Source organism: Cryptomeria japonica, chromosome 1 (assembly GCF_030272615.1).
Source record: "Cryptomeria japonica chromosome 1, Sugi_1.0, whole genome shotgun sequence".
NCBI classification, from domain to species: Eukaryota; Viridiplantae; Streptophyta; class Pinopsida; order Cupressales; family Cupressaceae; genus Cryptomeria; species Cryptomeria japonica.
Genome location: NC_081405.1, coordinates 688,135,126 through 688,207,214, shown reverse-complemented (window position 1 = coordinate 688,207,214; position 72,089 = coordinate 688,135,126). Strand labels below are relative to the sequence as shown.

Genomic DNA, 72,089 nt, shown 5'->3' with positions numbered 1-72,089 from the left:
AAATCAGTCTATTAACCCTAATTGGCAAGTATATAAACTACATTTTCCTCTCTCATTTGGGAGATAGATACATGACAAAAAAAAAAGCGTGGAAACTACACTCAAGCATTCAAGCATTCAAGCATTCAAGCATTCCCTCTAAGTCTCCATTCAAGGCTAAGTGTTGCATTCAAGACAAGGATTCAACCATTGAAGAGGAGATCACTTACTACATATTACAACATACAACAAACAACAACATCTATACCTTCGCACATAAGGATACAAACATCCTTACAACAAGGTATTAGTACTTGTTTTACATTACAGACATTTACATTTTACAGCAATTTCTCATTTCTTGGTTAATTCCAAAACCGGGGTTTGACCTAAAGGCAGACCCCTAATCCCTAACCCCCCAATCGTCTTCGCTTTTCTGTGTGTAGGTTGCAGGTACGCGGCTGAAATTGAAGATCTGGAATCCTTGTGCAGAGACGAACAGATCCCCCTTCGTTTCGCGGATTTTTCGAAGGACCGTGGCGCCGGGCGCCATCGTCCCGTCAACTTTTGCTCAAATTTACAGGACAGCGTCGTATCGACATTTTACAGCTAATTCCAGGTCCGCAACTTCATCCTATATCCCGAACTCAGTTTATAAGCGAATCTTTGTCACTTTCTATGCATTCCTAGCTTAATTCTTTCTATCTACATTCTTTACAAAAGAGGGTTGTCTTGCTGTCTTAACCCTTGAAACTCATTTAGCATCCAATCTTGCATTGTCTGGGATTGGATCTTGCGGGTTTCAACCCCTCTTTTGAATGTAAAGTCTCCCAAGTGAAAACCATCAACCCTAGTGACTCTCCCTTCTCTCTCCTCGGAGTTGGGGAGGGGAGAACGACTAGGGTTCGATCATTTTTCCGCTTTACATTTTGGTGAACCCGACGTGAACATCCTTTCTGATTATTCATAGTTAGATCTGAAAATTGGATTCCTTGTTTACATTTCCATGTTTGATCCTTTGCAAAATTTTAGAGGTTAATTGCATAAAAATCCTAAATTTTCTTTTTAAGTAATTAAACTTGTGAAATGTTTAATGGTTAATGCTTGTTTCAGATCTGCCCTTCTATTACAAATTATCAATTCATATTTGTGCTTTAATTTTGAAAATTAAGTGGTTAAGTGTCAAAACCCTAATTTTTGAAACCCTCTTGATTCAACCTTTGTCCGACAATTTCACTGATCAAAACATTTCCAAATCAGCTGTAACTTTGGATTCCGCAATAAAATCACAATATCTTTCATCCCTGAAAATTTGGAAAAAATTTGCGAGGACCGTGTGCACCCCGAGCGCCATTGTCCCCGACATTTTTTCCGAAATTTCGGGAGCTAGATCTTACTGTATTTTTCTGCTAAAATCCAGAATTTTGGCTGATTTTATCAATATTAACACCTTCAAAATTACAGTCAAAGTTGGTCTAGCGATTGCTTGGATTGAGGCTTCTAATCATTCAAAAATTGTTGAAATTGAAATTTGTGTCAAAATTGTGTTTCTTACAGTCCTAAATCTGAAAAGTGTGGTATCATTCATTCGAAATTTCAGTGCTTTATTCAAATTTTTGCAATTTGTGACTTTTGAAATTAAGTGCTTAATTACAACAACTTTGATTTCCGCTTTCAAAATTGAATTTTGCGTGAAATTGAGTCAACTATTCAAATTCCAACACTTGCATTGCTGTTGGTATTCCCTCTAAAATCATAAAATTCAAAATTTCAGTTTCCCTCTCTTTTTCAAAATTCAAATTTTGCATTTTTCGACAATCTTGGTAGGGTTCAATTTTGAGATTGCAACTTTAATTTGGCCTATCCACAGATCGTAAAATCAATCAATTTTTTCAGGTTAGCTATAAAATCATCATAACTTTCATCCCTGCAAATTTCGAAAAAAGTTGCGAGGACCGTGTGCACTCCGAGCGCCACGGTCCCGGACATTTTTTCCGAAATTTCGGGAGATTGTCCTGATTGTATTTAACAGCTTAAATCTAGAAGATTGGCTGGTTTTACTGAAATTTGCTACCTCTAAAATTCAAAATCTTCTCTCTTTCTTTAGTGCATGAGTTTTACAACAATAAGCCCTACCTACACTATTCCCGTTAGACGAAGCCTTAGAATTAAGTCCTTCCAAGGTTTAATTACTGAGGAGATGGAACCTAATTTGAATGGCCTTTTTAACGAGGACATGGGTAATTCCTCTAATCCTCTTAATGATGAAGAAGCTCTCCATGAGGTTTCTGTAGAACAACTTTCAAAATTGAATAACCAATTTGACGATTTTCGACAGTAGATGTCTCAAGAATACCTTGATAGTCAAGCTCTTCCTTTCATTGAGGGTCTAAAACGTATGCTTCAAAGTGATAAGAATGGAATTGATATTTTGCGTGGTATTGCACACATTGTGGATTCAAATGTGATGCCTATGAAAAGTTGTGTCGAAACCTTAGGTTATACACAACCTCCTACTCAAGTCAATCATTCTATTCCTTTGACAACTCCTATTGCTAGTATACCTACTTTTACATCAAACATAATGACTACTTCAACACAAGACATTCCTCCTATGATCACCAGTCATGGGGGCAATCCTTCTTCTTCAATCAACCCTCTTCCTTCATTCAATCCAACTTCTTCATTCATTCCTTCAATGAGTGTTCCTATTATATCTCCACAAATGAACATGACGCAAGGGGGCAATTCATTTAACCCTTCCATTCCTCCTTGTAGTGTTCCTCCTTTCCAATCATCTCCTATGACTAACTATCATAGTGTCCCACCACCTTACTCTTTACCTTCTTTCAATAACATAACACCTCCATCACAATCTAACACGTCTAATATGAATTCTTCGACTGAAGCAACCATTAACAATCTTGCACAAACTGTCTCTTCTTTACAGCAACAAATTGCCTCTATGAATCAGTCTAAGTTTAGTGTGCCCACATTTGATGTTGCGAGTCCACTTTCTCTTGATATTGTTCGAGCTATCCCCCCTAAACATGTTGAAATTCCGCATTTGGAGCTTTATAATGGTAAGGGTGATCCTCTAACACATGTTAAGACCTTTCAAACAATATGTACTGATTTTGCTTATGACCAAAGGTTGCTTGCAAAACTGTTTACTAGAACATTAAGAGACAAAGCCCTACAATGGTATTGCTCGTTGCCTTCCTATTCTATTACTTCTTTCGAACAACTTGCAAATGCTTTCATTCAACAATTTCAAAACAATATAAGTCCTAAAGTTACTTTGATTGATTTAATGCATTGTAAACAAGGTGTTAAAGAAAAAGTGACTGATTTCATTGGTAGATATAAGCATTTGTATGCTCAAATTACCTTTCCAGTGCCTGACAATGATATTCAAAGAATCTTTATTTCTAATTTACAAAAAGACATTAGAGAAAAACTCTTGTTTTCTGAGTTTACTTCTTTCCAACAGTTGTGCGCAACTCTTCACAATTATCAACTGACTGTGAGTCAAATGGAACAATCACATCCTATGGCTCCGAGTGATAAGGATGATAGTAGTCAACAACCATTTGGGAAGTTTAAACCGAACAGAGAGTCCATTAAATTCAATGAAAACATCATCAACAACAATGTGAATGCAGCATCAGGTGTGTCTCCTATTTCTAAGTTTTTCAAAAGAGAAAGAAAGTTTACTCCTTTGAATGAATCATTGCATAGTATTATGAATAAGTTATTGGAACAAAATGTGCTTACTCTTCCTCCTATAAGGCAAATTGATCCTGCAAAGATTAATTCACCTTATTTTGATAACAAATCTTTTTGTCAATTTCATCGTCAACCTGGGCATGATACTGAAAAATGTTTTGCTTTAAAGGGTAAAATTCAAGATTTGATTGATAATAATACTATCTCTGTTTCTGGAGTGAATGATAAAGGCAACACATCTGTAGCTCTTCCTAACCAAAATCTTCAGATTTTTACTGATCCATTGCCTTCTCATACCTCTAATGCGATTGATACTACTGATTCCTCTGTCTCACCTGATGATCTTGTGTCTATGACTCCGAATGTGATTAACTTTGTGGAGCAACAAAAAATCCCTAAAGAACCTTCCATCACATTTGATTCCAGTGAAAATATCAGGGCACCTGATGGTCCGTTATATATAGTTGCAAAAGTCAAGAACACACCTTGCCGTGGAGTGCTTATTGATCCTTCTTGTATGGTTAATGTCATTACTGAAGAATTTCTTTTTACTTTGCAATTGAATCAAGTGATCTATGATGAAACAAATGTGGTTGTGAAACTATTTGATGCATTTTCTTCTCCTGCAATTGGTTCTATTACATTACCTATTGAGGTCCATAACAAATCCCTCGATGTAGACTTTGCTATTATTCCATCATCTGAACAATTTCGTGTGAAGCTAGGCTATCCTTGGCTATCTTCCATGAAAGCTATTGCTTCTCCTATTCACAAGTGCTTGAAATGTCCCCATAATGGTGAAGTTGTTACTGTCAATCATAGTCTCTTTAAACCAGCTGAAAGAACTTCTAGCGTTCCTATTGATTATTTTTGGCCTAAACAATTCCAATCTCTTCCTCCGCGAAGTGATCATCTTTTCAAATCTTATCAAAAGTGGAAAACAGATATGATCCTATCTCTAAGTGAACCTAGAACACCCAAACTTGACATTCCTATCATTCTTGAGAAGGAAGTTCTTCCTTTGAAAGATAAAACTAATGTCTTTCCTCAAGAAGATTCCCAACCTATTCTGATGGATGTGACTATGCCTATGATTAATAAACTTCCTAAAAGTAGACCTATACCTCCTTGTCATGATGGGCTTGGTCTCCTTCCTAAACCAAATATTCCTCCTTTGTATGGAGCAGTTCCTCCTCCTTCCTCTTATGGAGAGAAGAGACCTTCCTCTTCTCCTATTGTTCAACCTAAGAGACCACAACCTAAACACCCAAGTGATAAGGATGAGAACATTCCTCCTCCTCACTCTTCTCAACTTCCTACTAAGACTAGACGAAATCGTTCTGCACGTGAACGCCGACGAAAGCGTCGTCTTAGAGCTCAGGCAGCTGCTTCTCAAACTTTGCAATCCCCAAAAACACCTTCAACAAGCATTATTCCATTTTCTCCTCAGCCGACGATTGAGCCAAAATCTCCTAAACATAAGATGCATGATGGTCTTGATCCTATGCGAGTTAAAGATCCTATTTTTATAAATCTTGATGATGATATAGATGAAAATGTTATTCATGATGAAAATGCTACTTCTCCTGTTCATTCTGATAGTGAATATGAACTTGTTGATATTGATAACCATTTATCTAACGAATTTTCTAAAGCACTTATCCTAGCTCCTAGACAAGAACACCGCGGCTTGGGATATGAACATAGCCCTTGTTTGGATCTTGTGATAGCTCCATCTGCTATGTTGGATGTTCCTCCTCTAGCGTGTTCCCTACCTTCCCGAAACATTGATCAGCAAGATCGGGGGGTAGATGACATGCTAGACTAGTTTCATTAGCATAGCAGATTCTCTCCCCCTCTCTTTTGTTACTTCCTCTATGTGTTATTCTCATTCTTCTATTTGTTGTCCTTAGTGTTGTCTACTTGAGGACGATGCAAAGCATTGAGATCTCTCGATCTCTCTCATGTTGACTCAAAAGACACATGTGTTCCCTTCTTCTAGGTGACCTTCCTTGATTGGGGAATGAAGAACAATTATGCATACATACATATGATATACATGAATTATCATACAGCATACTGACCCCGAGGAAAGCGAAGTCACCTTGTGCTTTGTGTTTTGTGTCTATTATCCTTGGGCTTATCTCACACTTGGGGGCTAAATCCTTGCGATAACGTGCTCCTTTCTCATTTCTTATATGTATCACTACCTTAAAGAAATCACCCCCGGTGAGGCGTGTGCAATCACTTTAACGTAGGGGGGCATACATCCCGTTCATATCTTTTCAAGATACTTGAAAATTTCTTGACAAATCTAGCTTTGCCTTGAAAATTTTTGATATCTTTCTTGCATGACTCATAGTGAGGGAACCTTACTACTGACAGTCATGGTTCTCCCTCGTGATCTTCCCTTTTACTTTGTCAATCGAAGTCGTAAGATCCTTAGTTCACTGGGGGCTTGGTGTATCTTGCCTCCTTGACGTGGTGAAAGTTTTTCAATGTTGTTTCCTTGTACTTTACCGGAAGTATGAGCGTACGCTTATACTCCCGCTAAAGTGGGGGCTAAATGTAGCGTCCTAAAATTGTGACACTTGCAATTTCGACCGCATTTGGGTCTTCACGATGGCGACGCAACACTAAACTTGAATGGAGACCCCGAAACTTGCTCACGACACCAAAAACTGCATTTTCTTGCACCCTGGCCTGAACCTCCTTTGCACCCTGCTGTCCCGGGAGGTGGGACCAGAGCGCCCAGCGCCCTGGTCCCCGGCCCTATTTTGGGCCCGGTCTCCTATGGGGTCTCGGGTCTTTTTGTTTGCAATCTGGAAAATTAACTTTCCTAGTCGGCCTAAGGTCGGGAAAATCAGTCTATTAACCCTAATTGGCAAGTATATAAACTACATTTTCCTCTCTCATTTGGGAGATAGATACATGACAAAAAAAAAAGCGTGGAAACTACACTCAAGCATTCAAGCATTCAAGCATTCCCTCTAAGTCTCCATTCAAGGCTAAGTGTTGCATTCAAGACAAGGATTCAACCATTGAAGAGGAGATCACTTACTACATATTACAACATACAACAAACAACAACATGTATACCTTCGCACATAAGGATACAAACATCCTTACAACAAGGTATTAGTACTTGTTTTACATTACAGACATTTACATTTTACAGCAATTTCTCATTTCTTGGTTAATTCCAAAACCGGGGTTTGACCTAAAGGCAAACCCCTAATCCCTAACCCCCCAATCGTCTTCGCTTTTCTGTGTGTAGGTTGTAGGTACGCGGCTGAAATTGAAGATCTGGAATCCTTGTGCAGAGACGAACAGATCCCCCTTCGTTTCGTGGATTTTTCGGAGGATCGTGGCGTCGGGCGCCATCGTCCCTTCAACTTTTGCTCAAATTTACAGGACAACACCGTATCAACATTTTACTGCTAATTCCAGGTCCGCAACTTCATCCTATATCCCGAACTCAGTTTATAAGCGAATCTTTGTCACTTTCTATGCATTCCTAGCTTAATTCTTTCTATCTACATTCTTTACAAAAGAGGGTTGTCTTGCTGTCTTAACCCTTGAAACTCATTTAGCATCCAATCTTGCATTGTGTGGGATTGGATCTTGCGGGTTTCAACCCCTCTTTTGAATGTAAAGTCTCCCAAGTGAAAACCATCAACCCTAGTGACTCTCCCTTCTCTCTCCTCGGAGTTGGGGAGGGGAGAACGACTAGGGTTCGATCATTTTTCCACTTTACAATAGGCAAGGCCAAATGGATATGTGAGCGCACAATCATGACATGTGGCTCAATGAAAAATAAGGGTAGGTAAGAAAAACTAGGGGTACATAGGAGAAATAATATAATATTCCATAAGAGGTGTATCACCCACCGAATGTGGAATGTAACAGCAAGATAAGACCACAAAAGGTGGAATTTATCCTACAAGCATCATCCCTATATGCACACTTCCCTAAGTGTCTCATATCCAAACTACGATGAGATGCATTATCCTATGTATAGACCTGTGACCATACCTTTAGTACTAAGTTGTTGAAGATAGCGGTAGTTGAGGTGACCAAACTACTCATGTCATAGCTTACTTTCTGAATTTGAATGAGTAAGCAAGCCCCAAGAAGGAGAACATGGCACAAAGTGGGAGAATGAATAAAGCCTTGAATTGTCATTGACTTGTCCCACTTCTACCAAGGCATCATTATCAAGTTCTTTTACCACAACTGAATTAGGTGTAAACTCAACCTTTTTCCCATTCCCAATAGTGAGTGATTTGGTAGATAGAGAGAAGATTGGTAGACAAGTTAGGAACATAAAGAAAATTCTCAAATGTTCCATCATCCAGGGCAACCAAACCTTTCCCTTCAACCTCAACTTGTGTATCATCACCTATGTAAATGTGAGGTACCTTTCATGGCTCCAATGAAGAAAACTGGTCCTTTGTAGAACTCATGTGATAAGAGGCACCCGAGTCAAGTATCCACTGTTGTGAAGAACATATTGTATCCACAAATGCTTTCCCTTTTCCCTTAGACTGTGAGGAAGTGGAAGGAGATGATTCCTTCTTGTTGTAGGCAGATGGCAAATTGATGTTGTTCTTCTTAAGAAGATTTGTCAACTCATCAACTTTCTTGGTGTGGCATTGATGCTCATTGTGACCATACTTCTTGCAATAAGAACAAGTTGGTTTTTCCTTCTTAGGTGGATTCCCCTTCTTGGAAGAGGATGAAAAATCAACTTGTGATGGAGAGGATGATTGTCCATTTTCCTGTTGTGGCTTTGACTTAGATTTCTTCTTCTTCTTATTGAAATATTTGCCTTGACTCCCTTGACTCCCTCGACTCCCTTGATTAGCCACCAAATCCTTGGACTTTGAAGACTTGAGAATCCCCATGTTCAACAACTTAGATTGTTCCAACATCAACATTTCTATGAAATCATCAAATGAAGGCATAGTGTAGGAACTCCCCACAATCAAGCGATGGGTTTGGAAGCTAGAAACAAATGCTACATATTCGGGTGAAATCTTGTCCAACAAGTTGAATATCAATTGAGCATCCTTTTTGTTAATTCCACAATCCTTAAGCTTTTCTCTTAGCTCATTTGCTTTGGTGACATAATCTTGGATTGTATCAAAACTCTTGGGATCCAAGTTGGTGAGCTCATTGTCAATCTTGTAGCCTCTGATTTCATCAACTTGACCATACAATTTCTGAAAGATATCCCAAGCCTCTTTGATCGTAGTACACTTCTCAATGTGAAAAATGAGGTCATTTGATACATACTTACGCAAAGTTCCAAGAGCCATGCAATTTTTAGTGAGCCATTCTAATTGAGCATTAGGATCAACCTTAGGATCTGCTAGTGTTGCTATTGATCCATCTATGCAATGCGTGAGTCCTTTTTCCATTAGTTTGCTCCATGCTTTTATTTTCCAAGATGCATAGTTATGTGGAGTTAAAGGTGAAAAATTATGAGGACTCATAGCAAAAAAAATGAAAGAGCACAAGGAAAGAGAGGCACAATCACACAAGACACCCCCAAGTTCAGTCAATCAAAGAACCCCCCCCCCCCACCCAAAAAAAATAAAAAAAAATAAAAATGATGATTTGGCACTTTATACTTAGTGCATGTACAATGGGCCACTTGCAAAAAATGGCAAAGTGGACTTCTGATTTCAAATGCTACAACTACCTCAAAGAGGCCAAAGGAGACTCAAATTGATAATGCAACAGATCTAAACTAAGATCCAAGCAAATTACAAGTACCAAGTAAGCCAAAAAAGACCAATTTATGAAAGTACAATATCCACTCAAAATGTCTACAAATTGATGATAGATTATGGAAGTAGACAAAAAAATATGCACTTTAAAAAAAAACGGCACCTGAAAAGGAGGTTGTATGAGCCCAAACGAAGCCTTTGAAGTTACCAAATTGAGGATGGGACAGGTACAGTTGAGAGAATCTGAAAATTCTGAAAAAACATGTTCACCAAAATCAAAAACTAACCACACCACTATGGAGAGCACGAAAAATTAGCCAAAATAAAAAAACATTGCACCCAAAAATGAGCAAAATTGAGCAAGTTATGGGCCTTCAAAGTTGACCCAAAAAATCAAACTGCTCAATGGTGAGGGGTCTAATTTTTTCAAAAAGGTGCTGACATAAGATGATGTCAGCACTTCACTATGTTAAATTTGATGGCCATATGACTGTAAAAAAATCGTCGCACCTCCTTGCTAACTGTACGAAAAGTTGACGTGGCAGGATGACTGTAAAGGTTGTATTGTATGGTCCAGTTGGTGTGGGTGTTGAGGTGTTTAGCCCATGGGCCAGTGGCCACCTGCTACGTGGTGGACGTGGGTCCCGTCAGAGGTTGGAAGAGCCAACAACGAAGGTGTTGGAGTCGGGAAGTAGGCAGGGTGGAGGCCGTCGGGGCTGGCAAGAGGTCGCCGGAGCCGACAGGAGGAAGCCCAGATGACGGGAGGTCATTACGGAGATGGCAGGAGCTGAGACAATGTCGGGAACCAGAGGGAGGAGATTGCTGCCGGTGGGAGGTCGCGGCATGTCCTGCAGACTGTGACAGACGAGGTATGGTGGTGGGTCTTGCAGATTGTGCAGGGTACAAGTGGGGTCGAAAACACATTAGGATGCCTCCAAAACGTGCAATACCTTAGATCCTAAATTAGAAGCCTTCCAAGATGTATCCCAAAACCAATCAATGTAGCTCCAATGGCTCTAATACCATGTGAGATTTTGCCAAGATCAAGGGCACAATGAAAAGCACACAAAAGATAAACAATAGTTTGACAAGAACAAATTGTGTTCTCATCAATAAACAAAAGTGATCAACTAGATTAACCAATACAATGAATATGGACTTGCTTATATAGGCAAAGGCCAAATGAATATGTGAGCACACAATCATGACATGTGGTTCAATGAGAAACAAGGGTAGGTGTAAAGACGTGGTTTATTATAATTCAATTATGAAATAAAATACTCTTTATTCTTAAATAAACTCATAATTCCTCTAATAAGTCTATTTCTTACACTTTTCCATCCTAAGCTCTAGTTGATGATTCCAATGATATCATAATAAACACGAGATTTCTATAAATAGATAAAGAATTTTCATACAATAGGAAAATTGTAGAAGTATCTTAATCCTATCTTCATACAATACTTAGGCTATTCTAATGCCTTAAGTTTAAATAACAAAACATAAAGAAAAGGATGAGATGCGTCCTTTGATTTGCAATCCAAGCTATCTTCAATATAATTTTTATAATGAAGATGAGAACAAGATTCAGGTGCCTTTTCCACCCAACCTTGAAGTTTACACTTCCCCGAAATTCTTGATCAATCAAGAATACCCGACCCTGTACGAATTGCTTAGCAAAAAGAATTTGATAGACAAGATGGAATCTAGTGCATGCCTAGAATGATACATGCAATTTTAATTTTTTAATTCAATAAAGAAACAAGCAAGATCAATCAAGGATATGGTAGAGTGGATAAATAAATAAATCAATCTATTTCAAGGGTCAATCGGTTACTCGACCGAGTATAATGCCATGCATAGAAATAAAATATAGTTTGGAAAAAAAGCAAACTCTCTCTCTGTAACCCACATTCGGCACCCATCTTGGAAGGTAACTTTCCACAAACGCAAGCCTATCTAGCTTTATTCATATGAATCTAGAATATATATAGAAGACAATCTTTCATTTTTTAATTCTAGATTCCTATTTCTCGTATGATAAAATTACAATGTTAAAGAAGACAATCTTTTGTTGAATAGAAATAGAAGGAATCAATCTTTCGTTACAACCAATTATATCTGGCAGGAAAGCAATCTTTCATGGATAAACAAATATATATCTGAAAAAGAGACAATCTTTCACTTCTATTTTGAAAAGTAAATCAAAGACAAGTATTAAAATAAGAAGGTGTAACACATGTATGTATTTTTACATATAAACAAATAGAATATGAGTACACATTCTTCTATTTATTTCTAATAAAATTCAGTAGTATAATTATTCAATAACTAACACTTCATTTTCTATGGTTTAAGTTTTTTTTATTATCTCGTTACTATGTTTTCCACAAAGAGTTGCACAATAGAAATATCTTCGTAATGCATCTATGTTTATATGATTTTTATATTTCTATGTTTTTCACAATGAGTTGCACAATAGAAATATCTTCATAATGCATTTTGATTCAAACAATCATGATTTTTATATGCAGAAATCTAACCTATAACTTTAATTCATTTCTACTTTATCATTCTAAATCAAACTATTCTCAAAGCAATTCAAACTTTATTCTTTCAGATTGATACCGTAAAAGCTTTCTCGAATAAGTGCTTACCTATGAATTTCGGAGCCCAATCTGTAGTGATCGATGCTAATTCTCCTTTCTCTATCTTCTGACTATGTTACTTTCCTTTGCCTTCTTCCTAACTTTCACAATATTCTTCTTTCTCTATGTTTCCAAGTCTATCGCTGTGTGTGTGTATTACAAAATTCATAATCTTATTTATGCTAAACTCAAGCTATTTTGTCTCCTATCTTTTTGGCTGACAAACTATATTGTTAAGGTTTCTTACGCCACCTCGCAGCATCTCTAACAGTCAACTTAGCCACAAGGGGCTTATTTCAACCAAAATTTCCACCTACCTCCTCACACAACTATGTATTACATGCAAAGTGTTTAAGTTAAACTAAACTCCATATTGTGCTTTATTCCTTGGAGAGTTTGTGATTATTTCAAACACTACAAGTCTGTTTGTTGCATGGTAAATATTATTATTGACTCCTTGTTAACTCATATCTTTCTATGAGTCACAATACCGTTTCCTTAGCAAGTAGTTTCCAATTCATAGTGGCATTAACTTCATGCCAAATCGACTTCTCTTTATCGATTTCCATATAAAATACAATAAGATTGTTACTAAAAGTATGCTACCTCTCTCTCTCTCTCTCTCTCTCTCTCTCTCTCTCTCTCTCTCTCTCTCTCTCTCTCTCTCTCTCTCTATATATATATATATATATATATACTATTATCGTAACACAAGAGTGAATAAATAAGTAGGATATTTCATCCATTTACATGCATCTGCATACAAAGAACGTATAAATCTATGATTAATATCCATAGTTAATCTTCTTTTAACAACTAATATTTCTTTAAAAATAAAGCATATCATTTGCAAGCACTCATGCAATTTGAATTTTAAATCAATCACAAGATCAAATCATACAACCATCATATATATATTTATATGTTCTAATAGTGTTGTGTGAGTTGTCATCTATTCTAGCGAAGTCAATGAGCTAAGACAACTCTAACTAAACCATGTTCTCGCCTTCATCCATGTTCTCCTATTCCAACATTCACTTGCACTCGATTGTTCATTAGCAATGATGATCCCAATTTCACAATAAGAATAATAGTGATCACTTAATTGTATGTAAATCATTTCATTGCATTCAATCTCCTATCTTTTTCAATAACAATTCCATTTCTATTTCAATTTTATTAAAAAAAATGACAAAGTAACATTATTTTCCCAATAAAATAATTATTGGTAAATATGGTTCGTGACATCCTTCCCCACTTGAAAGAGACATCTACCTGGTGTCTTATTATCTATCAATAAGCACATAGTATCTCAACATCATAAAATATTAACCATAAATCATAGTCTCAAATCAAAATATAAACAATAACAATAGTATACATGTTATCCAAGGTCACAACATGTAAATCAAAATCATTGTATCCAGGTATCTCATGTAATAAGAAAATATTGTTCTAAGAAAGCAAATGAGGAAAATGACGGTCAATCATCTTAGCATCCTCGCATGTAGCACTATCCTGAGAATATTGGTCCCATGAGACCTTATACTGAGTGAAATCCCTGCTACGTAGCTTCACGCTACATTGATCTAGGATTCAGATGGGCTCCACTAGCACCACCCCTGCATCATGTACCTGTAAAGATCACCAATCAATAATATGAGATGCATCAAAATGATAAGGTTTCAACAAAGAAACATGAAACACATTATGGATTCGAGCTAGAGAAGGTGGTAAAGCTAATCTATAAACAACTGGATTAATAACTTCCAGCACATCAAAGGGTCCCACATATCTTGGTTCCAACTTTGATGATTTCCCAAATGAGATAGACCTCTTATGAGGTTTGACCCTCAAAAAGACTTTATCTCCTACAACAAATTGTCCGAAAGTCCTGTTTTTATCAACATAGCTCTGTTGTCTATCAGCTGCCTACTTCAACCTACTCTTGATCAACATCATTTTCTCATCCATTTCCTTGAGTGAATTAGGACCAATGATGATCCTATCTTCCATTCTATCCCAACTAATGGGTGTGCGATACTTTCGTCCATAGAGTGCCTCAAAAGGTGTCATCCCTAAAGATGCATGAAAAGAGTTGATATATGCAAACTCAACCATAGGCAAATACTCCTCCCACTTGTACTGCTGATCCATGTAATACATTCGTAGAAGATGTTCCACAACCTGATTAACCCTTTCCATTTGGCCATCAGTCTGAGGATGATATGTTGAACTAAAGTTTAGTATGGTTCCCAAAGCTGCATTCAATGTTGTCCAAAACCTAGATGTCATCTTGGTATCCCTATTTGAAATAATGGTTTCTGGTACACCATGCAATCGGAATATTTCTTGCACAAATTTCTTTGTAAGAACAAATGATCCATCCTTGAGATTTATAGGTATGAAATGTGCAACTTTTTGTCAACTTATCCACAACTACTAAGATGGTATCATGCTTGTTTTTGCTCATATGTAATCCTTGGATAAAATCCATATTGATTACTTGCCACTTATACTCTGGTATAACATGTTGAAACAAAAGTCCCACCGGAAGAACATGCTCAGCTTTCACTTGCTGACATTCCAAACATTGTGCCACATACTCAATCACCTCTTTCCTAAGTTTAGGCCAAAAATACAAAGATCTCAAATCAACTAGCATCTTTGTTACTCCAGGATGTCCTGAATAAGGTGTATTGTGCACCTCATGCAATATTAATTTCCTTAATTCTCCACCTTCAGGAATGTACATCCTTCCTTGGTACCTCAAAATACCATTAGGTTCCAACTCATATCCATCAAATCGGTGATCTGAAGGATCTACTTCCAAGGCTTGCTTAACCCTTAGGTAATGCTCATCTTCAGAAAGATTCTGCAACATTTGATGCTTCAAGTTTGACCTTGTAGTAACCATAGTAGATATATGTCTTCTTCTGCTAAGAGCATCTGCTACCCTATTTTCCTTTCCTTTGATATATTCAATTCCAAAATCACTCACTTAGGAATTCAAGCCACCTTCTCTATCTTGCATTTAGGTTAGGTTGTGTAAAGATATATTTCAGTCCTAAGTGGTCTATCTTCAGATCAAATGTCTTCCCTAAAAGGTAATGCCTCCATATTTGTAATGCATGAACAATAGCTAAGAGCTCCAAGTCATGTGGTGCATAATTTAATTCATATTGCTTTAATTTCCTAGATTCAAAAGCGACCACCTTTCCTTCTCGCATTAACACTACTCCTACACCTTCACTTGAGGCATCTGTAATCACTATGAAGTGTCTATTAGGATCTGGTATATTCAAGACTAGCATTGTTGTCAATTTATGCTTCAAGAGTTGAAACGACTCTTCACACTTCTCAGTCCACTCAAATTTCTTTTCCTTCTTCTGAAGTGAAGTAATAGGTGTTGCTATATTTGAAAAGCCTTCCACATACTTCCTATAATATCCTGCAAGACCCATAAAACTTCTGACCTCTGAAACACTCTGAGGTGTTGGCCAATCAACAATTGCCTCTATCTATGCAAGATCAACTGAAATTCCTTCAACAGATATAACATGACCTAAGTAGTGCACCTTTTCCTGAAAGAAAACACACTTTGAAAACTTTCCAAAAAGCTTTTGATCTCTTAATTGTTGCAAGACTATCCTTAAGTGCTTCTTGTGTTCCTCTTCATTCTTAGAATAGATCAACATATCATCAATGAATATAAGCACAAAATCATCCATGTACTCTCTAAAAATGTTGTTCAATAAGTTCATGAATGTTGCTGGAGCATTGGTTAAACCAAAAGGTATGACTGTGAATTCATAGTGTCTATACCGAGTTCAAAAAGTTGTCTTAGGAATATCCTCATCCTTAATCCTCAGCCGGTGGTAACCTGATCGAAGATCAATCTTAGAGAACATTGTTGCACCTTTCATTTGGTCAAAAAGTTCATCTATCCTTTGCAAAGGATATCCATTCTTAATGGTTACCTTGTTTAACATGTTGTAGTCGATACATAACCTCAAAGTACCATCCTTTTTCTTCACGACGATCACTGGTGCACCCCACAAGGATACACTAGGTCTTATAAAACCTTTCCCAAGTAATTTCTGCTATTGAGCCTTAAGCTCATACAATTTCGTGGTTGACATTCTATATGGAGCCTTAGAGTGTGGCTCAGTTCCAGGTAAGAGTTCTATAGAGAAATCAAATTCCCTTTTAGGTGATAATTTTGTAAGGTCTTCTGGAAAAACATCCAAGAACTCTCTAAGAACTGGATAATCATTAGAGCTCTTCTTGGCATTATCCAAGTCACTTATAATGACAGCAAAGATGGAACATCCTTTCCTTTAGGCTTTCTTGAGTTGCATTGCTGAGATGTGTCTCAATTCAAGAGGCTTTTGAGATCCAAGAATCTCAACTGGATTCCCAAAACCATTTATACAACTAACAACCTTATCCTCACCGTTTACTACAAATTTGTGCTCAGTTAACCAATTGATACCTAATATCACATCATACGATCCTAGTGGTGCCACATATAGATTAACTTGAGTTTGGAAACTAGGAAGCTCTAGATCACTGCAAAATAGACATGAATCTACCCTCTTCTCTGCTCGATTTCCATATTGAACCATCTATGCATTTGACATATAACTAGGGCTAATAGATAATATAGAAACTACTTTCAGATCAATAAAGCATTCGGTAGCTCTTGTATCTATCAAAATAGAAATTGATTGACCAAAAAGCGTACCCATCATCTGGATAGGTGAAGCCCAAAAATCAGCCTGGCGGTTGTCAACCGCTGCATGAATCAGATGTTGTGAAGCTCCTTGTTGTTTTCATCCTCTTTGTGCAGTGGTACGATGTGAACAATTTGAAGCATAATGATTTCCCCCACAATTGTAACATCCATCTTTAGGTCCTAGGTGTCCACCTGATCTATTCCTGTCAAAGTTCTGCCTAGTATTGAGATTAGTGAAATTGGTGTTACTAAATTCACTTTCTTGTTTCCATCCTGGTTCACTTTTCCTTTCTCTTGAGTGTTAGGTCCTCTTTTATATTCCTCGTATGTCAGTTTCCCTTTTGATGATAATTATTTTGAAAATTCCTATTTCGAAAACCCGATTTGGTATTCACATTCTTTCAAAAATTTGCCAACTACTGCAACTTATGTTCTTGTTTAGTTGCTTTCTCAAATAATTCTTTCATAGTCAATGGATTATGAATATCCACTTCTGATCCAATGTGAGTCCTCAAACTCAAGATGAACTTCTGGATGCGGAATTGTTCATCCATCTGGTATTGTGGAACATGCTTTAGGAGATTGGTGAACTTCTCCCAGTATTGAGTAGCTGCCATACTACCCTGCATCAGATTCTGGAATTCAGTCATCTTCTTATCGAAGAATAACCGAGGAAGCCACCTCTTCCTAAATGATTGCAGAAATAGTTCCCAAGTAATATCACCAGGCTGTAACTTCTTCTCAGATTTCTCATTGTCCCACCATGTCGCAGCTTCTCCAGTAAGCTGATAAGCAGCCCATACGGCTTTAGTTTTAATGGACATGTTACGAAGCTCAAAATACTTCTTCATCTCAATTACCCAAGCTTCAGCACTATCACCAATGGTCTACCATCGAACTTAGGTGGGGCTATCCTCTTTAAATATTTGACTGACCCCCCTTCAATCCTAGCTCGATAATCAGGTTGTTCCTCAACTCCCCTCCAATCCTAGCTCGATAATCAGGTTGTTCCTCAGCTTGACATGTTACGAAGCTCAAAATACTCTAAAAACTAGAATCCACATTATAAATCCTAGAGATTTGAAACCACTCTCAAACATCCTGTCAATATATACATAAAATATAAGTTAAAGTATAAGTTTTTTATACTTAAATATTATATTTCATGTAGATATTGCATTATCGATTAGAGAGAGAGAGAGGGATTGAAAATTTTCCAATGGAATACATTTTGTGTGCACATAAGGCACACGCCAAATGCAAAATTTACATTTTTAAAAATTTGGCGCATGCCATATTTGGCACGTGGAATATTTGGCACACACCATATTTGGCATGCACCAAATTAACTACCTTGGGAAAACCCAAGCCTGTTTGCCTTGGGCATCCAACCCAAAGGCTTGGACATCCTTCTTAGGGCTAAGATGTGTTTTTTAGCAAACATGCAAAATTTTCTCAATTTTTTGTTCATGCTCTCCATTAGGTTTGCATGTGTTTCGATGCAAACAAAAATAAACACCTTGACATTGTCAAGTTCTCTCTTAACTATCCAGCCATATAATTATTTTCTCATTTTGATTATGTTGAGGTCTTCATCTCTAATTTCTTTTGTTAGTATGTCCATTTTATTTCAAAAACCAACATGTTATATATTTTGGGCATAGATTTTTACTCGTTCATAGAAATTTGAAACAAATTACATTTTTAGAAACTAGACTCCATTCTACACAAAAAAATTAAAAAATAAGAATTGATTTTTGATTAGTTATCACAAATTTTAGGGGGGAGCATTGCTCAAATTTCCATCTTTTAGGATGTGTCCACTTTGAAAATTAGTAAAATAATCACATATTCATTAAAAAATTAGCTGAAAATCTGGCATAAACTACATGGTGTTAGCTAATTTCTCACTGGAGGGAGCACACCAAGTGCTATGTTATGTTTTTCTGAAAAAAATAGGACCACTTTGTATGCTTCCTCTTTTTAAAACCCTTAATCTCCACCATTAGCTTGCGTTTAGATTTTACTTAAAATCTCTCGATTAATTCCCATCTTAAAAAAAAAATTAGCATTGTTTTGATTTTAAATTTTTGCCCAACAATCTTCAAAAATGAAACACAAACATTAATTGGACCACCTAAAATAATAAAATGCACACGCGTGTAGCCAAATAATATGAATTGATATTAACTGTGAAATAAAATCACGAGGGGTTTCAGTAATAAAACTGAAGCACAATTGCCCACTTACAGACTTTTGGGGGCAATGTTTATTAACAAACAGAAAACAACAGTGACCCCAATGATTTGTACCGGAAGGGCACAGATGTTCTCTTCCTATTGCCCTGTCATGAAATTTGGTATTATTTCTATACAATTCAGGAACCTGATCAACAATCAAAACCTCTGTTATGGCTTTTGAAGGCTGCTCAAATTTACAATGAAACTCCCTTGCTTCCGAGTCCTCTACAGCTGATGTTACACAACTCTCCATTCCCTGATTCCTGCTTTCTAACCTGTAATTGCATTCCATCTCTGCGGAGCTATTTCTTGTTTTTGACAAGGAGGAGTTGGATCTCACCACAATCCACTGCTCACTTGAGGGGCTTGCACACCAATCAGGCCTCTCACCGCTAGCGGCTAATGCCGCCAATCTGTTCTTGGCTGAAAATGAAGGTCTCTTGACGGATTCCTTTTCCTCCTCTGCCTCAGCTTTCGCACAAGGCCTTGCAACGGGCAGAGACAAAATTGGTACACTAGAAGAAGAGGCAGAATCCCAATCAGGGCTCCCAAAATCCAAAGTACTGGTAGGAGACAGAGGAGCCCCTTTCGCCTCTGTCTCAGAACAGCTGTCGATCTGAGAGAGAAAAGGATGTTCCAACAGCTGTGCAGCGGTCCACCTCTGCTTGGGATCCCTACGGAAGCACTTGTCTAGAAAATCCTGACCTTGAGGCGAAAGACGGGCGGGTAACTCTGGCAATTCGTCTGTGCAACCTATTCGATAGAGCGCTGCAAGGGGATTCGAAGCGTTGGTCCAAGGCGGCCTCCCAGTGGCCATCTCCACCACAGTGCAGCCCAAAGACCAAATATCTGAAGGCGGCCCCTGCTCTACCTGATTCACCACTTCTGGTGCCATCCACAATGGGGTGCCCCTTAAAACACTTATTTGCCCCTTTTCCTCTTTCCTCCTGGCAGAGCCAAAGTCACCAAGCTTGACAACGCCAGCGCTTCCCACAAGCACATTCTTTCCCTTGATATCACAGTGCACAATCCCCTGCCTGTGGAGGTAATCTAATCCATGGAGGATGCCAGAAGTGTATCTTCTGATCACTGATTCGTCCAACTGTCCGCCAAATTTACTCAGCAGGTCTCCCAAGCTGCCGCCTGGCATGTACTCCATCATCAAATTACACATCTCCACACCATTCTCATTGCTATACTCCATTCCCAGGCAGCGCACGGTGTATGGAGAGTCCAAAGAATTGAGAATGTCGAATTCATGTTCTAAACAAGAAACAGAGCTCGCTGCCATGGACTTCACTGCGAAGAGCTCGGCATTAGAGTTGTTAATGGCGAGGCTAACTGTGCCAAAAGCTCCAGCTCCAATAGTGCTGCCCCTTAACCATCTGCATGCGTTGCTTTTGGTTCCCATGGTCGATCTCTTTTGAATTCTGTTATAGAAGAAGGCAGTTGGGAATTGCTTATAAAGCTTGTTGAATGAATGGGACATGGAAGGCAGGAAACGTACGCCATCTAATTTCCATTGAAATGTCGTGAGGAAATGGATGAAATTAGATTAGATTTAGAACGTGCGACTTTGGAAAGATTCATGAACGACGGCATTCTATGAATGGAAAGAGATGACGCCGGCGGAGATAAAGGGTGGGTCGTGAAGGCGACTCGTGAGTTGAACGTGCCTGCTCGCTGTAGAATCTTTTAATAGTTTGTTTTTGTTCCATTCGCATGAGAAAAGTTGTGCACTTAACGGGCGTTTCTCCATTGGTCTTTTTGTTTGACATATGGTCAGCAACGGTGAGCAAAAAATCAAAAGATGAGACTGTAGGGGACCCCCAATCTCTTGACCATTCATTGTAAGGTGAAATGCATCAAGTCGATCTACTTGCTTTTTTTCATTTTTTCAAAGTCGATCTACTTGTTTATTTGCTCGCAATTTCTGCACGTGAATTGACTTCCCCGCGCATGTGTTAGAATAGGATTTTGAAGCAACTTGTTATATAACAAGTTGCCCCCGATTCAGTGGATAGTTGGATGGAACAAATATTTGGTTTCAATTTATGTCACCGTGATTTGGCTATGATAGTTACCTTAATTACTTGTCTTTTCTTTCAATCAGAAATAGGCTGTAGAAAGAATTTTAATATTCCAACACATGAACAATTCTTTCGTGAAAAGCAGCACATGCTTCAATAGCCCCTAATTTTGTTTGAACACTATTTTTCCTATTTTAGAAATAAATTTCATTTACTTGAAATGCTTAGTTTCCATCTAAAAAACCTATGCCTAAGACGTTAGGGTAAAGTCAACCCTGCAGCAATGGTAAAGTTTCCGTTGTTTATCAAATCCAATGTGAAAAGGTCGCCATTAGCAAATTCAATCTTGCGTTGACCATTTCGTAGAATGTAAGAAAACATAAGAGGCGTAGGCGCTTGTACTTCTTTCCACCTTCCCCGAAAGTTACGAGGCGGTCAGAGAAGGGAAGTCGTTGATGCCTCACATTAAATTTCCTAGAATTACCTGCACCGGAAAAGTTGGAATTACCTGCCAGCAGAAAACCTCATTTTGACGTAGAATTGCCACGTAGGAAATGACGTTTTCAACGCATGCACATTACGCGCGCATGGCTACGGTCGTTGCCTTCCATTGCTTCTTCTTCTCCTCCTTGCCGTCAATTTTACGCAGTTGCGGTGTTCTAAATTCTATTGTTTTCTTTTCCCAACGTGTTTTTATGTTTCCCTTTGAATTTGGAGGCTTGTAAACTTAAGCAGATTAGAAAAAGCGTGTTAAATTACTAGCTATACTAGTCCTCACATCACAATGGACTAAGGACTTATCTTTAAAGAAACTCATAAAAGTTTTGGCAACAGTCAAGCTTGCCCCTCTAGAACTTGATGCTTGGATTTGGCTGTCAAAATTAACAGGGTTATTATCACAAGAGAGGTCAAATACAGGTGGCAACACCAGATCAATCCAGGCCAGCACTAAATGTAGGCAATTAACGACTCCGATGTGGATTACAGCCGTCATGTGTTACGCTTGATGACGCTTCCATCTTCTGCACGTGTCTACAAATTTGAGGATTTCGGAGTTTTTGTTTCGAGAAGATATTTTTTCATTGGAATACAGAATTCATAAATACTTAATATTGTACCGCCGTCTCCTAACTATTCGGAGTTTTTCCTTCCGAAGATTATTTTATTGAAAGAGTTTTTAATAGGTGATTAATTACTTCAATTTCAACTGATTATAATTCAATTTTAATTTGAATGAAAAATTAGGAAATGTTTTAATTGTGAAGTTTTATACTTTTTGTTTCAAATATTAGTAAAATAATTTAATTTGGTTTTATAGAGTAGATTTTGATTTGTAGGGTTCAAAACATTATGTATTAACATAATTTGCATTAAAAAAAAAATTGTTATTTTCTTTTTTGTGGCTTGAAGCGAAAAATAGATGAAATCTAGCAAGATTGTCCTCAAAAGGAAAAATTCTTAAGTACAAGGAAAATTTATAAACATTCAAGATGTAGCACAAACAAAATTCATCTGATTCTTCTAAATGTTTCACCAAGCCATTATTTAAAGCTGATTGGTTGGATTAACTAAAATCTTAATCATCTAATAAAAATAGTTTAGCTCTAGCTAAATACTAGGTCATAATTTGAAGATCTACTTATGAGTTCTATTATTGAGTGTGTCTAGAAACAAAACACGCATTCTAAGATGACATTAGCATTAAAAAGTAACATCATTCCTCAGAAATATGAAGTTATTCTTTTTTACTCTATTAAATCAATCGCAATGATCTAATAGAAAAGAAAGCACATATATAGGAATGAAATGAAGTATTCTTTGATAGATTATTTTTTTTAGATTAGATTCAAAAAAGGGGAAAACTTTCTTATGAAGATAAACCACTTCCAACTCCATGGATACAAGATTTTTCATATACACTAAGGCATAGAAGTTATCATGAGGCAATCACACTGCTTCATCTAAATTCATCTAGGATTCATAACTAGATTCCTCAACTTTGTTAGCACCCTCCCTATGTGTACTGACAAATGGGAACTTTGAAATAGGTGGATTAGCTGGAGTATACTAGATAGAGAAATATATTTTTATGTTATTGCAACTATCATCCTCGCTATATATGCAAGAAAATAGAAGCCCATAAAAAATTATGAACTTCTTGATATTACACCTCAAGGAATCCAATTTTATGAAATATGATGTCTATAAAATACACACAAGCTAAATTGATGAACAAACTTTACAAACTCTTCACTAGTGCCACCAAAAAGTTTACTACCTGATTAGTTGCATTCTTTAGCATACTCCCTAATCCTGATCATCCATCTATAGATAGCAACACATTAGTTTGAAAAAATTTATATAGTTGTAGCTTCCTTGGTAAAAAATTTATTAAATTGTGCAAGCCCAGACAAGGCAAGTGAATTTTTTGACATGATGTCTTAAGAGTAAAAAAATGAATATATAGATAAAAAAAAGATCCACACAATAAGCATTTCTAAAAGTGATGGCAAACAATCCATATTTTTTTAAATTGTAGCGCAAAAATGGAATTAAGCATGGAACCATTGCCAAATAGCTTAGAATTCCCTTTGGCATTGGATTTCCCCTTAGAGACATGTGGAGTTGGTTCATGAATAAATATTTTTAAAATCCCAGATTGGACCAATTGATTTATTTTTATAGCTTGATGCTTTGAAGTGGCCTACAAAATCCTTCTCGCCAGCCATGTTTATATGTGATCATGTTGGCTTTCTACTAAAATTTCCTTAATTAATTAACTCAACTAATTAAGAACCTTATATGAGCCAAGTAGGGCAACGAAAGTGGCCTTCCTTCCACATCTTGTATTCACTATATCAAACCAAAAGATAAGCATGGTTTGGGAATTATTGATCTATCCATTCAAGGTATTTTCCTCACTAGACTAAATGGTTAGTTACAACTCATAAGGGAGACTCAACTAATAAACATTTTGTTATGAACTGCCTTCTTTATACTTTAGTAAAATATACCACCTCCTTTCTTCTTCAATATGATATCCTTGGGCTTTAGTTAATTGGAGAGATAAACATCTTTTTGCTTCATTATTTCAAACTCATGGCTCTATTCCCTTTAACTCCATTTGGAAGGCCTAACAAATCACTTCTAGGAGATTTATCTGGTATGATCAATCTATTAGTCTAATCGTATAGTTTTTATTCCTCTCCAATTTCGTAGAATATTAATCTAATTGGATGGTAAAACTCTAGGTCTCATCCAATAGCTTGATGGTAAGCACATTTATAAAAAGTGACTTGAAAACATCAAAAATATTTCGGATCCTACAAAATTCAACTATAAACCTTAGCAACATCTTAAAAATTAATATAATTTATCTTCATCCGACAAACATACGATTCTTAATATCTAGCAACTTGTTCATCCTAAGCTTTGTAACTTATTATCTATACATAGCCACACGACTTCTACAAGTATTGAAAATGTTCCAACACTCATAATCTATTGTTCTTTCCACTTAAAAGGAGGCACAATTAGCTTATCATTTCTATCACCATTTTGTCTCACCTCAATTCACTCTAGAATTGCAAAAATAACTACTTTACATAGAATAGGATTTACTACTGGAAATCTACAAATCCATTGTTGATGCAAGATCCTAATTCATAGCTTAGAAAATCCTTCATTTTAAACATCTCATTGGTGCTCACATCTCTTTCTTCCACTTCTTTCTAACATGTCCATTTTGTAGTAAACTAGAATCCCTTAAACATGTCTTTTGATATTGCTTGAACAAGCATGCTAGAAATCTTTGGGTACCCCTCTTCTTTGCCCTTCTTAAGTTATTTTCCCTCACATTTGTACATGGAAATATTCTTAGGATCCCCCAACATTTGGAATCTTATCACCCACACCTACAAGCATGTGATTCTCAAACTTTTATAGAAGTTTCACTACTTGGCAATTTTCTCCAATACTTTCTAGACCCTAGTCAAATTTGAATTTAGTTGATATGCTCTAATTTTACTCTTCACATGGATAACATCTCCCCTACACTTTAAACCTAATCAAGATTTAATGTCAAACTAATGAATAGTACTCATAGCTACCTCTTACAACTCTATAGCATTAAGGACGCCCATGATACCACCCACAAATATATCTTAACAAGACATTTTTGCAATCTCTCATGAGGTCATCTATTTAGACATGTTTTGTTTCTTTTATAAGCGCTTAATACATTTTATGCATATGATGAATGAGCTAGGTAAAATCACAAACTTGTGTCACACTTCAATTCAGCTAATTTATTTCTATCAAAATATTTTTTGCCAAAAAGGTTTCAATGAAAAGGGTCTTGCCTAAAACCATGTGGCCTGTATATGGCCCACAAGGTTTTGAGTGAAAGGGTTTCAACCAAAACTCAAATTCAATTTTTTTTCATTTCAAAATATTGGGTTGATGCAAAATTTACTTGTATAGTTTTGAGCAAAAGATTTTCAAGCGAAACAGTTTCTCCTAAAACCCTTTTGCCTAAACTATCTATGTGGTTGCCTATTTGGCAGTCACCTCATCATTTTTCAAAATATTCTAAAACTTTCCACTTTAACTAAATATTTATTCAATCAAAATGGATTTATAAATAAATAAAAACACCCTATTGACTATCCTACTAGTATCAATCCTACGCATATAGTTAATACCTTTGGTTGTTCCTTAAATAGTGATCCTGGAGTAAATTCTCTTTTGTAACTAGTTTGTGACTAGATTGTTGTGCTCTTTGTTAGTTGATTATTTATGATGTATTTAAATACTCTCCAATCATTGTCATTATGATTGTAGAAGTTTAGATATATGTTATAATTTCTATTTAGTTTTTTTTAATGTGTAGAATCTTTTGTTGGCATGATGACTATTTTGTGATCTATTTCAATATGATCTTTATCTAAGATACATATGTGTTGCTCATTTAAACTATACTTGATCATCTAATTAAAAAATAATAAAAATAAATTATATACAATAATGTTTACTTTTTAAACAACAACATTCTTATACAACTAGGCTCTCCCATTGAGCTTTAGGCGGCCTTCTGTTAGATTTTTGTCTACTTTTCAAAGAAGTGAAGCGTCTTCTCTCTCATGGCATCATTCCTCTAGCAAGGTTATGTCTACCTACTTTGATTCTTAATGGAAAGGGAGGCCCTGCGACTTGGTTGTGGTAGCTAGGGCTGATTCAAATCAGGGAGGGTTTTGAATATGAGGACTCACTACAATTCCTTCATTCAATGGAGGCATATCTTTGAATATGCAACATGGGTGGAAAGAGTGGGATAATGGGTGAATGGAATAAGGAGAGGTGAAGTAGAGGAACGTGTAACTTGTCAAGGGTAGAAAGAATGAGGGCAACAAATTAAAGGAACCAATGTTTGTCAAGCCCATGGTATGCTTTGATGACTTGATATATGAAAAGATTTTTGAATCTTTGTGTTTGATAGGAACTTTCAAAGGTCTTTGTCGATGCTTAGGAGTACTCAATTAATGAAATGTTGAGTTCTAGTGCTCTATTCTAGAAGGAAATGTTCAAATTTTTCTTGGGGTTTAGGGATTTTTTGTAGTAGTTTTTGATAATTTTTTAGGATTGGAATAATATTCTATGTGAATATCAATGGAGTTGGGACGATAAGCATTTGTTATAAATTTGAAACCATGACATCCAAATTTTAATCCTGTTTCAAAATCCTTCAACGAGATTCCTATTTGGGTAAGACTTAAAAATCTTATTTTGCAATATTGGTTTGAATCTTGTTTTGAGGCTATAGGAGATACATTGGGAAAATTTTAGGGGGTAGATGAGGGCTCTTTGGGTTTTCTTCATACCACATATTCTTGGATTCTAGTTGATGTGTTGGGAAATAGGTGTTCTACACCTTTCATAATAATGTATAAATATAATTATAATATTTATTTATTATGCAATGTTTCACATAAGGTAAGTGCACAAAGATGGGGGACCAAAAACGGGTCTTAAGATGCGACATTTTTTTTCTTTTTCTGAAATCAGCAAAGTTTGAACTTCAAAGAGAAATTGAAGATAGGTGCACTCAAAATTTGAAGATGCAACAAGAACAAAAATTGAAGTGCTTTGAATCTATTTTCTCAACTACTAATTTGTTTTGAAAATAGTGGAGATTAAGGGTTTCAAAAAGGGGCACCACATTTATTGGTCCTATTTTTTCAGAAAAACATAACATAGCACGAAATGTGGTGCCCCTAAAACATCAAATTTTTTAAATAAACACATAGATTTAATAACCAATTAAATTTATTTAATCATAAAAAATATAACTCCATTAATTAATAAAGCTTTTTATTTAATACTAATATTAATTATTTATTTAAAACCTTAATATTTATTTATTAATTAATTAACCAAGTATTATTATTACTATAATACCCTTATACATATATATACATATTCATTAATTATTTATTACTCATAAGTAGCTTAATAATAAATCGATAATTAAATTTCAACACATAAAATAATAACCCAAACTTAACACCTAAATAGACACATACACCATACCAAAGCATCAGGTAATTGCCCAAGTGGTGTTCTGATTAGGTTGACAAATGGCAACAAACTATGCTCTAAAATCGAGAAAGGCTAAGGGTAATGTTGATGGGCCTTATGACTATCTCCACAACTTCCATCAGGATAATGTAGGCATGCTCAGACCTGTGAAGCCAAGTGGAGTCGATGCCTTATACCTATAGTCCTGCATCACCGAGAAAACATACATACATATATCCAACATTTGTAGGCACACTAGTGGAGGAGAGTTGTGACATTCCATGTCCCTCCGAAGTGAGTGATGAAAGATCCTCCCCTCACACCCTATATAGAATCATACACATACATGAAAATGAACACATGATATATCTCATACAGAAAGTAAATATTTCAGTCCATGGTCGGTACATAAACATAAAATCTAACATCTAAACATCCATAAAGATATAATGCATAACCAACATTTATTAAATCCAAAACATCATAGCATAGTATCATGATAAAAGTCATCACAACATAGAGTATCATCTAGCTACATAAACAACAAAAAGAGTCAACCAAAGTCAAACTATATTAAATAGAGTCTGATCAAGGGAGGGGCATTACATGCACATTCTAAGATGACATTAGCATTAACAAGTAACACAATTCTTCTAAAATATGAAGTTATTCTTTTTTTACTTTATCAAATCAATCTCAATGATCTAGCAAAATATATAGGAATGAAATGAAGTATTCTTTGATAGATTATTTTTTTAAGATTAGATTCAAAAAAGGGGAAAATTTTCTTATGAAGATAAATCACTTCTAGTCATGGATAAAAGATTTTGCATATACACTAAGGCATAGATGTTCTCATGTGGCAATCACATTGCTTCATCCAAATTCGTCTACGATTTATAACTAGATTCCTCAACTTTGTTAGCACCCTCCCTATGTGTACTGACAAATGGGAACTTTGAAATAGGGGGATTAGTTGGATTATAGTGGATAGAAAAATGTATTTTTATGCTATTGCAACTACCATCCTAGATATATATGCAAGAAAATAGAAGCCCCCCCAAAATTATGAACTTGATATCATACCTCAAGGATTCTAATTTTATGGAATATGATTCCTATAAAATAAACATAAGTTGAATTGATGAACAAACTTTATAAACTCTTAAATAGTGCCATCAAAAAGTTTATAATGATTAGTTGCATTCTCTAGCATACTCCCTACTCCTGATCGAATGAGAGCTTTTAGTAAGGTATGGATGTTCACCTAAAAATAGAAACATAATAGTTTAAGAAATTTTATATAGTTGTAGGTTCCTTGGTAAATAATTTATTAAATTGTGGAAACCCAAACAAATCAAGTGAATTGTTTGACATAATGCCTTAAGAGTAAAAAAATAAATGTATAGATTAAAAAAGAACCACACAATAGGCATCCCTAAAAGTGATGGCAAACAACCCATTTTTTTCTAAATTACAATTTAAAAATGGAATTAAATATGGAACAATCACCTAATAACTTAGAATTCTCTTTGACTTTGGATTTCTCCTCAGAGACATGTGGAGCTAGTTCATGAATAATTTTTTTTTAAATCCTAGATTGGACCAATTGATTTTTTGTATGGGTTGACACTTTGAAGTGTCCTACAAATTCCTTCTTGCTAGCCATGTTTATATTTACTCATGTACGAACTAATGCAAAGCAATGCAACTCACCAATGAGGTCTCTCTAAACAAAGAAAAGGATAAAAACACATGGGAAAAATCCCCTCTCCAAAAATGAGAGATGCAATGAAATAAAAAAGGTACTACAAGTGATTAAGATGAAGGACTCCAAGTGGCCCTCTAAGTACTGAATCAGTCACATAAGGACAATAAATATTCCCCCATAAGAGAGAGAAGGAGAGACAATGTATCCCTCCATAATGAAGAAGCTCCAATGTTGAAGATGAAGGCTTGAGGATGTATGTTGATGGAAATCTAAGAGCGACAAAACATGTTCCTCCCCTTAGGAAGAAGCAAGTCAAGCAACCAAAGCTGAAACAATTCCATGAAAAGAGATGGAAGTAATAGTCTTTGGATGTGTGCCATGGAAGACTACTCAACTATCCAATTGTCTGAATTAAGATATGACAAATCAACTAAAGAAAATCCAAACAACTATGAAGATGCCTAATGAACAATCTCTGAAGGCACTGAAAATGGGATGATAAGAATGCTCAAACTACCATCAAAGAGGAATGCAATATCTTCAATCATGTCCCCAATCTCTAGAGTGTGTGATGTATCAAACAATGTTGCAATATCTGGCAAGTACTCATCCCACTCGGTTGAAACTAAAAGGGAACAATCAACCTATTGAACTGAACTGATCTTTAAAGAAGTAGGGGTGGTGGAGGATCAAAAAACATCTCAAGAACCACTACAAATGACTAAAACACACATAGGTTCAGGTGACCAAATCTCTCCTCAAATTTTTGATCTACTCTCGATGCATGAGAGATAGGACTACTCAATGAAACTGCATGCTCAATGGGAGCAAAATGAGAGAACTCATACAACCATGTTGCATTATCAACATTGGCAACTGCAACAAGCTCTATACTATGCAAATCTTTGATGAGCATTGAATCAAGGGTGAACTCAACTATCTTGCCTATCCCATTATGAGTAATCTGGTAGATGGAAAGAAGATTGGACGACAATGTAGGGACACAAAGAACATTAAAATATTCCACCATCAACCTCAGTAGAAGCACTCCCATTAACAATTATGTAAGTGTTATTATCCATCAAAATTTGTGGAAATGCATGATTCTCAAAAGAAGAGAACATACCTTCTGATGATGCCATATGATGTGAAGCTCCTAAATCAAGAAGCCACTTAGAGGACTGTGAATGTGTTGATGCAAATAGAGCATGGCCCTTCATCTTATCTTTGCCATGAGTCATAGAAGAAGACCCAGTATGTCCAGATTCTAAAGTGGTAGAAGAAGATGTACTAGATGAAGATGGTTGAATATTGTGCTTTTGTAGATGATGTGTTAGCTCATCAATCTTCTTTGCATAACATCGATGCTCATCATGTCTTGGCTTAGTGTAATATGCACACTTCGGCTTATCCTTCTTTTATAATGACCCCTTGGAAGAGGAAGAAGAATCTGAAGAATCATGTGATTGTGTGTCCTTAGGCTACTCATGTGACTTGGAATCCCTATGCAAATCTATTCCTTTCCTTTTCCATGTGAAGCCTTCTGATTTGTGGAACTCTAGAAAGCAACAAGAGCCTATGATTTGGAAGACTTCAATCTCCTCATATGAACCAACTTGGTTTTCTCTCGCATGAGTTGAGAAGCAAAATCATCAAGTGAAGGCATGGTTTAACTAGTACCAAGAGCATCTCTAGTGGCATAAAATGTAGAAATAAAAACCGAATAATCAGGACCAAGCTTGGCAAGGATAGAGAGAATCAATTGATAGTCCTTCTCAATTTTGAACTGCTTCAACTATAATCTAGGAGACTTGAGTTTGGTGAAGAATTATTGGATTTTATCAAAATCATTAGGATTGAAACCAATTTAAGCTCATTCTCCAACTAAAAAACCCTCAATGCATCTTGCTTTCCAAATAGGGACTTCAATGTAGTCTAGATCTCATTGGGTGTTATGCAAGAGTCAACATGAAAGGGAAGATATGGAGAGATAGACATGCATAATGTTCCGAAAGCCTCATCACACCCATTAAACCATTTTCTCTTTTTATCAACACATGTAGGCTCAACTTCTATACCCATGGTCACTCTATATAACCCTTGGTGTTTTACGTGAATCTCCATTTGTTGTTTCCAACTATGATAGTTAAATGGAGTAGGGGGTGCAATATGATTTGGATCCATGAAAAATTAAAATAGAGTATAAAAATGGACTAATACAACAATATATATCCTCCCAATGCCAAAAAATCAACTTGAATCACAGAAAGAAAGAAAAAAAAAAATTTACATATTTTCCAAGAAAGAACCTGAAAAGGACAAGATTGAGATCTTTGAGTACCTAGTGAAAATTCTACAGAAAAGGACCTGGGATCTTAATAGAGGACTCTGAGAGCTTTTCAATAATGTATGGAAGTCAAAAAAAGGAGTCTAGATGTGTAAGATATGGGGCCCCAGAAGTGCAAAACTGAAGGATGATTTTGGAGGCCTAGTATGAAAGATTGGTGTAGAATCTGATCAAACATCTTGTATAAAAGTACTTTACTGTGTTATAATTTTGTACCCACAATGTGAAAGCACTTAGACTTTAAAAAAAAACTGCTCAGATTTTGATGAAACAACTATCAATCTTGGGGTTTTCCAACATTGTGGACATGATGGTAACCTTTGTTTGAGCTCATAGAGCATATAGAATTCACCTTAGATTGGATCCCTCAAGCATGCAGATAGGAACTTGACAAAAAAGCTAGATAATACCATGTAGAAGTTAATGATCAACTATAGAAGCCAAGAATCATCTACAAGCAAAATACTTATCACACAAAATAGATAAAGAAAAGATTGTATGCTCTATAACAACTAGAGAATTCTATATTATTGCACAAAATAATAATAAAATCAATATTGAAGGTTAAATTGCAATGGATGAATGACTTGCTTTATAGAAATAAGAGATGCCATATAATCCTAAAATTAGAAGAACTATAACAATGTAAAGTAGGAGCTAAATTAAGCTCAACTACAAGCTAAAAAAGCTAACTAGAAGTGCCTCTAAGTGGAATTAGACTAAAAAAGCATAACACCTAGATAAAATAAAGCACCTAAGTTTAGCTTAAGTGAAAAAGAAATCAAAGGACCTAATTAATAAATAAATAGATAATTGTCCTAAAATTACTCCAACACTCCCTCATGATGATTCCATGAGGGAAGTATAGGGTGTTGCTGAGTGGAATGATCGCTGACAAGTAGTGAAGGTAAAGAGATATAAGAAGTTAAAGAAGCAGGGGTCTTGCAAAATGCTTCATCGATCACATTTTAAAGGTGAAGCAAAACTGAACATGTTGTAAGTTTGATTTGTTTACGTGTCTTGTTATTTGTTGCTTTTCTTTTTAGGGAGGTGGCTCCCTTTTTGTAGCCTCGCCTGGTTCGATCCAAGCTAAAAATCTCGATCTTAATAAATTGAATACCAACTATTATTGATAAAAAATAAATATTAGCATGCTTATAAAACTCCAACATTTAAAAGAAAATTTGTTGTGCTAGTAACAACTTTTAATATAATAATGATAAAGAAACCCTAACCATTTCTAATCATGACTTTTTAAGGATGTCCCAACCTAACTTCCCTTTTGTTGTTACTATCCTTTCTCCTCTCTTTTCTATTTTCTTGTATCTTCATTGGTTCCATTTTTGTAGGTAAAATCCAAGTTGTAGCCAAAAGAACTAGGCGTTGGGGGGAGAGGGGAAAAAATTGGAGGGTAAAGAGTAGAACACCTAGAAAGGGGTGGAGTTCAACCCCATTTTGGGGCTATGAATTCCACCATTATGGTTGCAAAAGCCCAATGTGGATTTGCGGCCTCTTATTTGGGTATGTAGCCTATAATGGTTGTACCTTGTTTTTATAATTCTCATATTTTGTTTGAGTTTTGTAAACAAACAATTAAATTTATATATATAGGGGTTTCAAAACATATAGGGATGTAGACATACATATATTAATTTTTTTAAGTAACAAGCCATACCAAATTTAATTCCATGTAATTGTAGTTAGCATAAATATATATTTATACAATTTTAATAAGATTGAATTTAATTTTAAGTTTTGATATTAGTTTTGTAATAGTTCAATTTAATATATCTATGTAAGATAATCCACTTATTTTTATTTTTCTCATATTTCTTTCTTGTCTATTTACCTTATTTTTTCTCATATCTCTCTCTACTCAACACCTCCAATAATACTTCTTGACATCAACTTATTATAAATGTATAAAATTAATCGATTATTTATATAATATTTTTTTTATCTTAGTTATCATATCATCATGTTTATTTAAGAAACTCAATTTATTAGATAAATATAACATAGATTCATTCATAAGAATTCACAATATTATAAAATTTATCTATACATTCTCATAATAATTATCTATACATTATCATAATAATAATCATCAAAATACTAATAAAACTATAATAATATACCAAAAATAACTTTAAACAAATAAATAAAACACAATATGTAACACTAAAAGAATGTTAAAATACACCTTCTACAAAATTACCATTAAAATTTGCTCCTTAATAGGGGAAAGGACCCAGTAGTTGTGCACCCTAACTTCGCGCTTCTCAAAATCTTACGTGAAAATTTCAAAACACTCCGATTTTTTTACAGCAACTTACTTGGCAAGTCCCCTGCTTATAACTAAGGTTTCAAGGCCACATCATCAAATATGATGCCACATCAGCATGCTTTTTGCCAAGGTGTCCAAAACAGCCCCCCAAAAAAGTGAGACCAATAGGTGTGCAAAAGGGCCCCAATACTTGTGCAGCGGATGTGGCGTCACATGATTGGTTACTTTTCACAACAAAAAGTATATTTCATTCACTTATTGGTACTTATCATACTACTGCTGGTGCAATGTGTACAAAAGTTGGACATCAAATCAGCAAGTATGGGGTATTAAATTAACGACTTCTATCACAAGAATTGAAACGCTCTCAACTACTAGGTCCTTTCCCCTACACCACTTCTATAATAAAAATGCTCTTCATGATCATATATCATCACTATTATCAATTATGCATTATGACAAAAAAATTTCAATCAAGAAAATTGTTTCGCATTATTTTATTTATTTTTATTCATTGCCTCTTCACCACTCGAGGCTAGGGATATTAACCTTTTTCTTAATCATATAAGATGTGCTTTTCATAGCCTACTATGGTGTTTATGCACTTATACTTTCTTGAAAAGAGTGTCGAGCCCAAATGGAATAATGGGGTTGGTGATTGGTCTTTGTTTAGTTGGGAATGATTCAACTGATTCCATTGCTCTTTAGTTAGGAATGATTCAACTAATTGCATTGGTCTTTAGTTGAGAATGCATTAATTTCATTGGTCTTTAGTTGAGAATGATTCAAATGCACGTTTGTGTATGTGTCACATTCAAGAGGGAATAATTTGGTTGAAGTTTTATCTCGGTACCTAACATATATCTAACAATCAATATTCATCTAATCATATTTTTTGATTAGTTAGAATTGAAAATATAAAAAATATCCGTTTTATCCAGATAGACAATACATCTTATAACTACCTACTGCTGAACTTCATTAAGCCTGCAATGTAATGGTTAAAAATAGGGCCATGTTTCTTTACGGGCTTCTTAAGAAAATATTTATTTTAATTATAAATTACCTTGCTTTTAGATTTTAGTTAGGATCTCCCGATTAATTTCCGTCTTTGAAATTTTTTTAGTGTTGTTTTGATTTTTAAGCTTTGCCAAAAAAAATCCCCAAAAATGAAACAGAGACATTGCAACTGAATTCGTAGACCAAAAAATGCACAGGCGTGTAGCCAAATCATATGAATTGCTATTAATTGTTGTGAAATAATATCATGAGGGATCTCAGTAGTAAAGCTGATGCATGATTGCCCACTTACAGATATTTTGGGGCAAACTTTATTAAAAAACACTAAACAACAGGGACCACAATGATTGGTACCAGAAGTGCACATATTTTCTCTTCCTATTGCTCTGTCATGAAATTTAGTATAATTTCTATACAATTCATGAGCCTGATCAACAATCCAAATCCCTGTTATTGCCTTTGAAGGCTGCTCACATTTACAATAAACCCCTGCTTCCGAGTCCTCCACGGCTGACGTTACACAGTTTTCCATTTCCCAATTCCTGCGTTCTAACCTGTAATTGCATTCCATCTCTACGAAGCTATTTCCAGTTTTTGACAAAGGGGAGTTGGATCTCACCATAATCCAGTCCCCACTTTGGGGGCTTGCACACCAATCAGGCCGCTCACCTCTAGCGGCCAATACCGCCAATCTGTTCTTGGCTGAAATTGAAGGCCTCTTGACAAATTCCTTCTCCTCCTCTGCTTCAGCTTCCGCAGAAGGCCTCGCAATGGGCAGAGACAAAATTGGTACACTAGAAGAAGAGGCAGAAGAATCCCAATCAGGACTCCCAAAATTCAAAGTACTGGTGGGAGACAGAGGAGCCCTTTTCGCCCCTGTCCCAGAGCAGCAGTCGATCTGAGAGAGAAAAGGATGTTCCAACAGTTGTGCAGCGGTCCACCGCTGTTTCGGATCTCTCCGGAAGCACTTGTCCAGAAAATCCCGACCTTCAGGCGAAAGACAGGCAGGCAATTCGGGCAATTCGTCTGTGCAACCGATGAGATAGAAGGCTGCAAGGGGGTTCGATGCGTTGGTCCAAGGCGGCCTCCCAGTGGCCATTTCCACCACGGTGCAGCCGAGGGACCAAATATCTGAAGGCGGCCCCTGCTCTACCTGATTCACCACTTCTGGAGCCATCCACAATGGGGTGCCCCTTAAAACACTTATTTGCCCCTTTTCCTCTGTCCTCCTCGCAGATCCAAAGTCACCAAGCTTGACAACTCCACCGCTTCCCACAAGCACATTCTTTCCCTTGATATCACAGTGCACAATCCCCTGCCTGTGGAGGTAATCTAACCCACGGAGGATGTCGCGAGTGTAGCTTCTGATCACTGATTCGTCCAACTGTCCGCCAAACTTAGTCAGCAGATCTCCCACGCTGCCGCCTGGCATGTACTTCATCATCAAATTACACAACTCCACACCATTTTCGTTGCTGTACTCCATCCCCAGGCAGCGCACGATGTATGGAGATTCCAAAGAATTGAGAATGTTGAATTCATGTTGTAAACAAGAAACAGAGCTCGCTGCCATGGACTTTACTGCGAAGAGCTCGCCATTAGAGTTGTCAATGGCAAGGCTAACTGTGCCAAACGCTCCAGCTCCAATAGTATTGCCCCTTAACCATCTGCCAGTGTTGCTTTTGGTTCCCATGGCCGATCTTTTCTGAATCCTGTGATGGGGTAACAAGGCAGTTGGGAGTTGCTTATAAAGGCTTTGTTGAATGGATGGGACATGGAAAGCATGAAACGCAGAGCAACTAATTTCCGTTCAAAAGTCATGTGGAAAAGCATCATATTAGATTTAACACGTGCGACTTTGCAAAGATTCGTTTGGATTTCGGCGGAGGAGATACAGTCTGGGTCGCGAAGGCGACTCGTGAGCTGAACGTGCCTGCTCGCTGTAAAATCTTTCAATAGTTTTATTTTGTTCCACTCGCATCACAAAAGTTGCGCAGTTAAAAGGGGTGTCTCTCCCTTTGACACAAGGTCAGTAATGTTGAGCAAAAACCAAAAGATGCGATTGTAAGGGCCGCCGAATTTGTGGACCATTCATTGTATGATGATATTCATCAAGTCGATTTAGTTGTTAACTTGCTCGCGACTGCTGCACATGAATTGACTTGGCTTCCCCGTGCAAATGTTGGAAAAGGATTTTGAAGCAACTTGTAATTGGCATGTTGCAATCATTCCCCGATTCAGAGGATGGATGAATGGAACAACTATTTTTTTTAAAGTAACGTCATCGTGATTTGGTTGTGACAGTTACGATGGTAACTTGTGTTGTCATTGAACTAGAAATAGGTAAGTCGTAGAAAGAATTTTAATATTTCAACACATGAGGTTGAAGAGGCACATACATGCTTCAATAGACGCCGCATAAGTCACGCTCGCCTTCCCTTGCTCGTTCTTCTTAAGCTTAATTTTGTTTTTAGGTAGATTATTTTTCCTATCTGATAATCTCAATTACTTTTTTCGAATCCAATTCAACTCTCACGAAAATTATGATGGATTCTTTTTTAAATTTTTAATAAATTGTCAAAAGACATTGTGTGTAATGATAAAATTTATAGTATGAGCATTTAGATATTGTTGAGCTCAAATCTTATAAAATATAACCAAAAAAAAAACATTTTTGTTATAAATCTAATCTAATTTGATTGATGTCAAATCTATCGAGATTATAATTGATTTATAGAAACAAATGGATTCTACTTATATACACTTTATTTTTCAAGTGAATGATTTCATTAGTTATATCAAAATAGTGTTAATATATTTTAATAATTTTAATGTTATAGTAAATAGATTAGTATATAAATATTACATTGATTTTAATTACATTTATGTGTCAAATTTGTCAGACCCAAATCATTTAAGTGTCTTGGGTCCTTTGTTGCCTCCACACTCTTAAAGACTACCTAATGAACTAAGCCATCACCAATCTACTACTTCCCATCAACGATATCAACTAAGGACCACCACCTAGTCCATTTTGTGTTTAAAGGGGGTATTTCTTCTTTTTGCACAACTTTTTGCCACAATGTTAGTTTTTTACAAATACATAAGCAATGGAAAGTTGGTGATGTGTATTTTCTAGCCATCGTATTTTTAATCAAAAACTTTGTCAACATTTTCTAGATATTACAAATTGAAGCTAGACAGTGTTACTTCAATATTTGACTGGTCACATCTTAGACTCTAGATCTCTATTGTTTACAAACAACTAGGTGTTTAAAATCTATTGCAGAGCTAAACATAGCTATACATATTTATTTTTTAAAATTATATTAAGTCCATTTGTTACTTTTTTACCATTTTTAAGCCCTAAAAATATTGTTATCTGGTACAAGTTTTTATAACTATACATAGAGTATATCAAAGAGGGTGGCTTTGGTGCCTTCTTTCTTACACTTCTATGTCTTCTTTTTCTACACAGAAAAGAATATATCTTTTATGTACTAATAGATCAATTAACAATTCTTGTAATCACATGTTATAATTATTTTGATTATAATTCCAAAATAATTACATATATTTAAAGAAAAAATTCTAAATTGCATAATAAGTATGATGAAATATTGAGAATCTTATTGACCACCTTTGAAAGATACACAATTAATTTTAAGTAATATCTCTAAAATTGGTCTAAACAATTTACTTTTTTGTTTATACACTTCATTCTAGTATTTAAGTTCCTTAAGATGCACCTAAAAAATATCAATGATTGTACTAAAGAACTCACAATGGAGTAGGATAATTTGGTTCAAATGAGTGCTATAAAACATCCTAAGTCTCGTAGCTTGATTACAAATTATGACACTAAATATCAAAAAAGTTTTGATGAAAAAAATTTAAAAACAAAAGAACCAAAAAGAGAAGAAACAAGATCATAAGTTAATAGCCTTCAATTCAACTTCTAAATCCTCTTCCTCAAAATATGACAAGTCTAAGAAGGAAAATGTTAAATTGTGCCTTTTAATAGAAATTTGGTCATGATGAGAATAATTGCCTAAAAAGAAAATAGCTCATCTCACACATATTCTTGAAAAGAATAGCATTAAGGTACCAAATTTTGCATTAAGTGAATTCATCTCAGGCTAGGGAAGTCTAACAAAATCTTAATGAAACTGTATGATTCATAAATGATTGAATGTTGCCAACTCAAAGTTAGTGTCAACAATCTACCACCACTAAGGAAATGTTCATCTACGACCCAATTGAGCCCACCTCCACCATTTATTTCAATTTTTAATTTTGATTTAATTTTAAAAATTATTTTAATTATTAATATTTTTATGAATTTGCAAATAATAATTAAAATTTATTAAAATTAATCTAACAATAATTATTTATCTTGTTGAAATTTTAATTATTTTAACATAATTATATTTTGAATTTGTATTTTAATTTATGTAATATTATGAATATTTAAATTCTAATAAATTAAAAGAATATTTACTTTATAATTTAATCATTTATCAGCGTAATAAATTTATTATTTATTCTTAATTTTATTATTATTGTTGTTAATATTCAGAATTTGATATTTTGACTTTATATTAGTTTATTTTATTTTAATTTTTAATTTAAGTTTAAATTTATTTTAATTATTTTAACTATATATTTTGATTTTATATTTAATTTATATATATTGAATTTGTGTTTAATTTATATAAGATTATTAATATTTAAAATCTTATAGAAAAATATGTATTTATTGACTTAATAAGTTTATTATTTATTATTATTCTAGACACCTAAAAATATCTCATTGATCATGTGCTAATTATTCGTCTAATTGATTAAATAATTCTTTAATTAAGTTAATTAATCTTATTCTTCTAATTTCATATTTCCTCATCATCTTACTAATTATTTCTATTTCAATTCTATCATTATTTAATCATTTAAACCATTTTCTAATTATTAATTAAATATTTATTATTTAATTAATTATGTTTTAATCCCTCAGTTTAAATAATCTTTATTATTTAAATAAATTCATTTTCAATTTCTATCTCTAATCATTTAATCATTTTTTTTTTATCAGCAAGTGCTATCGAGATGGGGATAGCACCCTATATTAATCCAAAGGAGACATACATAGAAAGATTTTCTCAAAACCACCACATACTTCAAAATAGATACAGAAGCTTGTTATAAAAGCTATTTACATAAGCCTAAGGACGGTGGCCACCTGCATGCCTATGATCGCCACCTTGTCAACACTCCCTTCTGACAGCCAACCATCTTCCTGCAACATCATCCTTCTGAAAGGTCCCATGTCTTCTTAACTCCCACTTTGAAGACCTCTCAAGCCTCCGCCATGAATTCTTCCTTCCTCATTCTGATTGCTTCAGCAGCAAGCCGTATTTTGTCCTACGGATCCAAACACTTCTTATCAGAAAGAAAAACCAGGGGATTGAAATATGGCCCAAGAATACTGGCCCATTCCTCCTCCACTTCCAACACTACACCCCCAACGGCTTCTATATCTTCTTCCCTAACGAAGCCCACCAGTTTTTCCACACAAGCTTCCCTTTACGATAAAACATCCACCAATAGGCACAGGATAATCTCATATAAAAAACCGTCGCACTAGTGTCGGTCCTCACTGAATGCATCATCGAGGATTCCCTGAATAGCGATCTGGCCTTCAAAGTCTATATCAAATAAGCTTTAGCACTGTACTTCCAACGTCTCCTTGTGGCAAAGGCAACTCAAACCAAACTTGTGAACCATCTTGCTTATGCAAAATGCTTCATTCCGGACTAACTTCTCTTACTTATAATGATCAGCTGGAACTAGAACCCTCTCGGCCTTTCTAAATTCACGAGCTATGAAATGTTGGATGTAATGTCGAGGGTCTGCCATTCCATGTGACCCGTCAGATAAGAGTGTATGTTCTCTTATCCTTAGAGCAATTCTACCTTCCGATTAACCAATGCCCGACTTTGGGATGTGGGCAATGTCCTCTAGTAATCTCTGATGAAGATCTCTATTAACTGTGATTGCAGGCGACAAGACGGCTGGCAGAGAATTATCGATCCCGTGATTAGCAAGGAGGTCTGCAACTTGGTTGCCTTCATGGAATGTATGTTGAACATGACAGTCTTTGAATTTTTGAAGATAACCGTAAATTCTTGGGATCCAAATATCCAACCGCCAGTTCATAAAGCGCTTGCTGGTGATGCCATTGAGAACCACTTTTGAGTCCCCTTCAATCACCACCTTTGATACTCCGTTAGCAAATGCCCATTTAAGTCCCTCCTCTAGAGCCGTGATCTCTGCTATATTGTTAGAGACAAAGCACACTTGGCCACAAACCGCCCCTATAAGGTTACCCTTCTCATCTCTAATAACCGCTCCGTAGCCCGATAAACCTAGATTTCCTTTGCTAGCACCATCGAAGTTCATCTTTTTCCATCCACTAGGGGGAGGCTTCCATTTTACCTTTTTTCGAGCTATTGACTTGACACCTTGGGTGTGATTGCTGCTCTATTTAAACTTCCACACCTGCTTCATTTCCATATCCCACTTTGAGTAATATTTATATTTGCTACCGAATATCTTGTCATTAATTGATTCTTCTATGGCCCCTTGAATTTTATTGATTAGAATATTGACCTCTAGCTCTTCTTCCCTAAAAATCCTTCTATTTCTCTCCTTCCACACGTGCCACACTACCAAAGAAGGACTTGAAATCCACAAACTTCACCATTTTGAAGATCTGCCCCCTATCGGCCAAGCAAGAATGAAATCTTTGAAGGATCCGTTATAAACCATATAGTTCTGAAGCTGCATCTGCAACCAATCCCAACACTTCCTATAAAAAGGACAATTGTACAACAAATGATTTGTTGATTCTTTCTCATTTTTGCAAAGACAACATTTGTTGGGCCCTTGAATACCTATTAACTTCAATCTATCACTAGTAAGGATTTTTCCGTGCAAAGCAATCCAAAGAAATGCCCCCGCCTTAGGTAACATCCATTTGTCCCAACATAAAGTAGTCGGCCAATCACCATCTTTTTGCCTCCTTCTTTGTAGCTCATAACCCAAGTTAACCTTATAACTCCCTGATTTAGATGCATTCCAAATGAGAATGTCTTTGTCGGTTGTCAGATGAATGTTCCTGCATAGGAGTATGTTATTGACCTTTACACTATTTGCATTCTAAGCATTTTCGAACAACTTCCATCTTATTGGGGAGTTTGGACGACTCTCTTCTTGAACATAGTCTGCCACCCTCTCCCCCATAGAGGCTTCCATCTCATTTATCCAATCTTGGTCCTCGATCTCATCAACTAGTGCTCTGTCGCCGTTCTATGAATCCCTCCAGAATTTGGCCTTACGACCGTCTCCTATTCTCCATGACAGGTGATCAGTGATGATCCTCCTGCTTTCCCATATGAATTTCCAAATCGAAGACCCTCCTATTGAGTTTGCCATGGTGAAAATTCTTTCTAGCTCATCCGAATCTAGATATTTATGCGACATTACCTTGCACCAGCCTTTATTAGGGCTATTGTACATCTTCCAAGCCAACTTTGCTCCCAGAGCCAAATTTTGCAAGTTCATCTTTCTCAAACCCACTCCACCTTCCGATTTGTGCATGCAAACTGTTTCCCAGTTGATCAACGAAATCTTTTTTTCTTCCTTCGATCCCTCCCAAATGAACCTTTTTAATAGGCCATCCATTGTCGCCAATGCCTTGAATGGAGCCCTGTAACATGACATGTAGTAAATTGGGATGGTAGATAGCATTGATTTGATCATCAGAATCCACCCCGCCTGCGATAGCCACTTGTTCTTCCAGAGGGCAGTTTTGGCTTTGCATTTATTGACTACTTCTTCCCAAAGCCTATTGTCCACTTTGCCTGTGAACAGAGGGACCGCAAGGTATTGAATCGGGAAGACACCTTGGCCGAATTGCAGCACTCCTGTTATTTTCTCCTGCATTTTCTTGCTAGAGTTGAGAAAATAAATTTGAGACTTCTGCTTGTTCATACTCTGCCCCAATTCCTTTTCATATTCTTCAAGAACGCTATCAATGACCTGAGCTTCTCTTACCGAAGAAACGCCGAAAAGAATGGTATCGTCTGCGAATTGGGAGTGGGACACCGGGTTCACACTATCGTGAATTGAAAATCCTTTCCAAATGCCTTGCTCAACCTTAAATTTGATCTGTCTGCCTAGCACTTCAACCATAAGAACAAACAGGAATAGCGACAAAGGATCTCCTTGTCGTAGCCCGTTAGTAGCTTTGAAAAACCCGCATGCGGAGCCATTTATAATAATTGAAAAAGAAATAGTTGAAATACATTGAACTATACATCTTAGCCATTTTTCATCAAAGCCAAATTTCTTGAGGACCTCTATTAAGAACCACCACCTAACCCAATCGTAAGCCTTGGCTAATCATTAACCCTTTTCTAAATATTAATTAAATATTGTTATTTGATTAATTATGATTTTAATCTTTTAATTTAAATCATCTTTATTATTTAATTAAAGTTCATTTGTAAATAATTAAATAGTTTCTTTAAATTATTTAATTAACTAATTAAATCTTTTAATTCTAATTCCAAATCCCCAAATTCTAATTTTATTTTAATTTTATAATTATTCTAATTTCAAATACATGTGCATGATTTCAAAAATCAAATTGAAAATCAAAGTCAAGTTCTAAATATATTCAAGCAACAAATTGAATTTAAAATAAATTCAATATTTGAGTTAAAATCTCATGCAAAGATTAAATTGAAAATCCAAGTTAAAGTTCAAGAACATGCTAAATTAATTATTTCAATCAATTAATTCAATCATCTCTTCAATTCCTATTTCTATCTTTCAATTAGCTTTTTCTAAATAAAGCTCTCAATTAGCTTTCAATCAGTTAACTATTTCATCCTCTTTATTTCCTCCAATCATCCTTTTCATCCCTTAGTCAGCTTTTTCTTAATCAGTTGACTCAATTAATTTATTCAATCTATTCCGTTTCACCTCCAAATCAACAGTTCAACTATCAATCAACATGTGAGCTCACTTGAGTTCCACCTCTTGATCAATCTATTCCACTTCTCATTCAATCCTCTCCAATAATCTATAAATTGAGCATTCAATCTCCATTTTCCTTTGAATCACAGACTTTGAATCTTTGTGTCATTTGCAGGTTGTCAGCGCAATATCTAAGAGCCATCATACCACAAAGAGGAGAAGAGAAATGGAAGCTATGCGCAGTCTTGGAATAGGGGGAATTGATTGATTTTATATTATATTCATGTTTCTTGCTTCTATGTTATTTCATTGTTTGTTTCTTTGAATTCTAATTAGGATAGGGATCTGTGATTTCCCTTTCATTCCTAGTTTACTCTACATTAGATGAATTTTAGCATACGACATTTTGGTGAACCTGATGTGAACTAACAACAATTTAACCTTATTTTTTCTTCTATGTGATTTTGCTGATTGTACGAATTTTTTTAATTTTTTGCAGGTTTGTATGAATTTGCAGAACAAATTCCGAATCATGAAATCGCGCTTACATCATCATACAATCACATAGACAGGCTTACGCAATCGAGCATATAGGGTCACGCATTCGTGCAAAACCCATTATGCAAAAGCCCTTACAGGATCACGCATTCATCAAGAATATTATTGTTCTATTTATTTTATATTTCTTGTTTTCTGCTCTCTATTCTGTCAAATTTTGTATGAAATTAGGTAAATCTGAATACGGTTTACATTTATTGCATGCTTAATTATGACATTTTATGGCATGTAAGGTACAATTCAGAATTTCAGGTGCCAGGAGGACGAAGGAACAAAGAAGACAAGCCAGACGCTATCAACAAATCCTCAAAGCAGAAAAGAAGATACGAGATCTAGAGGATCAACCAGCCATTGACAGATATAATAGCCTAGTTCTCTCATATAGAGTGAAATATGATTTGCTTCGCATAGAATGGATGATGAGAGATCTTGCTAGGGAATCACAATCTGTTTTGCAGGTTCCAGATTAGAATTAGCTTTCTTTTTTTTCTTTTTTTTGTTTGGTCTGTCTGTGTATCATGTAATCGCTCTGTTAGGATCACGCAAGCATTTTGTTAGGATCACGCAATCAATCTGTCAGAATTACACACACAATCGCCTTGATAGAATCACACATTCACTGAGGTATCATTACGCATTCATTCAATTGATAATTTGGTTTTATGTTTTTTGTGTATTTTCATGGGTTACTGATTATTTGTTCGTAGCATGTGGTGAATTTACAGAGAGGATCAGATCTTTACTGAATCATAAACACTCATGCTCTCACACTTTAGTTTTGGGCTTAAAATAAACAATGGTTAAAATGGACATGCATGTTATAACACTTCAATTTTGGTCTTAAAATAAACAATGGTTAAAATTGGCATGCATGCATTCACATTTCAGTTTGGTGTTTTAAAATTGACATGCACATGTGTATCTCACACCTAAATTTGGGTTTTAAAACGAATGTGAATCAGGCTGCTCATAGATTAACTCACATTTCATTTTTCTTAAAGAAAAGAACTTTTTATTGTATTTTGGGTGGACCTACTGTTACATCAACTACAGGTAAGTGCAAGGTAATGGGTCATAACTTGGCGAAAGTCCACGGGTTGGAAAACATGCTCTTAGAAACGAGGGCCCGAGATGAAACTAAACGGGCCATTGTTTCATTCTCAAACGGGGGCTTGCTTAAAAATGAAATGGGGTCCTATTTTTAAAAAATGGGCCCCAGTTTTTAAATCTGATTTTACCCATTTTTTTCGAGCACATTTTGTCATTTTTGAACAAAAATGGTAATTTTAGGAGCGAGCCCAAAACGGGCCCCTGTTTTCCATTCTATGGCAGTTGATTTCACAACCCGCCACTTACCTCGAGATTAGGTCTGGGATAGACATGGGATGGCCACACCTAAGACATGGACCTGCAAATTAAAATCTCCATGAACAAAAGCACAAATATGAACTTCTGAAATAGTTTACGTGCCTCTAATTAGAGAATTTTTATATGAAATTAAAACCCATTTTAGATTATACTGTCTAGATTCTAAATATGTATTTTTAAAAAAAAAATTATTATTTTAACTATTTTTCATTTTATTAATGCTAAATCAGGCCCATAAACTTGAAATATTAATTAATTTTGTTAATTTAATAACTTTTTTATTTAATGAATTTTGAAAAAAAAAATTATACGTCATCAATCTACACAAAATTATTTTCTATTTAAAAAAAATGTTAAGTTTACGTCAAATTATGTGGGCCATACACGTCAAATTTTTAAAAAGATAATTACGGTCATTAAAAAATTAATTAAAAAATATATATTTGAAAAAAAAATACAAAAAATGTCATCAATATTTAGTGTGTTACAAACCATTTCCCAAAATGGTTTGAGAAAATAATTTTAATTGTGTCAAAAAGTGTGGGTCGTACAAATTCATGGTATGGTCTTGAAACAAACATTTTTAAAACATAGTTTTTAGAAATTCATTCAAAAAGTTATTTTTTATTATGTGGGTATTAAAATAACTTATATATTTGGAAAGTAGACTCATAGAGCTATCTTTTATATTACTAACTTTTTCCAAGATTCAATCTCCAAGTGTTTCAAAATTTAAGCTCAAATGAGACAAAACCTGAAAAATCAGGGAAAACACTTCCACTTTTTGGCCAAAAAGTGGACTCGTCTTCTTGCACTGACCCCTACCTTTCCACCCGCCTTCGAGGGGTCTTGGGAGAAAGGGAGAAAGTTTTAAAAATGCCCAAAATTTTCATTTTAGTAGTGAGGGGTATCTTTGACTGGGGATTTCATCACCCCACAGAGGTACTTCGAATTGGGATGCGTTGGGGATATCATCTCTCCCAGCGTACTCCCGAGCGGGTTTTGAGAGTTGCTATATAAATATACTGGTCAGGCGGTTAGTGTGTTGAGTGAATTTGACGTATGTGGGGGCCTTCCCTGCACTGATAAGATCAACTAGTCTTAAGTGGCTTGCTCTAAGAATCTGTCGTTTCATCGGGACCCCTCAAAATTTTACAATAAGAACCAACTTAGTAGCCCAAATCCTACATTCATTGATTCCGGGAGTGCAGATCGTACCCTATAGATACCCCTCATATACCTTGCATTATGAGACAAAAATCCCTTAGTGATAAGATCCTCAGATCTTTGAGGTAAGAGAGACTGGCATGCCCGAGAAGTGTGTGTCGTGGAGTGGAGCCAGTGCTGCCAAACTCTCTATCTGTCTGTATCGTTTCGGTATTTTGTTGCGGTGGCCTCATTGAGTGGTGTCCACTTTCCAGCCTAAGATTGTATTTTGTGCTTTTTTATGTATCATTGTATCAAACCAGTATTGAGTCAGTTTTTTGGGCTATTTTAGGCCCTATCTTACGTACCTTTGAATTTTCAGAATTGGTCAGAACATTGTTCAGTAAGCTATACTTGTCTTCAAACAACTGTTCTCAGATTTGTAAAATGACAAACTTGTCCTACACACAGAATTACTAGAAATAAAGTCCATCTTGAAACGCCAGACAGTCATACAAACTCAAAATTTCACATATTTGTGACTATAGGCAGTCCTTGCATAGTCCTCATTTACATTCTTATTATCGTCCTTAATCCTTGCATATTCCTTGCATAGTCCTCATTTACATCCTTTATATCATCCTTAGTCCTTTCATAGTCCTCATTTACATCCATATTATCGTCCTTAGTCCTTGCATAGTCCTCATTTATGTCCTTATTATCGTCCTTAGTCCTTGCATAGTCCTCATTTATGTCCTCACTATCGTCCTCATATATGTCCTTAGATTTAAGTCCTTGTCTAGGCCTCATATATGTCTATCTTAGTCCATCATCATTCACATAATCACCCTAGAAAGTCATAGCATGCGTCCTAATGGTTCTCCCAAGTGATGGTTTGCTCCCCTTCAAGCAACCTAATCTAGTGCCAAACGATAGTCAACAAGAAATTATTGACGGTTTAGGTAGCTTGGCCTGGAAATTAAAGAGAAACGCACCTCAGTATATAGGAGTCAAGTACGAGCTAAATATAGAGTCTAAAATTGCCTGTAAATTGATAGAGAAATCGCTGCAAAATGTCTAAGAGAAAAGCTTGAAAAACTTGCGTTGCAAAAATCTCGGAACACTCAACAAGTCTCACGTCAAAATCCTCAATAGAGAGTCTGGTCTAAGGTTGCATATTCCATATCTAGGTCTAGAGTCTTACATAGTTGTCTTCTTGCATTAGATTCTATACCAGCCTCATATAGAAGTCTTAAATGCCCATTACAAGGTCACAAAAGGCAAAAAGGAAGATGGACCCAAACAACGACCTGTCAGTAAATCCAACTTGGAACATGGACATATCAACTAGTCAATGGTCAAATTCTCAAGCAATGCCCACAATACATGAACAACAAAATTTAACACGCGAAGAGATTGAATCAGCTAAACAAGACCCACATGTCCTTATGGTCTTAGATGCTCTTATACATAATGATAGGGACAAATATCTCTCATTGTTATTACAAAATGGGGCCAAGTTACCTGTAGATTTTGATATCACAACAATCTTACCACTAGGAAATACTCTAGGTCAAACTAGCAATCAAATACCAGATATGACACAAACACAAGCGACGACCTCAAGTTTTCCTCAGAATGCACCAACATCATCTATACAAACAAATGTCAGTTCAAACACAAATTCTCAATCAAGTGCATCATCTTCAACAATAAAGGTTAGCGCACCAACAAAGGCTATATCGATAATGTCAAGTGTCTCAGCACTTATTCAAACACAAGTTCCTCATTCAACAAGTGCAACTCAACCTTCGGTTTCCTATTCCATAGGATCTACATACAGTCATCAGAATACAAACCTAGGTTCTGCGAATACAACAAATACAACTTAGTCAAACATGGGTTCACATATCGCTTATTTCATAGGACCTAGTGGAAATCATAACACGTAGAATTATAATTATGGTACCTTTCAACAACCTCCTAGTTATACTACCTCGAATCCTTTTGTGGGAAATATTGCGCAAAGTGTACCTCTGACTCAAACGGATATTTTGTCCCAACAAGTACATAATCTACAACAACAGATGACAGCTATGCAAACCGGTAATGATAAAAAGAGCTACACAATGCAGGACTTACATCCCTATCATTTTGATTACACATTATACATGTCTCCTTTCCCACCACATTTTGAAACACCAAAATTTGACAGATATCGAGGGAAAGGTGATCCCATAGATCACAACAGAGAGTTTTTTACATGTATAGAGGTTGCAATTGAAGACACTTATCTAATGAGGTTGTTTCCTAAATGTCTGGGAGGCTCAGTCTTGGAGTGGTTTTCACATTTACCACCAACTATCACATCATGGGGTAAATTAGTTGAAAATTTCATTGCTAACTTCTCTCATAACATTGAAACCCCAGTCACTTTGATGGGCCTATGTGCCGCAAAGCAATATGAGAATGAAAGATTCACATCCTTCATACAACGATGGAGAGCTCTCTATAGGAGATGCAAGACTATTATTCTAGAAACAGAGCAAGTTGACATGTTCACGGAAAGCTTAATCCCTAAGATCAAGTACTCGATACAAATGCAATGTTTGACCATGTTTAAACAAATCGCTGAAAAAGCCCTAAAGTGTGAGAAAGGACTAGTAGAACAAGGTCTCATAAAATATGGAAATAACAACAACAACGATAAATCCAAATTTTGGTCGAAAAACAAAAATGTGACCAACAATGGTGTTGTAGACGCTTGTACAGTGAATAGAACTCAACCGGTTTTGTCTTTACAAGGTCCACGTCAATCATTTAGTCCGCACACAGAGAGTAACACTATCAACAAATGTAAACACTGCGCAAACTATGAACACAAAATTTCCAAGGGTAAATGCTCCAAAAAGGAATTACACACCTCTAGGGGAACCTATTGAATCAACATTAAAAAAGTTGATACAGATTGTTGAAATGTGGCGACTGATCAACAAAGTACTGTACACTCAGCAGTAATTTTTTTTTGTTGATGAAAACCGACATTGTAATAAAACCCTAAAAAAACCGACTTTGTTTGTTGCCCTAAAAACGCATGTTATAAGCGGCTGGGATGCTTAAGGCATTGGAAGGTTGATGTACTGTTTTTGCTGGATAATAAGAAAGATTGGACGGCTGTGTATGGTGGACGTAACCCATTCTGGGTGAACCACGTTAAATCTATGTGTTATCTGCGTCCTGTTTTATTTCTTTATCTTTTGTATTTAAATCTGCATATAATTGTTAGTTCATATTTGCTTCGGATCTGCTTGAAACCCTAACAATTGGTATCAGAGCGAGGTTTTCTGTAAATTGGCAGGACTTTCAGATTTGAGTGGGAGCAATGGAGGATTCCAAATTCAAGGTCGAAAAGTTTAACGACCAGAATTATCAGTTATGGAAAATGCAGATGGAGGATTACCTGTATCAAAAGGATTTGTAGCGGCCATTGGAAGGAAAGGCAAAGAAACCAACCACAATATCAGATGAAGAGTGGGACATTTTAGATAGAAAGGCACTAGGATCCATTCGATTGTGCCTTGCGTCATCTGTAGCATTCAATATAACAGAAGCAAAAACGACTGTAGATTTGATGGCAACATTGGCTAAGCTGTATGAGAAACCCTCAGCTTCGAATAAGGTATTTCTTATGAAGCGTTTGTTTAATTTGAAAATGAGTGAGGGAGGATCTGTAGCGGAGCACTTAAATGAATTTAATACAATTACCAGTCAATTGTCTTCGGTAAAAATTACCTTTGCAGAAGAGGTTAGGGCTCTCTTGATTTTATGTTCTTTGCCAGAAAGCTGGAATAGCTTGGTTATGGCTGTAAGTAACTCTGTCTCTGGTAAAAATACTTTGGTATTTGATGATATTGTTGGTGTTATCCTAAGCGAGGAAATGCGAAGGAAAAGCACAGGTGAGACTCCAACATCATCGGGTAGTGTTTTGAATATGGAGAACAGAGGAAGATCAAAGGAAAGAAGAAAAGGCCCTGGGAATGAGAAGTCACGAGGGAAGTCAAAGAAAGGACGCTCTCAATCTAGAGGAAAGAAAGATTGCCGATACTGCGGAAAGCTTGGTCATCTAAAGAAAGACTGTTGGTCTCAGAAAAACAAAGAAGGAGACAAAAATGAAAATGACAGTAAGGAAGCTAATATTGCAAGTAATACTTTACAAGATGCTTTAATCTTATGTTTGGATAATGTTAATGATTCCTGGGTAATAGATTATGGGGCTTCATTTCATGCTACACCCCATAGAAAATATTTTCTAGATTATGTTCAAGGTGATTTTGGACAGGTATATTTGGGTGATGATGAGCCCTGTCAAATTGTTGGAAAAGGAAAGATAAAGATCAAGTTGCAGAATGGTAATGACTGGTTTCTGCAGGAGGTAAGACATGTTCCTAATTTAAGAAGAAAATTAATTTCTGCAGGGCAACTAGGTAGTGAAGGTTGCATAGTTACCTTCTCAGACAGTATGTGGAAGGTCACTAAAAGATCATTAGTAGTAGCTAAAGGTGCGAAGGTAGGCACATTATATCTGTGTACTGGTAACACTTACTCTACCTTAGCTGCTACAGATAAAGTTACTGCAGGGACAACAACAATAAATGTTGCAAGAACAGATTCGATAATGTGGCACCATAGGCTTGGGCACATGAGTGAGAAAGGGATGAAAATCCTTCATTCCAAAAATCTATTGCCGGGACTAAAGAAGATTGATTTAGAGTTCTGTGAAAACTGTGTTTATGGTAAACAGAAAAGAGTCAGATTTCTCAAGGTTGGGAAAGAGAAGAAGAGTGAGAAGTTAGAGCTTGTACATTCAGATGTATGGGGACCGGCTCAGGTATCAGCTCTTGGTGGCTCTTGTTATTATGTTATTTTTATTGATGACTCAACCAGAAAAACATGGGTATATTTCCTAAAACAAAAATCAGATGTTTTTGAAACTTTTAAGAAATGGAAAGCTTTGGTTGAGAATGAGACAGGAAAAAAGTTGAAGTGTCTCAAATCGGATAAGGGAGGTGAGTATTGCAGCAAAGCATTTGAAGATTATTGTTCCTTAAATGGGATTCGAAAGCAGAAGACAGTTCCAAGAACTCCACAGGAAAATGGTGTGTCAGAGAGAATGAATAGGACCATCATGGAACGTGCGAGGAGCATGAGATCGCATGTTGGATTGCCCTTACATTTTTGGGCAGATGCTATACATACTGCTGTCTATTTGATAAATAGAGGACCTTCAACCCCTTTGGATGATGGTATTCCAGAGGAGGCATGGACTGGTAAAAAGGTAAATTATTCTTTTCTAAAAACTTTTGGTTGCGAAGCTTTTGTCCATGTTGATAAAGAAAACAGAACCAAGCTTGATGCTAAATCTTAGAAATGTACCTTCATTGGATATGGGATAGATGAATATGGCTATCGGTTATGGGATTTTGAAAATAAGAAAATAATTAGAAGTAGAGATGTTATATTCAATGAGAAGGTTATGTATAAAGAACAGATGCAGGAAAAGAAGCATGAACAGGACAAACAAGAATATGTGGTTTTGGATGAGATTCCTGAAAATGAAATGCCACAGGTACCTGATGCTCAGCAACAACAGATTGTCTCACAAACTCCTGCAAGTGTTAGACGTTCTACGAGGACAAGTAGACCCCCTGAAAGATTTTCTCCTTCTTTGTATTCTATTTTATTAACGGATTCTGGTGAACCAGAAGAATATGAAGAAGCAATGCAGGTGGATGCCAAACAACAGTGGCAACTAGGCATGAAAGAGGAGATGGACTCCCTGATGAAAAATAAGACTTGGGACTTAGTTCCTTTACCTGCAGAAAAAAGAGCCTTGCCTAACAAATGGGTTTATCGGCTGAAGGAGGAGGAAGGAGGTCAGAAAAGATATAAGGCCAGACTTGTGGTAAAAGGTTTTGCATAGAAAAAGGGTATAGATTATGATGAAATATTTTCTCCAGTTGTAAAAATGACTTCAATTAGAACTGTACTTAGTCTTGTGGCTGCAGATGATTTACATCTTGAACAATTAGATGTCAAAACAACTTTTCTCCATGGAGATTTGGAGGAGGAAATTTACATGTTGCAACCACAGGGATATGAGGTCAAAGGTAAGGAGAACTTGGTGTGTAGTTTGAAGAAAAGTCTGTATGGCCTAAAGCAAGCACCCCGACAATGGTATTTAAAATTTGATAGTTTCATGGCTGAACACGGTTATCATAGATGTCATTCTGATCATTGTGTATACTTTAAGAGATTTGATAATGGCAGTTATATTATCCTGTTGCTTTATGTTGATGACATGCTTGTTGCTGGGTCTAACATGCAACATATAAATGATCTTAAACAGAAATTAGCCAGGTCATTTGCTATGAAGGATTTGGGTGCAGCTAAGCAAATTCTCGGTATGAGGATTACACAGGACAGGAAAAATAGAACCTTGAATTTGTCCCAAAGTGAGTATATAAAGAAGGTGTTGAAAAGATTTAACATGCAGGATGCAAAAGCAGTTAGTACACCTTTGGCTAGTCATTTCAAATTGACTAAGGAGATGTGCCCAAAGGCACAGGAAGAGGTTAATAAAATGTCTAACATCCCGTATTCATCAGCTGTTGGTAGTCTGATGTATGCAATGGTATGCACAAGGCCAGATATTGCACATGCAGTGGGAGTTGTGAGCAGGTTTATGAGTAATCCGGGTATGGAACATTGGAATGCTGTGAAATGGATTCTTCGGTATTTGAAAGGAACTACTACGAAGGCATTATGTTTCAAAGGATCTAATGCTACTCTAAGTGGATTTGTTGACTCTGATCTGGCGGGTGATATTGATTCACGGAGGAGTACTACAGGGTATGTTTTTACTATAGGGGGAACTGCAGTCAGTTGGATTTCTAGGCTGCAAAAGGTTGTTGCACTTTCAACCACTGAAGCTGAGTATGTTGTTGCTACAGAAGCTAGCAAAGAGATGATTTGGTTGCAATGTTTTCTGAAGGAATTGGGTCAGACACAAGAGGATAGCCCATTGTATACTAATAGCCATAGTGCCATTCATCTTGTGAAGAACTCTGCTTTTCATTCAAGGACAAAGCACATTCAACTTAGGTACCACTTCATCCGGACTATTTTGGAGGAGGGTCAGTTACGGCTTAAGAAGATTCACACAAGTGAGAATCCTGCCGATATGTTCACAAAGGCAGTTCCACAGGAGAAGCTGATTTCTTCATCAGTTTCTGTTGGTCTTCTTGATTAATAATTGTGGAATTTATACCAGTCAAGTCCTAGTGTGTTTATCCAGTGGATGTTGCATGTACAGTGGTGTCGTGTAGTATCAGTCTCCAAGTGGGAGATTGTTCGGTGTGGAGCCTGATCAGTCTCCAAGTGGGAGATTGTTGAAATGTGGCGACTGATCAGCAAAGTATTGTACACTCAGCAGTAATTTTTTTTTGTCATTTTTTTTGTTGATGAAAACCGACATTGTAATAAAACCCTAAAAAGGCCGACTTTGTTTGTTGCCCTAAAAACGCATGTTATAAGCGGCTGAGATGCTTAAGGCATTGGAAGGTTGATGTACTATTTTTGCTGGATAATAAGAAAGATTGGATAGCTGTGTATGGTGGACGTAACCCATTCTGGGTGAACCACGTTAAATCTCTGTGTTATCTGTGTCCTGTTTTATTTCTTTATCTTTTGTATTTAAATCTGCATATAATTGTTAGTTCATATTTGCTTCGGATCTGCTTGAAACCCTAACAACAGATAAACATGATCACTTTGCCAGAAGTAAGAGTATATGAACTAGGTCCTTTCAAACCTACATGGTGGAATGATAGTGATTTCTGTGAATATCGTCGTACTAAAGGTTACAAAACTGCAAGTTTCTATAAATTGAAAAACTTAATCCAAGACATGATCGATCAAGGTGACATCATGATTGACACCAACAAAACTTCAGCAAACACAAATCATACCATCTTTAAGGATTCATTTGTCAAACATGACAAAGGGAAGGCATCTACATTAGGAACACAAGATAATACAACTAACTACACAAAAGTCTCATACGACTATACTATTCATGCCATTAGCTCAAGAGATGTAGTAAATGATGATTCACAAGAAGCACTCGATAATGATGAGGAATATCAAGAAACTTACAACGATGATAACCAAATTTGCATGATGTTAGAAGCACCTAAATATGATGAAGACAAGAAGTCTCATGGATTGGGGGCATGAAGAACCATTTCATTCGGGATGGTTTGAAGATGAACTTATAGCACATGTCGTGGATGTCAAACTTGCACATGATGACTATAGGGAGGGATATGACATAAACCTTGATAACACAACATATGTTACAGATAGTTCCTTCACAAGAGATGATACAATGGCTACAATCACGATAGCTCCTAGGGACAAAGACCGTGCAGTAGTTACTTGCAGATCTAAAGTAACTTTACAAGGAGTACCATCAAACCAACCACCAGCAGTAGGGACCTATAATGTTGTTGAGCAACTCAAGAAAATCTTGGCACATATATCACTCTTTGAACTATTGTGTATATCACCAACTCATAAAGCTATCCTGGACAAAGCTCTTCAAGATTCAGTAGTAGACAAAAATATAGATGAAAATGCCTTTCAATCCATGGTGGGGAATTTGGCACAGGGTACTCGCATCGCATTCAAAGAACATGATATTCCTAGCGATAGACTTCTCCATAATGACCCGCTACATCTAGAAGCTTACATACATAAGAGAAGAATCAGAAGAGTACTTATAGATGGAGGAGCCGGTCTCAACATTTGTACAATAAAGTCGGTTAAGGCATTGGGATATTCTAAGCTTCATATTGATCCTTCAAAGAGAATAAACATCAAAGCATATGATGATGAGGAGCGTCCCTCAAAAGGTATAGTTACGCTACCAGTGCAAATAGGACCTATAACAACAAAGGTTGCTTTCCAAGTGTTGGACAGAGAACTAGGGTATAACATGTTATTGGGTCATCCATGGATTCACACCATGCAAGCTGTACCATCAAACATTTCATTAATGTGTCAAATTCCCATACAATGGCATTGAAATCACCATAAAGGGTGATCCAAATTCATTCCAACACTACAATCACCTAAAGGCAAGTATAGATAACCAGGTACCAATTAATCAAGCAACACCTCTCACTACACAAATGGAGTCATTAACAGTCACAAAAACACAAAACAATGTGCCTACAACATCTTCTTTGCAGATAAAAGATATTGGTTGTGGAGAATACTCTATTTCAAGTACCTCAAATGGAAAACAATTATCTTTGTCTCCTAGGTCTTTTGGGAAACCTCAAAACACGGTAATGAAACAAGACAAAGGAAAAGAAATAGTTAGATACTCGTATTCATGCTCTTTCATTAGGTGGGGAGATTTACAAGAAGAATCTTTGAATGAAGATGTCAATCACTGGATATACAAAGAAGAAGACGACATGAAAATACCAAGGTTACCTTTAGATCAGTATGGCAACGGATTCAAGATACTACAAAAACATGCGTATGATGGTACCACGGGCTTGGGATTACAAAAGCAAGGAAGATTAGAACCTATTGTACCAAACGACAATCCAAAAAATCAAGGGTTAGGATATAAACATGTACCAAATATAATGGAAGCAAGACAACGTACACTAGATATACTGAACAGACCAAGGCTACCATCAGAGTACATATCTCAAAGTCAGTTGTCAACACAAGTGTTTCCCTCTTCATCTCAGACAAGCAAGAAAGTACCAACATTGCTTAGTACAAAATCGGATTGTGAAGATATGAGACAACTTATACAAGAACCCAACACCGAGTCACCCAACAATATAGTATCTGAAATATCTGCACAAGAAAATATAGTAATAGACCCAGGCTTAGCACCAGTAAATGAGCATAATCCCTGGTTGTTGTCAATACTTCTTCCAAGGGAAACAACTCAAGCTCCACCCAATGAATCAGATGAAGAAATACTACAACGACTTATACCAGTTTTAAGATGGGTGACCTCCATACAAAGGAGATCTGCCAATCTACAACAAAATCAGAGGCAAGAACAAGAGGAGATAAGTGATACAACCTCCGAAGCTGAAACATACATAGAAAGTGAGACAGATTCACATGACTATGAATTCCTATCTGATCATGATTCTGGCCCATGAATAATTGATATGATAAGGTATCACAAATCACCTATAGATGATGAAAATATACCAGGACACTCAAATAACCAGGTATGCATGTTATCAGAATTTGTTACAATAGAAGGGAGTAATGAATTACCACTTGTACACTCACATTTGATTGATTGGGGATGAGAAGGAAAACCAACTCTAGATTGGTTTGAAAATGATGAAGCTATTGCAGAATTCCTTGGTGGCAGAGAAGAATTTCCACAAGGTGATCACAAGGTAGGATTTGTTGTAGACCTAGATAGAACAACATACTTTCGAGATGCAAGCGCCTTTGTATCAGAAGGTATGGATCAAAGTAATCACAATGGCAAGAGTGAGTTAGACAATCTCCCTATTGAAAAAGAGAATTCAACATTACTCATGGAAGAAACTGAAGAAGTAAATATAGCAGAAGGAGAATTTGTACATAATATCCATTTAGCAAAATCATTAAACCAAGAAGAAAAGGACAAATTCATACAATTTTTCAAACGACGTCCTATCAATTTCACTTGGTCCTATGCGGATATGCTAGGCTTAGATCTAGAATTGGTGTTACATCATTTACCATTACTACCAGGAATTAAACCTTACAAACAAAAGCTAAGGAAGATGCATCCACAGATTGCATTACTGGTCAAAATAGAACTCCAAAATCTTTTGGATGTGGGCTTTATTCGACCTATTGACTATGCAGAATGGATATCCAATCCGGTACCAATGACTAAGCCCACTGGGGGTATAAGAATCTGTACCGACTTCCGAGATCTAAACAAAGCATGTCCTAAGAATGATTTCCCATTACCCAACATAGATATGATAGTTGACTTAACTGTTGGGAATGAAATGCTTTCATTAATGGATGGTTTCTCGGGATACAACCAGATCAGGATTGCACTGGAAGATTAGGATTGTACTGGAAGCTCAACACAAGACAACATTTACCTGTCGATGGAGAACATACTGTTGGAACGTCATGTCATTTGGTCTTAAGAATGCAGGAGCAACATATCAAAGGGCTATGATGATACTATTTCATGACATGATCCACAATATCATGGAAGATTATGTGGACAATCTACTGGCTAAATCACAGACAAGAGAAGGTCACCTTGAAGTCCTTACAAAGATATTTGATCTATTAGAACAATACAATGTAAGGCTAAACCCAAAAAAGTGTGTGTTTGGTGTAACATCAAGCAAAATTTTAGGATTTATTGTGTCTAATAGAGGAATTGAAGTAGATCCTGCAAAGGTCAAGGGAATCATGGATATGCAACCTCCATCAACACTTAAGCAATTAAGAGGGTTACAAGGAAAACTACAGTCCACAAGGAGGTTCATAGCACAGCTAGCAGATAAATGTCATCCATTCCAGGATTTACTAAAAAAAGGAGTTACCTTCAAATGGATAGAACAATGCCAAGAAGCTTTCCAAGCTTTAAAAGATTATCTTCTAAATACTCCAGCGTTAGTTCCACCTACTCCAGGAAAACCCCTATTACTATATATATGAGCAACAAACTCATCTTTAGGAGCCTTGTTGGCACAACATGATGATCAAGGAAAGGAAAGCAATCTACTATATAAGTAGAACATTAATTGGATATGAGCTTAATACACTCCTATAGAATGAGCATGTCTAGAAGTGATTTTTGCATCTCAGAAACTTAGACATTATATGCCAAGTCACAAAGTACAACTCATTGCACGTTTTGATCCACTCAAATATTTGCTAAGAAGAGCAAGATTGACTAGAAGATTGGCTAAGTGGGTCATGATTTTAAGTGAGTTTGATATAGAGTATGTGGATAGAAAAACAATCAAAGTGAATATTATAGCAGATCATTTAGTAGAGGCTCCCTTGCAAGGCAATCACCCACTACTAATAGACTTTCCCGATCAATCTGTGTTTACATTAACAACATCTACCCTGTGGAAATTATAATTTGATGGATCTGTAGCGTCCTAAAATTGCGACACTTGCAATTTCAACTGCATTTGGGTCTTCACGATGGCGATGCAACACGGAACCTGAATGGAGACCCCGAAACTTGTTCACGACATCAAAAACTGCATTTTTCAGCACCCTAGCCTGATCCTCCTTGCACCCTGCTGTCCCTGGAGGTGGGACCATGGCGCCCAGCGCCCTGGTCCTTCAGGACTAGGGCGCCCAGCGCCCTGGTCCCCCAGGACCATGGCGCCCAGCGCCCTGGTCCCTGGCCCTATTTTGGGCCCGGTCTCTTATGGGGCTTCGGGTCTTTAAGTTTGCAAATTGGAAAATAATGTTTCCTAGTCGGCCTAAGGTCGGGAAAATCAGTCTATCAGCCCTAATTGACAAGTATATAAACTACTTTTCCTCTCCTAGAAAGGGAGGAAGGAAATAAGCAAGAGCAAGACGCGGAAACGATATTCAAACATTCAAGCATTCCTTCAAGCAATTGAGCATTCTAAGTCTCCATTCAAGGCTAGGTGTTGCATTCAAGACAAGGATTCAACCATTGAAGAGGAGATCACATACAACATACAACATACTACATACATTACACCTTCGCATGTAAGAATACAAACATTCTTACAACAAGGTATCAGTACTTGTTTACATTACAAACATTTACATTTACAACATTCTCATTTCTTGGTTAATTCCAAAACCGGGGTTTGACCTAAAGGCAAACCCCTCATCCCTAACCCCCCAATCGTCCTCTCTTTTCTGTGTGTAGGTTGCAGGTACGTGGCTGTAATTGAAGATCTGGAATCCTTGCACAGAGACGAACAGATCCCCCTTCGTTTCGCGGATTTTTCGGAGGACCGTGTGCACGCCGGGCGCCATCATCCCGTCAACTTTCGCTCAAATTTGCATAACAGCACCGTCTCGACATTTTACTGCTAATTCCAGGTCCGCAGCTTCATCCCGTATCCCTATCTCTGTTTATAAGTGAATCTTTCTTGCTTCTACATGCATTCCTAGTTCAATCTTTCTATCTACATTCTTTACAAAAGAGGGTATCCTTGATGTCTTAACCCTTGAAACTCCTTTAGAATCCAATCTTGCATTGCGTGGGATTGGATCTTGTGGGTTTCAACCCCTCTTTTGAATGTAAAGTCTCTCCTAAGTGAAAACCATCAACCCTAGTGACTCTCCCTTCTCTCTCCTTGGAGTTGGGGAGGGGAGAACGACTAGGGTTCGATTTTTCCACTTTACAGGGTCATATACAAATCATGGACCTGGAGCTAGGATTCTTTTCATCACCCCTCAAGGTGATTCTATTCCTAAGTCATTCCTAATAAATTTTCCTTGTACAAACAATATAGCTGAATATGAAGATCTCATCATAGGACTTTGTACTGTTGTCCAGTGGAGGATAAAAGAATTACAAGTCTACGGTGACTCACAACTGATTGTAAATCAAGTCAATGATGACTATAACACAAAATATGATAAACTGCTTCCTTATAAATAAATGGTAGAAGATTACAAAGAACATTTCAGTAACATCGCTTTTGAACAGATTCCAAGGATGTAGAACACGGCAACCGACGCCATGGCTACAGTAGGGTCTCTACTAAATATGCCTAATAATGAAACTTAGTTTGAGTTTTTTGTAGAACAATTGATGATACCGGCATATTAGATTCCCTCATCAGAATATGTATGTGCAATTGTGGGTCCTAAATCCCCATGGTATAATGAGATAAACGGATACTTACATACTCAGTTTATGTCTCCTGATTTGTCTAAAAATCAAAAGAAAACTCTTATTCATCAAGCATCTAGACAAACTATTATTGCTAACACATTGTATAGAAAGGGCTTTGATGGAACCCTTCTCTGATGTATTGATGAAAGAGAAGCATAACTTGCCCTAAAGGAGGTACACGATGGAATTTGTGGGGCGCATCAAAGTGGCCCGCCACTATCAAAGAAATTGTTAAGAACAAGATACTATTGGTCGACTATGGAAAAGGATGCCAATAAATATGTACAAAAATTGTTAAGAATTTTCTATAAGAAGTCCCAATTAACCTGATCATAAGCTTTAGACATGTCAAGTTTAATAAACATATCTTTCTCACTGGAGGTTGCCATAAAATGAATAACTTCCATCGCTATCACAACACCATCCAAAATTTGTCTTCCTCCAACAAAACCACCTTGTTCCATATAGATCAGAGCACAAAGAAATGGCTTGAGTTTTTCAGCAATCAATTTGGTGATAATCTTGTAGACCACATTACATAAAGCGATAGGCTTGAATTGATCCAAGCTATTAGCCCCCTCTTTCTTAAGAATGAGAGACAAGAAGGTAGAGTTCATAGATTTTAGCATTTGTTTATTCCTATGAGATTCCTGAACCACTACCAAAAGACCAAATTTTATAATCTCCCAAAATTTCTGAAAGGATTCAATTGGAAATCCGTCTGGGCCATGAGTCTTACCTTTTTTCATATGAAACACAACTTCCTCCAATTCAGGGAGAAAAATGGGACGCAAGAGAGTATCATTCATCTCAACAAAGACCAGAGGGGGAATACAATTCAAAATAGCCCTCTCCTCCACCATAGCTACGGGGTCCTCTTTGGTGAACAAATTCAAGAAATAATTGACAACTTCCTTGGATGAGAGTTGAACCCCTTCCAAAGAGATGAGAGAGGTAATAGAATTCCCATACCTCCAAGATTTAACAGCTATGAAAGAAATTTGTGTTTCTATCTCCTTCCTAAAGCCAATCAACTTGAGACTTATGTTTCTAGAAAATCTCCTCACGCAACTCTCACTCTTCTAAATCCTTAAGAGATAAAGACTCAACTTTACTAAGATCAGAAGTCATTCCTTGATCCCGAATCTAACGTGTGATATTGTCCAACTTAGACCGAGCTTCCATCTTCTAAGCATGCACGTTCCCAAAACATTGTTTATTCCACCTCTTAAGCTTGTATTTCACACGTTGAAGTCTCTTTCCCAAAGTATCCATAGCCCTACCATGGGCAGGCCTCCCTTCATACCACCAGTGCATCATAAGATCCTGAAAAGACTGACCCCACAACCACATTAAATGAAATTTGAAAGAAGGGTTTTTGGAGATTCTATATGGGACAACAAAAAACTTGATAGGCCAATGATCAAAGGCCCCCCAATCAATAATTTCTGAGCTTGTAGACCACCTGACATTCACCTAATAAAATGAGACCAAAAATCTATCAATCATTTCTGAAATAGCTTCTCCACCACTTCTCCTATTATTCCTTGTGAAGACACCAATAATTGGCATCACATCAATGAGGTTCAAAAAGACAATATTATCACTGAGCAAATTTGAAGAAGGGTCCATCTTGACTAACCCTCCTTGTTTTTCATCTAAGCTAGTAACAACAATAAAATCTCTAGCTACATTTCAAGGGAGAAAAGGATCCAAGGACCAAACCAAATTGATATGAGACCAAAGACAAGACTTACCTGGGAGGTTAGTGGGGGCATAAATATTAGAGAAAAGGCATCTTTCTCTAGTCTCAAAGCTATAAGTGACCATAGAAATGGAAGAATGGCTATAAAACCACCACAAGGGGGTAACCTTCTCGAGGTTATAGAAGCAAACAACCCCCCTGGGCTACCATGAGCACCAACTCCTTGCCAATGGTCATGGGGCTATACACTAGAAGAACAGTTGGCTAAACCATCCATTGTTATCTTAGTTTCTTGGATAGAGACTATATTAGGAGACTTAGAATAAATTAATCTGCGAACAACCTTTTGTCTAGGGATGTTGTTCATGCCCCTTACATTCCAAGATAGCACAATCATTTATGAGCCTGGGAGAAATGCAAGTCAATGGTTTTTCCTGACCCAGATTCCACCAGTGTATTGCCATTAACTTCACCTTCTCACGGTCCATTTTACGACCTACCTTTATAGACTTCTTCGTTCGTCCTTCTTTAAAGATTTTTGTTGCAAACCATGACCCTGAGGGGTCTTTCTATTCTTCCTTGAGTCAAGGGTCCCCAGTAATGGAGAAACAACCTATTTTCTAGCATTAACTCCCCCCATAGGAGTCATCCCCCCATTAGGGTATGGATCTACAGGGGTTGTAATGGTAACTTAGTGTCCATCTAGCCAACCTAAAGATTCTCCTGAGGTGGGATAGGCACTTCACTCTATCCACCCATGTGAACATCCTCATCTGCACCCTTAACACCCAAGTATAACTTCGTAGGAATTCTGTTTTCATGTACCAAATCTTTCAGCACATCAAACCGGTTAAAGTTCTCATCAATCTGTCTGTCTCTCAAAGTCCTTTTATGACCCCTACCCCTGTTATGAGACTTTATAGAAACAAAACCATCCTTTTCTGAAGATTCAGCATGTATAAGACCCTTCCAATTATCCATCTTTGGAGGAAAATTAGAAGGGTCATTAGGAGTCTCCCTTGATTGATTAAAACAGGGGCATTTCTTTTGTAAGTGTCCATACTCATGACATGTTCTGCACCTAAAGGGTAACGTTTCATAGTCCAACTGTTGGACCCAAGAAGAAGCTCCTAAACATATCTCAATTGAATCTGACAAAGTTTTATTCAATTCAACTTCAACACATGCGAGCTAAAGAAATTACCTCGTGATCTAAAGTTTGAGATGCAGATCCCATGGGTTTACCAATCAAAAGAGTGATTGAGTGAAGAATATAACTTCTTCAAAATTCTAATGGACATCGAGGGAGACAAGCCCACACCGGAACTCGTGAGGGGAGCTCCTCAATTAAATTGAGCCCCACATGCCAAGGTTTGATGAATAATCCAACCTAGTTGAAGAAATATGGACCTCCTTCAAAAACTTTGTTTCAATCAGCCATGCCTAAGAAGACAACTAAAAAATAATTATTCGCAATGACCAAGATCTCAAAGTCTCCTTCTAGGTTCCAGACCTTTCGAGCCCATGACTCCAAAATTGGCAACGATAGGCATAGCCCCAAAAACTTATAAATGAGAGCATGATTTCTCCAATATGTGACATCCTCAGAGATAGTATCAAGTGGAATCACTAAGACTGAACGATCCGAACTCCTTTCTAAACATCCATTAATCTTCTTGACTGAGCACCCTTAGATGATTCACCCATCAAGGGTTTGGGCTGAGCATCAACACCACTTGCATGCAACACAAGAGAAGAGTCCAAATAAGTCATGGTCTCCAGGTTAGTCTCACCCCAAGAAGCTCCTTGATTTGTCATACCGATAAAAGGGAGGGCTTCTACCCACCAAGATGGACAAAAATCCCTATCAAACACCACCAAACCAAACATACCAGCCCCAACACTGAGAAAAGCCAACTCAAGCAACAACCCTAAGCCACTCCACAAAAACCAAAGCCCCGTCTTCCAATTCTCTAAAAACTAAACATAATAATAATAATAAAAAAATGAAATTATTTCTCAAAAGAGTAGCATAGATTTTGCACAAGTATATTGTTTTCTTATTATTATTATTTTACATATCTATTTTTATTAATTTTTAAATTATTATTTTAATTAATATATTGATATATTCAAAAACAAAATACTAAAGCTATGTGTGAACATATAAATATAATAATAAGTTAACTTTGTCTTCTAACTTACTCACATTAGACCTAAAACATTATATATGATATTTAAAAAATTAGTATTATAGTTTGTAATTAGTTAAAAAATAAATTATATTATTAATCATATTTATTATTTTTATATAATATTTTATTTGATATAGATTATATTATTATATACTGTATTATAATATAATTAATATACAATTATTTTAATATAGCATAAATTAAAATAGATAATGTTATATTATATAACGTAAATTATTGAATATTTCTATAATAATAATATAAATTTGATATTTCGATTGATTCAAAATAATTCCTCCTAGGACCATAAGATATTTTATGATAATTTGTTATTCTAATTTTATTAGTAGTCAACTTAAGACGTAATAGGCCTTGTATTAATACTTTATACTTATATATTAATAAATATGATTAATATATAATATATTTTAAATATAATACAAATTAAACCATAGTGTCTTTAGAAGCTCCTTTCTCTCTCTCTTACCATGTCTATCTCTATATTATCTCTCCCTCTCCCTCTCCCTCTCCCTCTCCCTATCCCTCTCCCTCTCTATTTATATTTCATTACCTCTCTATTATTAGCTTGATCTCTCTCAGAATATATATATCCATATCTTTATCTCTCTATAAATCACTTCTTATCTTTATCCTTTTATCTCTCCATCTCCTACTCTCCCATTGTCCCCATCTTTCTATCTCTATTTTTTTCCTCCCTCAAGATTCGCTCTCCTTTTGTCTCTCCCTCTCTATACATATTTATCTCTCTCTCTCTCTCTCTCTCTCTCTCTCTCTCTCTCTCTCTCTCTCTCTCTCTCTCTCTCTCTCTATATATATATATATATATATATATATATATATATATATATATATATATATATATATATATATATATATATTTGGCTCTATCTATCTCCATTCACCTCTATCTATCTCTTTCTATTCCCATATATCTCATCTTTCCCTCTTTCTCTATCAATCTCTCTTTATCTCCCTCTCTTTATCTCTCCTCTTCTTAGCTCTCCCTCTCTCCATCTCTATTTGTATACCTCTATACTCTAAATTGTCTCTTTATCTATCTCTCCCCCCTCTCTACCTCTCTCAATATCTTCTCGTATATCCTTGTATCTTGCCTCTCTCTATCTTTGATTCTCTACCTCTCACTCTCACTCTATATCTCTTACTCTTCCTCTTTATCTCTCCTGGTACCTCTCTTTAACTCTCTACCTATTTCTCTCCCACTTCCTATCTCCCTCTATCTTCATATCAACAAGATATCTTTATCTTTTCCCATCTATCTCTAAACATGTCTCCCTCTCCCTCTTCGTATACATTTGTACCTTTTATCTTTTTGTCTCTCTATCTCTATGTCTTCATATATATCCTTCCACTTAATCTCTTTCACATATGTATCCATTCCTCTCTACTCCTATATCTCTCCCTCTCTCCATCTCTCTCTATATATATCATTTAACATCTCTATCTTTATCTTGAAACATTGCTTCCTCAATTATTCATTCCCTCTCTCTCTTATAGTATATTTATCTCTTCCATATCTATCTATCCCTCTCCTCTCTCTTCTTCTCTATCTCCATCTTCATATGCATCTCTATCTCTATCTCCTTACTCCCCACTCTCTCTCTATTGCAAACATAACATGACCTTGTCGATAATGGAGCCTAATTATCTTCTTGATTAAACAATTTTGTTTCAATAATGTTTAGATACTTGTAATTATCTTCTTGATTAAACAATTTTGTTTCAATAATGTTTAGATACTTGTAAGTGGACGCATAGTCTATTTGAATCAATCATCTCTCCATCGAACCCTTAGTTGTACAAATCATCATTTTCTAAATGGCCTACCAATTGAACACATGCACTAACAAATCTATGTAACTAATAGACCAAAATTTGTCCTAATTGATCTTCCAAACCTTTTCGATGTACCCATTACACATCAAGATACAATTATTAGCTTATTCTTTATTAATTGACTCTTTACCATTTTAGTCTAATGATATTATCCTTTTCTTTATCATATATAACATGCTTTTCATAACCTACTACGGTGTTTATGCACTTTTATGCACTTATACCTTCTTGACAATGATTAATTGAATGTCAAACCCAATAGAATGGGGTTGGTGATTGATCTTTGTGTTTGTCTCATTCCAAAGAGAATAATTTGGTTAATGTATTTTCAGCCACTTAATATCTATCCAGCAATAAGATACTCATCTAATTGTATTTTTAATTATGAATTACATTGCGTTTAGATTTTAGTAAGGATCTCCCTATTAATTTTCATCATTAAAAAACTTTAGCGTTGTTTTGATTTAAAATCTTCGCCCAAAAAAAAACCTCCAAAACTGAAACACAAGCATTGCAAATGAATTCGTGGAAAAAAAAAAGCACACGTGTAGCCAAATCATATGAATTAATATTAATTGTGAAATAAAAAAAATCAGAGGGGCGTCAGTAGTAAAGCTGATGCCCAATTGCCAACTAACAGACTTTTGGGAGCAGTGTTTACTGACAAACAGAAAACAACAGGTACGGCAACCATTAGTACCAGAGGCGCATAGATTCTCTCTTGTATGAAATTTATTGTAGCCGTGATGGCGAGCAGCGTGCTCAGAGGAATTTCTATACAATTCATGAGCCTGGTGAACAATCAAAAGACCTGTTATTGCCTTAAAAGCCTTCTCACATTTGCGGTGATCAACCCCCGCTTCCGAGTCCTCCATGGCTGATGTTACACAGCTCTCCATTTCCTGATTCCTGTTTTGTAAACTGTAATTGCACACTGCTTCGACGGAGATATTTCCAGTTTTTGACAAAGGGGAGCTGGATCTCACTGTAATCCACTGCTCACTTTGTGGGCTTGCACACCAATCAGGCCGCTCACCGCAAGCGGCCAATGCCGCCAATCTGTTCTTGGCTGAAAATGAAGGCCTCTTAACGGATTCCTTTTCCTCCTCTGCTTCAGCTTTGGCAATAAGCCTCGCAATGGCCAGAGACAAAATTGGTACACTAGAAGAAGAGGCAGAATCCCAATCAGGACTCCCAAAATTCAAAGTACTGGTGGGAGACAGAGGAGCCCTTTTCGCTTCTGTCACAGAGCAGCAATCGATCTGAGAGAGAAAAGGATGTTCCAACAGCTGTGCAGCGGTCCACCTCTGTTTCGGATCTCTACGGAAGCACTTGTCTAGGAAATCCCGACCTTGAGGCGAAAGACAGGCGGGCAACTCTGGCAATTCGTCTGAGCAACCGATTAGGTACAGGGCTGCAAGGGGATTCGAAGCGTTGGTCCAAGGCGATCTCCCAGTGGCCATTTCCACCACAGTGCAGCCCAAAGACCAAATATCTGAAGGTGGCCCCTGCTCTACCTGATTCACCACTTCTGGAGCCATCCACAAGGGGGTGCCCCTTAAAACACTCATTTGCCCCTTTTCCTCTGTCCTCCTGGCAGATCCAAAGTCACCAAGCTTGACAACGCCACAGCTTCCCACAAGCACATTCTTTCCCTTGATATCACAGTGCACAATCCCCTGCCTGTGGAGGTAATCTAATCCACGGAGGATGCCACGAGTGTAGCTTCTGATCACTGATTCGTCCAACTGTCCCCCAAATTTACTCAGAAGGTCTCCAAGGCTGCCGCCTGGCATGTACTCCATCATCAAATTACACATCTCCACACCATTCTCATTGCTATACTCCATCCCCAGGCAGCGCACAATGTATGGAGAGTTTAAAGACTTGAGAATGTTGAATTCATGTTGTAAACAAGAAACAGAGCCCGCTGCCATGGACTTTACTGCGAAGAGCTCGCCATTAGAGTTGTTGATGGCAAGGCTAACTGTGCCAAACGCTCCAGCTCCAATAGTAGTGCCCCTTAACCAACTGCCTGCGTTGCTTTTGGTTCCCATCGCCGATCTTTTCTGAATTCTGTGATGGGGTAACAAGGCAGTTGGGAGTTGCTTATAAAGGCTTTGTAGGATGGATGGGACATGGAAAGCATGAAACGCACAGCAACTAATTTCCATAAAAAAGTGATGAGCAAAAGGATCATATTAGATTTAACACGTGCGACTTTACAAAGATTCATGGATTTCGGCAGAGGAGATACAGTTTGAGTCGTGAAGGCAACTCGTGAGCTGAACGTGCCTGGTCCTATTAGAATCTTTCAATAGTTTTGTTTTGTTGCGAAGGTAAACGGATGTCTCTCCCTTTGACACATAGTCAGTAATGTTGAGCAAAAACCAAAAGATGAGATTGTAGGGGCCGCCGAATTTCTGGACCATTCATCAAGTCGATTTATTTGTTAAATTGCTCGCAAATACTGCACATGAATTGGCTTGGCTTCCCCCGTGCAAATGTTGGAAAAGGATTTTGAAGCAACTTGTAGTTGGCATGCTGCCATCATCTCCCAATATAGAGGACAGATGAATGGAACAACTATTTGTTTTTAAAGTAATGTCACCGTGATTTGGTGGTGACAGTTACGGTGGTAACTTGTCTTGTCATTCAACTAGAAATAAGTCGTATAAGAAATTTTAATATTTCAACACATGAATGTAAACAGTGAAGCGCAAGCAGCACATGTTTCAATAGACGCCGCGTAATTCACGCTTGCCTTTCCATGCTCGTTCTTCTTAAACAATATTTTGTTTAGACATTATTTTTCTTATTTTTGGAAAAAGAAACCAATGCCTAAGACGTTGGGGTGGCATCGAGATCAGGTTCACAAGGATTGATTTTGTTGGATGCTGCGATCATAACTTTTCCTTAAGTTTCTCAATAAACCTATAAAATATTCAAATTATTTTTCTCAAAGAAAATTTATGATATATTCTATTTTAACTGTTCTTATAAATTGGCTAAAGTCATTTGATTTAATGACGAAGTTCATATTATATAGACATCTAGATAGTGTTGAGTTTAAATCTTATACGATACAAAAAAAAAAAAAAAATTGTTATAATTCTAATCTCAAGACTATAATTGATTTTTAGAAACAAATGGATTCTACTTATATATACTTTACTTTTCAAGTGGATGATTTCATTTTTATATCAAAATAGTGTTAATCGTTGGAGAGACTATATATATTGAAGGTTATAGAAATATAATTTTTTAGTATATTTTAGTTCATTGTTAATAGTATACTAAATAGATTAGTATATAAATACTACATTGATCTTAATTACATTTATGTGTCAAATTTGTTGGGCTCAAATTATTTAAGTGTCTTGGGTTCTTTGTTGCCTCCACAAATCTTAAAGACCATCTAATGAACTAAGACAATACCAACGTAGTCCACTTTTGTGTTTAAAGGGGGTATTTCCTCTTTTTGGAATAACTTTTTGTCACAATGTTACTTTTTTACAAACAAATAAGCAATGGAAAGTTGGTGATGTATATTCTAACCATGGTATTTTTTAATAGAATCTTTGTCAATGTTCTCTAGATATTACAAATTGAAGCTAGACGTTGTTACTTCAGTATTTGATAGGCCATGTCTTACACCCTAGGTCTCTATTTTTTACAAACAAATAGCTGTTGAAAATCTATTGCAGAGAAAAACATAGCTATACATAAGTTAGTTTTTAATATTTTTTAAGCCCTAAGAATCTTGTTATCTACTAAAAGCTTTATTACTAATTGCAAAGTAAAAAGTGTCAAAATTGTAATCTTAATGGAAGCTAATTTTTAAGACTAATAAAAACGAGGGTGTCTTTGGTGCCTTCTTTCTTACATTTCTATATCTTCTTTTTCTGCATAAAATGAATATACTTTTTATGTACTAATTGATCAATTAACAATTCTTATAATCACATGTTATAGTTATTTTGATTAAAAGTCCAAAATAATTACATATATTTAAAAAAAAAAATTCTAAATGAAATAATAAGCATTATGAAGCATTGAGAACCTTGTGTATATCTATATCTCTATATTTACTCTTTCATATTGAATCTACATCTACACCAAATGTAGTGTGGACCACCTTTGAAACATCTTCGATATGCTGAACAAAATAAGATATCAATTAGAGAATGAGTTCTTAGGGTTAAGTCTTAAGACACTATTCAAGAATTATTCATTTTAAGCTAAAATCCATAAGATTGTAATTGAAATAATATGTAATTGAGAATAAAGATAAACCATTAATTTTAGTATTATCTCTAAACTTGGTCCAAACAATTTACTTTTTTGTTTATACACTTCATTCTAATAAAAGTTCCTTGATGCACCTACAAAATGTCATCTTTTGATGATTTTACCAATGAACTCATAATGGAGTAGGACAATTTGATTCAAATTCAAGCACTGTAAAACCTCCCAAGTCTCATGGCTTAATGGCTTGATAACAATTCATGACACTAAATATCAAAAAGTTTTTGATAAGAAAGAAAAAAAAAAAAAAAAACCCAAGAAGAGAAGAAACAAGATCATAAGTCAATTGCCTCTCATTCAACTTCTAAATCCTCTTCCCCAAAAGATGACAAGTCTAAGAAGGAAAATGTTAAGTGTGCCTTCTAATAGAAATTTGGTCTTGATCAATATAATTGCCTAAAAAGAAAATAGATCATCTCACACATATTTTTGAAAAGAATAACATTAAGGCACCAGATTTTGCATTAAGTGAATTCACCTCGAGCCAAGGATGTTAGACAAAAGCTTAATGAAACTATATAATCTGTTACAAAGGATTGAATGTTGGACCAACTCAAAGTTAGTGCCAGCAACCCGCCACCACTAAGGAAATGGTTGTCTATGACCCAATCAAGCCCACCTCCACCCCGTATTTTTATTTTTTATTTTGATTTAATTTTAATTATTTATGTTTTTTTATGAATTTACAAATAATAATTAAAATTTATTAAAATTAATCTATTTTATAATTATTTGTCTTACAGAAATTTTCATTATTCTAGTATAATTACAATTTGAATTTGTATTTATATTTATATAATATTATCAATATTACAATTCTAATAGATTAAAAAAAAATACATTTATTTTTTAATTTAATCATTTATCAACTTAATAAATTTAT

At 36.2% G+C, this 72,089-nt stretch overlaps 3 protein-coding genes across 3 annotated transcripts; all 3 read right to left on the bottom strand.

Moving 5' to 3' along the window:
* Positions 1-18,953: 18,953 nt before the first annotated feature.
* LOC131072477 (mitogen-activated protein kinase kinase kinase 20-like) lies at positions 18,954-20,523 on the bottom strand. The gene has a single exon (XM_058008640.2). It carries the CDS (start codon positions 20,478-20,480, stop codon positions 18,954-18,956), a length of 1,527 nt encoding a protein of 508 aa, XP_057864623.2. The 5' UTR covers positions 20,481-20,523.
* An 881-nt stretch (positions 20,524-21,404) lies between these two features.
* LOC131072478 (mitogen-activated protein kinase kinase kinase 17-like) lies at positions 21,405-37,115 on the bottom strand. Its single transcript, XM_058008641.2, has 2 exons — positions 35,203-37,115; positions 21,405-21,583 (listed from the first exon to the last, which is right to left on the bottom strand). Exons 1-2 carry the CDS (start codon positions 36,731-36,733, stop codon positions 21,405-21,407), a joined length of 1,710 nt encoding a protein of 569 aa, XP_057864624.2. The 5' UTR covers positions 36,734-37,115.
* A 5,492-nt stretch (positions 37,116-42,607) lies between these two features.
* On the bottom strand, positions 42,608-69,333 carry LOC131072482 (mitogen-activated protein kinase kinase kinase 5-like). The gene is made up of 2 exons (XM_058008644.2): positions 67,444-69,333; positions 42,608-42,808 (listed from the first exon to the last, which is right to left on the bottom strand). Exons 1-2 carry the CDS (start codon positions 69,070-69,072, stop codon positions 42,608-42,610), a joined length of 1,830 nt encoding a protein of 609 aa, XP_057864627.2. The 5' UTR covers positions 69,073-69,333.
* Between the last annotated feature and the right edge of the window lie 2,756 nt (positions 69,334-72,089).

Coding starts and splice junctions, on each gene's coding strand:
- LOC131072478 (XM_058008641.2), bottom strand. CDS start 36,733: ATGGGAACCAAAAGCAACACTGGCAGATGGTTAAGGGGCAATACTATT. Junction 21,584..35,202: donor TCTACGAATTCAGTTGCAAT/GTCTCTGTTTCA, acceptor TTTCCGGTGCAG/GTAATTCTAGGAAATTTAAT.
- LOC131072482 (XM_058008644.2), bottom strand. CDS start 69,072: ATGGAAATTAGTTGCTGTGCGTTTCATGCTTTCCATGTCCCATCCATC. Junction 42,809..67,443: donor TTCATATGATTTGGCTACAC/GTGTGCTTTTTT, acceptor GTCATGTTACAG/GGCTCCATTCAAGGCATTGG.
- LOC131072477 (XM_058008640.2), bottom strand. CDS start 20,480: ATGGGAACCAAAAGCAACGCATGCAGATGGTTAAGGGGCAGCACTATT.